Source organism: Parasteatoda tepidariorum, chromosome 12 (genome assembly GCF_982258835.1).
Source record: "Parasteatoda tepidariorum strain Cologne lab strain chromosome 12, Ptep-v5.0, whole genome shotgun sequence".
NCBI lineage: Eukaryota > Metazoa > Arthropoda > Arachnida > Araneae > Theridiidae > Parasteatoda > Parasteatoda tepidariorum.
In genome coordinates this window covers 39,448,852-39,502,828 of record NC_141766.1, presented here as the reverse complement: position 1 = coordinate 39,502,828, position 53,977 = coordinate 39,448,852, and the positions used below count along the sequence as shown (strand labels likewise).

The 53,977-nt window shown below is 30.4% G+C and overlaps 1 protein-coding gene across 5 annotated transcripts; it reads left to right on the top strand.

Annotated features, from left to right (window-relative positions):
• Positions 1-21,505: 21,505 nt before the first annotated feature.
• On the top strand, positions 21,506-53,245 carry LOC107455075 (uncharacterized). Of its 5 annotated transcripts, none has more exons than XM_043056328.3 (6): positions 21,506-21,634; positions 30,008-30,650; positions 39,357-39,449; positions 43,563-43,679; positions 46,707-46,929; positions 52,267-53,245. In XM_043056328.3, the coding sequence occupies exons 2-6, from the start codon at positions 30,011-30,013 to the stop codon at positions 52,727-52,729; spliced, it is 1,536 nt and encodes a 511-aa protein (XP_042912262.2). In that variant the 5' UTR covers positions 21,506-21,634; positions 30,008-30,010; the 3' UTR covers positions 52,730-53,245. The 5 variants fall into 5 exon arrangements, with proteins under 5 accessions (XP_042912262.2, XP_042912274.2, XP_042912268.2 ...); XM_043056340.3 differs by lacking the exon at positions 21,506-21,634 and adding an exon at positions 21,641-21,711 and having other exon boundaries at positions 52,267-52,951; XM_043056334.3 differs by lacking the exon at positions 21,506-21,634 and adding an exon at positions 21,654-21,789 and having other exon boundaries at positions 52,267-52,951.
• The last annotated feature ends 732 nt before the right edge of the window (positions 53,246-53,977 follow it).

Sequence of the window (53,977 nt, the reverse complement as noted above, 5' to 3'; positions counted from 1 at the left end):
TAGAAAAAGTAATAAGAGATTCCAACAACATCAACGGAAATATTTTTAATAAATCTGTTCAACTGTTGACTTTTGCTGATGACATAGACATTATTGCTAGAACACCTATAGCACTAAGACAGGCTTTTATTTCTTTATAGAAAGCGGCTCTCAAGATGAGCCTGGGAATAAACTAGAGTAAAACTAAATATTTGCCCTGTACTAAAATAAACTTCAATAACACCCATTTAAAAATTGAAGAATATAAATTTGAGGTTGTTGACAATTTCATTTACTTCGGTTCTGTAATCAACAATAGGAATAATACCACAATGGAAATATAAAGAAGAATTACTATAGCCAATAACTGTTTTAACGGAATTCGAAAATACGTAAAATCTAATGTAATTCATAGAAAAACAAAAGTTTTATTATATAAATCTCTTATAAGATCAATCTTAACACATGCTTGTGAAACTTGAACCATATCTTGTATGGATGAGGCTATGTTGGGTACCTTTGAGAGAAAGGTCTTGAGAAGTATTTTTGGAGGAATTCAAAAAAATGGTGTGTGGCTTAGTAGATCAAATCTAGAGCTTTATCCCTCATATAGTGAACCTGACATTATTAACCTTATTAAACGACAAAGATTAAAATGGGCTGGCCACGTTATCAGAATGGACAAAGACCGTACCACAAAAAGAGCTTTCAATGCCAGACCAGTTGGGAAGCGAAAAAGAGGCAGGTCGAATTCGAGATGGATAGATGACCTAGAGAAAGACCTTTTGGTCTTAAAAACTAACAATTGGAAAACACTCGCAAAAAAAGGTTAGCCTGAAAAAAACTTCTTGAGAGGGCCAAGGCCCACCCTGGGCTGTCGAGCCATTGATTATGATGATGATATTACAATATTTATACTTAAAGTTTAGTTTAGAGATATATTTATTTAAAAAGTTAATTGAAAAATATCTTATAAAAGAAAAAAAAAATTTATTGTAATTCATATAGTAGGGTTGAATGCTTAAGTAATTAAACATGTTGACGACAAATTCGATAATTTTTATTAAAACAGTGCATGAAATTAAATTCTTTTAAATATGTATAATTCTTTTTTATTACCTTAATTCTTTTAATTATTTCTTTTTTTATTAGTCAACGTGGTAATATATTTGCATGTAACACAAAAATTCATTTAAAAAAAATTAATTGAAATGTGCTTCAATTAAAGTAAAAAAATAAATATTTTATAGAGTGACATAAATGTCAACTAAATATTTTAATTCAAGAAATAAAGGTTTTAAGATTTTTTTAAAAAGAACAATAGGATTATAGCTCAAAATAACATAACAATCAATTGGGATACAGTTCAGTATTTTACATTTATCTTTAGTGCATTATAAGAAACTTTATGAATATTAATTATATTAATCTTTAAAAACAGTTTTTTAAACAACAAAAAACTAGAAACAAAAGTTCAAAAACAGTTAGCAGTTTAAAAGGAGACATTCAAATTTCACGTTTTGTAATTCAAAATTGAAAAGGGAAAAAAAATTGAGAAATAACTGTGTGACAATGAATCGCGAATCGTATTATAGCACCGTATTAAAAATATCAGGATTTTTGAAACCACGTAGAAAAGTGTAGTAATAACTATTGAAAGAATGATAAAGAAAAATAAAACAATAATTTAAATTTGCGATGAAATCGGCTCAAATAAAGTGCCCACCGGAAATGCACGATTTGAGTGTGGTATTAATGCATATTAAAAATATCGGGATTTTCAAAACCGTGTGAAAATGTATATAACCGCAGAAACGATGGGAAAATAGATTGGCACAAAATTGACACAAATAAAGCACGTCGAAATTACTATTTTCACGATTCGTTATAATATCGTATTAAAAAGATAGGGATTTTATTTGAGAAAAGCGTATAAATCCGACAAAACAGCCTTCCAGCTCGATTGAAAAGTCACTTGGATTAACTATAAAATAATGGACATAAATAAAGATCTACAAAAAAGATTAATAAAATTCGATATTCACGCATCATAATTTTGCCGTATTTAAAATATTGGGATTTTTAAAACTGGAAATTCGTAGTGTTAACCACCGAAAAAAACTATCGAGAAACTACATTGATTTAGATTTGGCGCGTCACAGACTTAAATCCAAAGAATTTCCCATAGTTTTTTTATTTTTTATTTTCCAAAACAAATTATAATAATTTTTTTTATTATTACGTTCAGGAGCTGCCATGAGCAGCACATCAAGAGTTTTCGGGAAAAGTTCATTTTTGTAAATTTCAAATAAATTCTTTTATCTGAATCAGTTTTATAAATAATATCAAATTACATTCATATAGCTATTACATTAAATTTCCGTTCAATTTCGGGTAACGAAAGAAGCTTCTTTTTCATTTATTTATTTTTTGTGTGGTTTTTCCGTGCTTTTTTTATTGTAAGTTTACCTGTGAAAATACTAATTCTGAAAAATACTTTCACAGACTGTTTTTTTTCCTTCTTTTTTTACATGTCTACTTTTAATCGAAATTCCTCTCCATTGGTACAAAATTAATCTATACAAAACCTTAATCAGACCAATTATTCTATACGGTAGCGAGACCTGGGCAATTAATAAAATAGAGGAAAATAGACTACTCATTTTTGAAAGAAAATCATTCCGTCAATTTTTAGAGCAGTTAAGGAAAATAATATTTGGAGAAGTTTATATAATCATGAGATATACATTAAATATATCCCCTCTGCAGAGGATCAAAATTGTGATGGCATGTCTTCGGATCATCCTGAGGGATGTTTCCCAGACCGTCGCCAATAGCCCATTGTGCAGCTCTAGTGCGGCGTAAATGAACTACAACAACATTAAATATAGGTTACCTAATATTTTGAGGGTTATTAAGGCCTACAGGATCAGATGGCTGGGGCACGTTTTTCGGCGTAAAGATTTGGAGCTAGTCAAAAAACTTACTTTTTCGAAAATTGAAAGAACAAGAAGAAGAGGGAGACCAGCTACAAGATGGTTGGACAGTGTTGAGAAGGACTTAAAATTGTTGGGAATAAACAGGTTGAAAAATCTATCTCAAAGTCGCCCTGCCTGGAGGCAGCTAATTGAGAAAGCCTTGGCCTGCACAAGGCTGTAGTGCTGACGAAGAAGAAGTCCACATTTGCTTAATGTCTTTTCCGAGGAACAACAAGTAATAGTGTTGTTAACAGTTGATCTTCCTACAAATTTGGAACAGTTAGATTGGTTAGTTTTATAAAATTTTGTAAATTCGTAGGTATTTTTCCCCTCATTTATTATCTTTGGGAAAATCCTTTTAGTCTGAATTTGGTTGCAGAGCCTCAGCTTTTACGCCTTCTTGCAATATGGCGCAGGACATGAAAGGAGGCTTTTTGGGACCATTTTAAATTTGATATTGTTTTTGTTAATAAATTTTTGTTAAAAAAATTAATAAATTTTTCGATATTTCAAGAAAAAAGATTAAATTAAAAAATTTATAAAGTGAATAAAACATTAAAATATGAATATATAAGTAAGTTATTATGAAATTTTTCTAACTTTTTGAGCAGCAAAATTGTCTATTAAACAAAAAAAAATTCAAAGTTGATAGATATCACTCAATAGAAATGAGTGCCAAAGATGAAAGGCGGCCATTAGTCATCATTGATTTATGTTTTTTTTTTCTATGGAAAGATGGTTTTCTATGGTTTTTTCACTATGGCAAATCTCGAACTGGTGCCCTTTCTAAAATATTTAGATTCTCTTTTTTTTTTATACAATACGAAATAAAAACATTGTTTGAAGTATTTAACCCTTTTAGGCAATATTGTATACAGCTTGCGTTGTATTTAAATTAAGATAGATTAATAAAAATTCTAAAAAACTAAACTCAGTGGCGCGACAGCCCATAGAGGGCCAAGGCCTACTGTGCCCATCTCAGTTTTCTTGACCTTGGGCTCTGGGGTGCAGGAGCAGATGTTCCGGTTAGGTAGTCAGCCGAACGCGGATCCCCCAGTGTTTAGTTCCCAAGCTGTTGTTGTTAATTTACGTCACACTAGAGCTGCACAATGGGCTATTGGCGACGGTCTGGGAAACATCCCGGAGGATGATCCGAAGACTTTCCATCACAATTTTGATCCTCTGCGGAGGGGACGGCAGCCCCGCTTCGGTAGCTCGACGACCTGCGCGCGAAGTCCAGCACTTTACGGTAGCACAGTTTAACAAGGACCAATACCGCACACCCTCGGTCCCTACGCAGACTGATCCAAGTGGTCACCCATCCGCACACTGACCGTAGCCAGTGATGCTAGACTTCGGTGATCTGCTGGGAACCGTGTCTTAACGATCAGTCTACTGCGGGACTTCAGTTCCCAAGCATGCTTGGCACTCATTTATCGACACACTGAAGGGATGAAAGGATGAGTCAACCTTGCCCGACCCGAGGATCGAACCCAGGACCTGTGGCACGGGAGCGCGATGAAAATTAACTTACTATAAAATTATCCCTTTTTAATTGTAATGCATTCAAGTGTATTCAAAATCACCATTGGTCAGGAATAAAAAGTCTGTTTTATCATATGTATGAAAGATATTGTGTTTTTTCAGTTGTCAATAAAAATTCAGTCTCGGTAGAACACTGAAGTCAGGCATCACTGGCTGCGGTCAATAAACGGGTGGGTGACCACTTTTATCAGCCTGCGTTAGGACCGAGGGTGCGTGGTATCGGTTCAACTTAAACTGTTTTACCGAAGTGCTCGATTTCGATACAGGTCATCGGGCTACCAAAGCAGGGGATCCAACTCCTCTGCAGAGGATCAAAATCATAATTGCATGTCTTCGGATTATCTTCAGGGATGCTTCCTAGACCGTCGCCAATAGCCCACTGTGCAGCTCTATAAGTGCGACGTAAATAAAGTACCTACATACCTACCAATAAAAATTTAATTCCGACAATTTGTCTAATTAACCACAGTTATATTTTAAAGCTTTAAAAATATAATTTGGTAACGAAAATACGCACATACAGCAAAAGTAACTCTGGTTTAAAAAACCAATACATAACCGAATGATTACCCAATATTTTAAAAATTAAAACTGACTGAAACTGATTTTTTAAAAAATAATCATGATTTGCTAAGATTAAAACTATAAAATCATCACGATGTAATAAATTCCTTAAAGATCGCAGTGTTAATAATTAAGATTTGTTATGACAATTATAAATAAGATAGCTATAATCAAATGAGACAAAGAAAAATTAGTAAAAATTGAAAAAATATGACAATCAAGGCTGACGTCATTAGTACGAACCCTGAATTGTCATAAAAATGCAAAACTTTTTCTATCGAGAAAGCTAAGACAAATGTCAAAAATGTTTTCTCTGTACCCCAAAAGTTTTAACCGGTCCAGAATAAGAATACAAAAATAAATAGTGAAATATGTAATAAAGTGCAGTTTAAATTACAGAAGCATAAAACAGTAGAATAAATAAAATATAGACAAATATAGAAAGAAAGTAAGAAAGAAAACTTACTTGTCAAATACGAAATAAAATAAAATACGAAAGCTTATACATTCATTGGAATAAAACAAGACAATCACAGAAGGAAAGTAAGAAAGAAAATTACTTTCAATAACAAAAATCTAAATTACTGAATAATTCACAAACGACTGCAAAACATAAATTCATTAGACTGAAAAATGAAAACAACTCCCCCAAAAATGCGCGGCTTAAATAAGGACAGCAGTAAAGAAGGTAGTGACGTCATGAAAAATGTGACAGAGAAGAATTGAACATAAATGGAATATTAGCCAATGAAAAAAAAAAAAAAGCCTAATAATTCTTAATCATATTCTTAATATTAAAATCAATATTACAAAAATTAAAAGGAAAACCATTATTTTCTAAATTTTTTAAAAAATTATTAGTTGCATCTTGAAAACTTAAAACATTATTACAGATTTTATTAATTCTAAGCAATTGAGAAAAAACTAGATTTTTGAAAATTTTATTGCATAAATTAGTTTCAAAATTACAGAAAAAAAACAACTTTAAAATTAAAAGCTTTTCTTTTATCAAAAACACCAATTTTAATTTGTTGATCAACAATATCAATTTTGAAATCTAAATATTCAACACTTAAACAATTATCATTAGTTTTTTTCAAAACTAATTCCTTAGGATAAATATTGTAAATAAAATCAAAATGATCACAATTAAATAAAATTAAATCATCAATATATCTAAAAGCTTTAAAAACACTAAATTCGCTAGCTCTAGCTTCAAAAAAATGCAAAAAAATATTAGCTAAAGCACCAGAAAAAGAATTACCTTGAGGAATCCCAATAGTTTGTTTATAAAAATTAATACCATTAAAAATAACATTTTCGAAAAGATTAAACTTACAAATATCTATCCAGTAAGATTTATCAATATTTTCATTATATAAATATTTATCAAAAATTTTACAACAAATATCAATAATTTGTGAATGGGGTATACTAGTACACAAATTTTCAAAATCAAAAGTATATTTTGGTTAGGTTATTTATGGTTTAATAAAAAAACAATGCTGTTAACATAATTAAGTTTTACAAACATTATATAATAACATAAGAAAAAATACACACATAATTTTATACAAAACTTTAGACTAAATAATACATTAATAGTGACTTTAATGAGAAATAAATTAGAGGAAGTTGACGTTTTATAATAATAATATCTAGAAATAATTAATTTACTAACAGTGAAAAAAAGGAAAAAAGTAAAGAAATAGACCAGAATACAAATACGAATGTACACTGTGGCGTACGCAAGGGAGGGGCTTAGGGGCTTAAACTCCCCCCTTGAGCTCAGACAAAATGGCAAAATTAAAAATTTTAGTAGAAATTATGCGGGCTATTATTTTTTAAGACTATATATTTTTATTTGCCTTATGCCTACTTTTTTTTCACACGGTATTTCTCAGAATACTGAAAAAACATTTACTATAATAGGGTTGTACTTTTGAAACCAAATTCACGTGATACTGTGACGGACTGGTTTCTTTCTGTCCTGCCGCGGCAATTTTCGAGACTGGCTGTCTTTACGCGATGATTCTGGAATCCTAGACTTTCTGTCGCTTTTGAGACAATTCGAGAATTTTGGAGATGCGGTGAAAAATTATATAAAAGGGGGAGCGGAGTACAGTGGAGTTAGTTAATCAGACCAAGAGTTATCTCTGGTGTTGTCTCTCGGAGTTCGTCGCTAAATCTGTTTTGTTTTGTCTTAACAAAAAGTTCATTCAATCGCCGAACCCGTCGTCACCACTATTTCGACTAGTGAAGAAATCAGCAACAATACCATTGGAGATATAAGAAGTTCTTCATTCTCGTTGAAGTTATTCATTCCAGCTCGAAACTTTGAGATAGTAGCATAGCGGATATTTCTGTGTCAATATATATATATATATATATATATATATATATATATATATATATAAGTTCAAAATGAAGAATAAAACAAAGAAAAATTATAGACATATGAAAAAAAGGGGTGGGAAATAATAAGTAAAAAAACAACAAACAACATTACGTTGTTTTTTTACTTATTATTTCCCACCCCTTTTTTTCATATGTCTATAATTTTTCTTTGTTTTATTCTTCATTTTGAACTTATCTAATGAGTGCTGTTTACTTGCAGCTTAAGCGCAATAAATGTTACTTATTGTTTTTCTTAACTTTCTTAGTGTTTTCTTGTATTTATTTATTTATATATATATATATATATATATATATATATATATATATATATATATATATATATATATATATATATATATATATATATATATATATATATATATATATATATATATATATATATATATATATATATATATATATATATATATATATATATATATATATATATATATATATATATATATATATATATATATATATATATATATATATATATATATATATATATATATATATATATATATATATATATATATATATATATATATATATATATATATATATAAATTAGTGAGGTGACAGCATCTAGTGCCAATGTAAGTTTTTCTGATGAACAGAAATGTGATACTTCCGTTGAAGAAAACGTTTCTAGCATAACAAAATCTGATAAATGTGAAAGTGGCCCTCAAAGTGTTACTTCCCACCCGTAAGACATTGAACTTTTTTCAGAAGATATTACATGCGAGAAGATATTACATTATGTTCTTAAACTTGAAAAATTAAATCAAAATTTAACTAAACAATGTTGTCTAAATAAAAAGTCAAAATTGTCTAGCTGTCTAAATTAGGGAAATAATAGTACTTTATTACATATTCGAATTTCTTTGAGTAGTTTCAGAAAATTATGAACACCCCCCTTAAAAAAATTCTGCGTACGCCACTGAATGTACATTTTGGTCTATTTATAGAATCAAATTCTGAAAATTCCGCTTCGCATCACAATTGAACAAATTAGAGATAAAGAGAAAAATATTAAACCGTTTTGAATTATAAATTTTTTGACGTTCAGTGCTCAAAAAAAATAAATAAACAGACCACCCTAATAATTTTTGATCTAATGATACGTTCTACGTATCATTAGATCAAAAATTATTAGGGTGGTTCTAGGACTTATTCTTTAAAGGACGCCATACTTCACGTTCTAGGACTAGGACTAGGATACTTCACGTTCTAGGACTTATTCTTTAAAGGACGCCATACCGTAGAAGAAAATTTCGGCAGCAAATTCTCGTTCTAACTCGTTCATTACTAATATAAAATTTAAAGTGTGTAAAAAGTGAGTTCAGACTAACTTAGAGTAAGCCATGAAGTTTTAAATACTGAAAGAAAAATTTTAAAACATACAAATGAAAATAAATAATGAGATGATAACTTAAGATTACGCAAATGAGAAGTTCTCTTCTAATAATTTGTTTGCATTTTAATATTTTGAAGTATTTTCTTCAGCAATTGAAACTTTATGACTTTCTCTAGGTTTGCCTGAACTTACTTTTTTTACGCCTTATATTAGAAATGAAGGAAAAAGAGAATTTGTGGCAAAAATTTATTTTCGCGATATGGCGTCGTCTTAATGGTTCAAGGAAGTGATTTCAAACATGTTAATTAAAAAGTGCAGTGACGATATTTTAAGTGACGAAATCAGACATTGAAACATACTTTCTCTGAACAAACATGCCATTTTGCGATGGGTTCTTATTTCTGAACCCCAAAGAATAGGGGTAACCGCAATCTGAGAAATAACTAGAGAGCTTTTCAAGTGAATCGAAAAAATTTCGCACACAATTATAAATTTCGTTTATAATTGTGTAAGTTGTCTAAATATAACTTTTAGTAAATATTTTATTTAATAAAAGTGGGAAAGTAGTTTGAATTGTAAGGTATGCATTTTTACATCGTTATTAAAGAAGGTAATTTAAAATGGAAAAATGCAAAATTTGAGCGAAATTGATAGAATGTTTCCTGAGAAATCTGAACTCTGTATGAGAAATCTGAACTCTGTATTCATATTGTAGGGGAGAGTCGGGTAGCTCCGCCCACAGTCAATTTCATATGTATAGAATATTTTTTCAAGTCAATGGGCCATCAGACATTAATTGTTATATTAAAAAAATATTATTTTCAAAGTTTCAAGTATTTATGCAGCTGTTAACATGGTAAACAATAGTTTTGATAATATGTTGAATACAGTAGTCAAGAAATTAAGAAAAATTGGTTGAATGTATCGATTAAACTTCATTTTAATACTAAAAAAATAATTTTTTCTATACATACAACATTGAAGTATGTAGTCTTAAGTTTAATTTGCACGAAGAAAGAAGTTTATATGTGAAAAATTGTTCGAGTAATAATTACAAATTTACAAAAAAATTTGATTTCGGGTAGCCCCGCTCACATGAATGTCGGGTATCACCACCCAATTTTATTTCGTCGATAAATGTACGGTTGCGAAGATTATTATTTTATTGCTTTAAATTTGAATGTTATATGCATTTTTAATAACAAATATTGTTGTTATTAAATGATAGAATTCCCTAAAAGTATATAAATATGAAATAAATAAAATAATTTAGTGATAAAAATGATAAATGAGGTTTATCTACTGTCAATACATTGGTCACTTTCATTTACACCTGAAAAAACAGTAAAAATAAAACATAATTTTTATAACTGGGCAGGGCTACCCGACGCATTTTGAAAAGAGCTGAAAAACATGTTTTTTTTTAAGTTAAACTATTCTTTTTTTGGTTTATTCTTTTTGCATTATTTAATTAGATGGTAAAACAATAGAAACATACAAAAATATTGATTATTACTCAATATTATACAGAAATATAAGCAATACTCCTTAAGTGGGCAGGACTACCCGACTCTCCCCTATATGAATTGAGATCAACCTGCTTAACAAATTTCTTAAAAAAAAAAATTTTAAAAAATGAGAAGAAATTTTTTTTTTAAAATTAATAAATTTAAATAGATTTAAAGTTGTTTTTAAAGAAAAAGATAAATATAAATCATTAGAATATTTGGGGAGAGAGAGATATTTGGGGAATTTTTTTATCTTTATGAAAATATATTATAAGAATGCGTATGCTTCATAATCAAACAAGCTCTATTTTTTTAATATATAAGATGCTTATTATTTTTCATATTCTTAAAATCAAGATAATTATTTGTCCCTTAAATGACATTCTTACTACTTTTTTTCGAGAAACTAAACTGTTGTAATGGTTGGTTATAAACTACATATTATGGCCTTAATATTATTTTGTTACCATTTTACTTTGATTATAAGAAGCAAATATGATGTATAAATAAAGGACACTTAATGAACCTTTTTAAAAACAGTATAACCATTTTTTTCAAGCAATATGTCATATAGTGATATAACTGTAATGTAAGTAATATATATTGTAAAAGACTTATAAATTTTAAGAAATAGTAATTATTTAATCTAATTTTTTTTCTTAAAAAATGGAAGAAAATTCGAATCTGAAATAAGCGAAAAGATATAAGAGAAAGATTAAAAAATTTTGTGCCCGAGATACTACGGAAGCGTGTTCCATAACTCGAAAAAAGTTTGATAAATAATAAAATAAATGTAATTTAAAAATATAAAGCAGGCATGTCTTCATAATTTTAAAAATTCTTTTTTATTTCCAGTTTGGAAATAGACGGAGTATTGAAATTTATATTTAAAGCATTAAAATATAATAAAAATTGCAAGTGAATAATACTTATGCGATTTAGAGTAAAAAAAAAAACAATGTCAACAACTGACAATATGTTCATTAATCTAACTATTCAAAAGAGAAAAGAAAAAAAAAATCGAACTTTTACAAGTGATTAAACTCGAAATCAATATATTAATCAATGGAAAGAAAAATATTTCTCTTTAGTTGGCACTATTTGCTTCGCAATTATTGTTCAGGAAACTTAAATTATGTTCCCAATAACATTTGAATTTTTTTTTTAATATTACATATTAATTTTAATAATGCATTATTGAGTATTTAATTATACACTATTCAATTTATTTCCAAAAAAATCAATGTGCATATTAAATGTTTTGTCATTAGGCAATAAAAAAAACTACAAAATATTATAAATTCTGATTTATAACCTTATAAGGGGAGAGAGCAAGTGTCCTTCTCGATCTACATATACAGAGATGCCAACTTGCTCTGCTTAAAGCTACAGTGGACTCTTAATAAGTTTTTCTTTAAAAATACATAATGTTACATTGCTGTAACTTGCAGGGATTGTTCATATTTAGATAGATAACATTAAAAAAAAATTGATAGATAATTCATGCTATAAAATGAAAAATTTAAATTTTTTCAACAAAAATTTTTCGATTTTTTTTAAAGTTTAAATAAGCTCCTTGCTCTAAATTTTTCCTTAAATTTAAAAATTACTTGTTAATTTCAACTCTATTTACATTTCTCTTCAAACTGTAGGGAAAAAATTTACGCATTTTTCTACTAATTTCCATACAGAGTAGAAATAGATAGCTTCGGTAAAAAAAAACCACGGAAATCGTCCCTTTATGAATGTTTTGAAACATTGAAATTACTATGAAATATGTTATGATGCCCTAATTTGAAATTTTTTCTCAGCAAATTGTTTTATTGATCTAGAGAGTGCTAAAAAAGTTTTATGGAATAGTCATCAAAATTACAGCGCACGGAACTGTTTAAATTTCCAGTTCGATAAGAAGTTTTTTTTTTTTTTGAGAAACACTACACAAAACACTCACAAAAACAAGTTTTTCTAAAAAAAAAGCAAATTAACACTAATATTGTCAATTGTTTTACAAATTCTTATGAATTTAATAATTAATATGATTTTTTTTATCATTTAATTAATATAAAATGGTCAAAACTCAATGGTGATTTTCACGATTTTGGGGTCCTTATGGGACATTTTTTTTCTAGTGGTAGCAAATTTTATCTTTTAATGTTTGATTGTTAGAGTTTATGTAAATTTCATATGAAGTTATTTTTCTCGCCACAACCTAGGGTAAACTAACCAGTGAAGGAACACTTAAGCTTCGCTTGCCTTTTAAAAAATCATATTAATTTCAAAATTCATAATTTTAGTTAAATGACAGTGTCAACATATTTGTTACTAATTGCAAATTATGTAAAAAAATTTTAGAGAACTTACATAATATTGTTTTAAAGTTTTGGAGGTTCTAATAACAAGTAGTAAGAAGACCAAGTGAAGGAACAGCTCTTACCAGTGAAGGAACACAAAATTGCCCAGTAAGGGAACACTTAATTTTGGTTACTTTTTAATGCTCTTTATGAATTTATTAGCCATACAAATATATCAAAACAGGACTATTTGTGAAATTATAACATACAAGTACTTGTAAAATGATAACTTTTTTCTGTAATCATGAACTAGAAATTAAAGTGATATTAAATACAAAATAAAAAGAAAATCATTCTTTTTCGTAATTTGACAGTCAAATCTAAATCATTGTGTCATCCGATGCTGTTTATTATCATTATTATTATTTTATCACCTTTTTGTTTACTCTTTTTCCTCTTATTTCTTGAAGCTTTTTCTCTTTTTTAAGTATTTTTTCTTTCTTTTTCTTCTCCATATTCTCTTGTTTCAACTTTTTTTAGATCTTTCAGCCTCTTGAAATTTTTACCATTTCTCTGAAGTTAGTGCTAAAGGTCATTCATTCGTTTTTCTTCTTATCTGACCTTTCTTTTTATTATCAATATTTGGCCAATGTAAATGGTTCTTCCAAACTTCTGATTTTTCAGCAACATTTCTCGAATGCCTTTCTCGAAAACAGACGGGAGAAAGGTGTCTTGAAGTTTGAGGCAAATCCATCTCTTGTTGACTTATATCTAGAGGGTCTTTAGAAGTACTGATTTTACTTATAGAATCATTTCTTTTTTCAACTAAGAGAGGATCAACATGAGGACTCATTTCAAATTCGATATCTAGATACATTCATTATCAATACTAGCTTCAGTTCCTAAGTTTGACTTAACCAAGTGGTCTTCTTTTAATACGTGCTTCTTCCATATTGAAAAAAGTACAGGCTCTTGGACATTTTCGATATTAGACTCTTCAATTAATGCTGCGCTAAAAATTTGCAGCATATTTTGAGGGATTTCCCTCTCAAGCTTCTGAAGAAATTGAGTATCGTTTCTGTTTAACTCTTTTTTTTGTTGAGGAGCTTGCTTCTAAATTCTAACATAGTAAAGTAGTTTTTATAAATTATATAATCACGTTGCTATTCTATAATGATAGCTTATTAGGAGTTCTTGGTGCAAAAGCCAGCGAAAAAATGTTCTATTCAAATTTTTATGATTATATTTAATTAGTTTTCGATTTGTAAACATAGTTTATTAAGTTGCCTAACATTTGATGCATTTACACCCCCCATTAATAAATATAAATTATAATTTTTTCATAAATTAGGCTATTAAATTAACATTTTGAACTGAAATTATTTCAGGAATTATTCATACAATTTTTAACAAAATTTCAGTTGCCCTCTATATAGCAGAATTACTTATCCTAGAGTCATGTAAAATCATATTTAACACATTACTGTTCATTCACTGGAAGTATTCCCAGTGAAGGAACATGCCTGTTTCTTCACTGGCTAGAAGTTGTTTTTTGTCTTTTATACAGAATTTTGATCTATAATATGACTAAAAGTACAAGAGAATTAAAAAATTTCTTTTATTTTCATTAACTGGGAAAAAACCCAGTAAAGGAACACTTGTTCCTTCACTGGTTTTTCATCGTTTGGTGATCCAGTGAATAAACTCTCCCTTATCTCAGTACTTGATTATGCTATGGTGCTTTTAAAAAATAAAACGTAACTTCAATAACTATATTTTGAATTCTTTTTTTCACAGTGAGAAAAATAAGACTATTACATGTAATTATTTCCTCTTCAAACATATAAATACAAACACTCACCTTATAATTTTTTCAAAGAAACAAGGTGTTGCAGAGATAATAACAAATTCAAAAATTTTTTCCAGAGAAGTCTATTTGACCAGGTAATCCAAAACATTGCTAGATGACTTCTATTGTTTGGCAGTAAGCTATTGTTACAAATCAATCTAAAGAAAAACTTTCAAACTCTTATTTTTAATCAATATATATGAAATGTTCCTTCACTGGGTAGTGTTCCTTCACTGGTTGGTTTACCCTATATACGATTCGAAATTTCGTGTGAAACACTTTTATTTCTGATATGTCGTGGTAAGTATTTTATCTCAAATTTAGCAAATTTTGGTTTTTAACTCTGTACCACTTAATAAAATATATCGGAGAAATCTTAGCAGTTGGTATCCCTGCATATATACACCATTTCTAGAAAATATAGCAAACGCAGATAGCGCTAACTGATAATTTAAGTATAATACATTTATTTGAATATTTAGGAAATAATTACTTACAATAAAAAAAGAAAATTCTTCTAGTACACGCTGTTCACTAAAATAGTTGAATAAACTATATAAGCCCAGAAGCTGTAATGTACACTTAAGTCAGTATTTATTTTTCAAAATAGTGGGGTGTATTCATTGTTAAATCGTTTCATGGGTTCAAATTAGCTGTCGAGAGAGGCCAAAGGCACCTTTTACTTTTAGTATTTCACAATTTAATCTTTTCGGAAATCTTTTATGGAAGGATTTGAGCTAATTTACAACAGGGGTTCTATTTTAAATCTATTTAACAGATTCTGATTGTTGTTGTAGTTAATTTACGTCGCACTAGAGCTGCACAATGGGCTATTGGCGACGGTCTGGGAAACATCCCTGAGGATGATCCGAATACAAGTCATCATCAATTTTGATCCTCTGCAGAGGGGATGGTACCCCTGCTTCGGTAGCCCAACGCCCTGCACGCGAAGTCGAGCACTTTACGGTAGAACAGTTTAACAAGGACCAATACCGTACACCCTCGGTCCCTATGCAGACTGATCCAAGTGGTCGCCTACCCGCACTCTGACCTCAGCCAGTGATGCTTGACTTCGGTTATCTGCTGGGAACAGTGTCTTAACGATCAGTCCACTGCAGGACCAACAGATTCTTAAAACGTTTTTCAAAAGGATTTTAACCCCTGATGAAATTGAAGATTTACAAGCATTTTAGGTCAGAATAATTAGTCTACGCTAGATTGGGACACCCTATGGTTTTCATATTTCCCTGCCCTCTTGTCATCGCCAAAGATCTATATCTCTAAATGAATTAATTTCCTACCCTGATAATTCTCTTTTTGTAGTTTGTCTACGATAAGAACTCCCCCCGTCACAAAGTCTGAAGCCGTTTGCTGCTATGGGAACAAGAATAGCGCATTTCAAGGAGGGTACCTTCTCTACATTCTAACACAATCATCATCAGCAGCAGCATTGGCACGGCAGCCCTTTGTGGGCCTGGGTCTTCCTCAGAAGATTTTCAAATTCTGCCCTTCTCCCAGTAATTGATTTCCAGTTCTTTACTTTTAGGATGGCAAAATTTTCATCCACACATTCTTTCCATCTCTCTTTGGGCTTTCCTCTTGGCCTTTTATTGGAGGGGGTTGCATTAAAGACTCTTAATGCTGTTCGTTCTGGGCTCATTCTCATTACATGCCTGGCCCATCTCATTCTACTTAGTTTAATAGATTTAATATCATCACTATTAACGATCTTAAATATTTCAAAATTATATCTTTTTCTCCAGTTGTTGTTACCGAGGATAGCGCCAAAGATGGTTTGTAGGACTTTCCTTTCGAAGGTTGCTAATAACTTCTCTTCCCTTTTTGTTAAAGTCCATGTCTCTGAGGCATAAGTCAAAACCGACTTGATTAATACCTTATAAAGTAAAATCTTCGTCTTTCTTTTTATTAAATGAGATTTCAATAATGATCTTAAACCATAGAAGCAGCGATTGGCTGCGATTATTATTATTATTTTTCTTTTTTTTTGATTTCAGGATTAATGTCATTTCGATAGTTTATTTCTGATCCTAGATAAGTAAAATTTTTTACAGATTCAAATTTAAAAGAATCTATTTCAAACAATTTAGCGATGGTTTCCATTGTACCACAATACATATATTTTGTTTTCTCCACATTTACTCTTAAGTTCATTTTTCTAACTGATTTTTTCAGTGCCAAAACATTTTTACTCAGTACAGTCCTAGATCTTGCGATGATGTCTACATCATCGGCGTATGCCAAAATCTGTACTGATTTATTAAATATAGTACCTGTAGTATTTGTAATTTCCTATCAGGATAATACCCCTTTTATAGTTTGTCTACTGTAAGAACTCCCCCTCCCCCGTCACAAAGTCTGAGGCCGTCTGCGGCTATGGAAACAAGAATAGCTCATTTCAGGGAGGGTACCTTCTCTACATTCTAACACAATCATCATCAGCAGCAGCATTGGCACGTCAGCCCTTTGTGGGCCTGGACCTTCCTCAGAAGCTCCACCGTAGAAAAAGATTACCTTTCTTTCGCAGACCAGATCCAAAACCTGTCCTAAACAGTGACCTCACACCCTTACTTGAAACAGCTATGACTCATTACTATAGTCACCGCCATGGGTCCAAATGACTGGCTAGGGGAGTTCTGACTGTAGACAAACTATAGAACGACTACAATCTCGTAATGTGATATAAGAGGAGGAACAAATTGTTTATCTTGTCTCTTTGCTTATGGTTGCAGAAAAATAAATTAAAAAAAATTATTTTGGAATAATAGATTCTCTGCATTATGGTCTTTCATTTAAATGTTCAATGCTTTTTTTAAATTCTGCCCTAACTTAAAAAAAAAAATAAATTAAATTCTTAAGTAAAAAAAAATCATTGATGTTGATCGATTCTTCGCTTTTTGGAAATAATGGGTCTATGGCATTTACCATACCCACATTAGCCACTGATCATTACTTATAAGTAGTAAACTAATTTTGGCGAAACTATGATCTACTTTAAAAATAATTTATGGAAACAAACAAATTTTTTTAAAGAAAGTGTAGATGTTTTAAGGTGTATTGTCGAATGGATTATAGGGTCAAATTAATATTGCGCTTATGAAATAAAAGTAACTTTATTCCTCTCTCGTTATTGAAGGTATCGTATTAATGCTGTAGTTCATTTAAGTCGCACTAGAGCTGCACAATGGGCTATTGGCGACGGTCTGGGAAACATCCCGGAGTATGATCCGAAGACTTGCCAGCACAATTTTGATCCTCTGTGGAGGGGATGGCACCCCCGCTTCGGTTGCCAGACGACCTGCTAGCGAAGTTGAGCACTTTACGGTAGCACAGTTTAACGAGAACCAATACCGCACACCCTCGGTCCATACGCAGACTGATCCAAGTGGTCACTCTCCCGCACACTGACCGTAGCCAGTGATGCTTGACTTTGGTGATCTGCTGGGAACCGTGTCTTAACGATCAGTCCACTGCGGGACGGATTAGTGTCATTTCGATAGTTTATTTCTGATCCTAGATAAGTAAAATTTTTTACAGATTCAAATTTAAAAGAATCTATAATCTATTTCAAACAATTTAAAGATGGTTTCCATTGTACCACAATACATATATTTTGTTTCCTTCACATTTTAAGTTCATTTTTCTAGCTGAATTTTTCAGTGTCAAAAATTTTTTATTCAGTACAGTCCCAGATCTTGCGATGATGTCTACATCATCAGCGTATGGCAAAATCTGCACTGATTTATTAAATAAAATACCTGTAGTATTTGTAATTTCTTATCAGGATAATTCTTCTTTTATAGTTTGTCTACTGTAAGAACTCCCCCCCCATCACAAAGTCTGAGGCCGTCTGCTGCTATGGAAACAAGAATAGCTCATTTCAGGGAGGGTAGCTTCTCTACATTCTAACACAATCATCATCATTAGCAGCATTGGCAAGACAGCCCTTTGTGGGCTTAGGCCTTCCTCAAAAGCTCCACCGTAGAAAAAGATTACCTTTCTTTTGCAGACCAGAGTCAAAACCTGTCCTAAACAGTGACCCCACACCCCTACTTAAAATAGCTATGACTCATTATTATAGTCACCGCCATGGGTTCTGATGACTGGCTAGGGGAGTTCTGACTATAGACAAACTATAGAACAACTACAATCTCGTAATGTGATATAAGAGGAGGAACAAATTGTTTATCTTGTCTCTTTGCTTATGGTTGTAGAAAAATAAATAAAATAAAAATTTATTTTGGAATCATGGATTCTCTGAATTATGGTCTTTCTTTTAAATGTTGAATGCTTTTTTTAAATTCTGCCCTACCTTAAAAAAATTAAATTAAATTCTTAAGTGAAAAAAAAATCGTTGATGTTGATCGATTCTTCGCTTTTTGGAATTAATGGGTCTATGGTATTTACCATACCCACATTCGCCACTGATCATTACTTATAAGTAGGAAACTAATTTTGGCAAAACTATGATCTACTTTAAAAATAATTTATGGCAACTAACAAAATTTTTTTTAAAAAAGTGCAGATGTTTTAAGGTGTATTGTCGAATGGATTATGGGGTCAAATCAATATTGCGCTTATGAAATAAAAGTAACTTTATTCCTCGCTCGTTATTGAAGGTATCGTATTAATGTTGTAGTTCATTTAAGTCGCACTAGAGCTGCACAATGGGCTATTGGCGACGGTCTGGGAAACATCCCGGAGTATGATCCGAAGACTTGCCAGCACAATTTTGATCCTCTGTGGAGGGGATGGCACCCCCGCTTCGGTAGCCAGACGACCTGCGAGCGAAGTTGAGCACTTTACGGTAGCGCAGTTTAACGAGAACCAATACCGCACACCCTCGGTCCATACGCAGACTGATCCAAGTGGTCACTTACCCGCACACTGACCGTAGCCAGTGATGCTTGACTTCGGTGATCTGCTGGGAACCGTGTCTTAACGATCAGTCAATGAAATTAAAACTTCAATTTTAAGCAAACAAATACGTTGCATTTGAAAGAACTTAAATTGACAACCATGATAGTAACGCATATTAATCTGTGTGCTTAATTTTTGTAAGAATAGTGGTGATCAAAATCATTTAAATATTAAGTTTATAAAAGAAAAAATAGTATATATTTACTACCACTTTAAGTATGAAAATAAAATCTTCCGGAAAATCCGGAAGAGTTGGCAGGTATGATTTATTGGAGCTTTCCATTAAATTTTTTTTCTCTCTATTTAACAATATTTCGTAACTACTGATGAGACAATTATTTGGAACAAATTTGTTAATCTCCTATAAGGGAAAAAAGTATGGTTAAAGAACGAGTAAAAGAAGAAAAAAAATTAAATTCTAAAAATTGTAACGTGCATTATATTTCGTAGCGAAATTAGTGAAAAAAAATTTGTCCCTTAAAACTTATTTACATTATTCAAAGACAATATCTTATTTTCAAATGCAATTAGTTTTTTTGATATTTTACACAAATAGATATTTTTTGGATTGGAATTTAAATTAGCACCTAAAGAGGAAATATTTGATATTTCAAATCGGAAACAAAATAAATATACATACTTATTTATTAATAAGTATATAATAATAAAAAAAATAAAAATTCGAAATGAATCGTGAATATTTATATAGAGATATTCTTTCTTATTTAAAAAGTTTTTTCATTAACATTATTAGTTAGTGAAAATGTCTTTTCACGACAAATTTTGATCAAAACCAAACTTCATGGCTGATACCCTGGTATTTCGTAAAATCTATGTAAGACAGTTTTTACTAAAAAAAACAGTAACTTTAAATTAAATAATTTTTTCATAATATCTCAACAAGTATTGCATTTGTATTATTTTAGTTTGAAATTTTAATAGTAAATAAATTAAAATTAGAAATAAGCAAATATTGAAAATAATAAATAAATTATGTTAAAATAGATTCACTTTGAAACATTTAAATAGCTGCATTGAAACAAAATTAGTAAAAAATATTTAGAAAAAGTACCTTATTTTAGCTTAATTTATTGGAACATAAAAAAATCTTCTTAAAATAAATAATTATTTGTTATTCAAAAAATGTATTTATTGGTAAATATAAATAAAAGAATTGAAATCACTGTTTCAGATATTCAACATGACTGATTTTTGCAGAAAGACATGTACATCTAGACTTTCCTAAACTCTGATATAAAAAGTTAAAGATAAAACTCAACAAATAAATAATAATAAAATAAATTTTTAAAAAAATTGCTTGTAAATAAAGAATAAAAATTAATCGATGAACAAAAACTATCTTGGCTGATTAAGAAATGCAAAAGTCAAAAATTTTAAAAGGAAAAGAAAAAAAAGACATTTTCTTTTTATGAAACAAGTTAACTTTAAAAATTCATTGTAACACAAATTAAATAACAGTAATAACATATTTCACCTACAAGTTTTAAAGATAATAAACTGGAGAACCTTGGCTAGGGGAAAAATGTCTTGGCATAGGCTTGTTGAGAAGGCCGGGGCCCATAATGGACTGTCGTGCCAATGAGAAGGAGAAGAAGAATAACATATTTCATGTGAAATTTGTAATAATAAATAATAAGCATGAACATTATTTACATTTGAAATTCATGTGTCTTAATTGATCGATCTAAATTATGTTAATCTTTCTTATAAGGTATTTCTTAAAAATTTATTTCTTTGCAAACATACAAGAGTCTGATGAACAGTTTAGAAACAAAAATATATTTATTAAATTATTATCCGGTAGTAGAAAATAATATAGATAAAGTTTGAATAAATGCAACTAGAACTTTAAAAAAAAAATACACATTTTATAATCTATAACCTAAAGTTTTGTAAAAATTGTAAATGATCTGCAAAGATCACTGATCTGATTGCTTTTTTGTCATCTGCAGGATGAATTTCTTTTTGCTGTTAATGTTGAGAAAGTAACACTAGAGGAAAAAGTAAAGTGAAAATTATTAAAAAACTTTGGAAACACTTGATTCGTCGTTGAAATTCAGAATTGTGCGCCCCGGTTTTATGCGCATGTGTGAGTAAGAATGCGCATGTGTTAGTACAGAACAGCGTAACTTAATAGCTCAAATCCGTACGTAGATTAGTTGTTACAGATTCTATTAAAGACAGCACGAACCATACCTGTTGATGTAAGTTTGTTTTAAATATCTTCGTTACTGATTTACTTAGATTTTTAGATTAAGCGTCAGGCAGAACAGTGTTGAAAGTTAGTGAGAGAAAAGTTCTATTAAAGTTCTTCATAAAACTAACATACAATTCTGAACTTTTCCACTTCATATAGCATGTAAACATTTATTATATAAAACGAAAGTTGTAATGATATGAAAGTAGTTTGATTCGTTAGGGAAAATGTACATAAATTAAAACTATAGTATAAGATTACATTAAAATTATTATTGCAATTTCGATACGAAATGCTGTTAGTAGCAAAATCAACCAGAACATGATTCTTACATTCGAAAGTGCATTCACTTGATTGCATACTTTATCATAATTATTTACTTATTGATTTTCTGATTCCATATTTAAGACAAGAATTAGAAATTTTAAGCTACTATACACAGTATACATGATTTGGCTATAGCTAATTGAATGCATCAAAGAATTGCTTTTTACTTTCGTAAGGAAATTTCCCGCCAATACTATTGTTATTAATATTTACAGGAATTATCTTTTGTTTTTATTATTATATCTCTTTAAATATAAATAAAAGTTATTATATCTTCTCTTTACATTTGTTTTTAATCAAAAATCTTGAAAATGAAAGTTTATTTATTTACTATTTTTAATCTATCATTAGCCATTTTTCAAAGCTTTCGATATTCTGATTCTAAAACTTCTATTTATTAGCTAAAATTCAATAGTTGAAAAGCGACTTGTGATATCTGTTGAAATATGTTATTTATCGCTTAAAATATTTCTGTTAATTTTGTCACAAAAGCAAAATTAAATTTCATTTTCATAGGCAGTTGTAGAACAACACACTTGATTTCTTATTCACATCACACTTGATTGCAAGTTAGTAAACTGTTTTTATGATGAAAAAGTATATTATTTACTTCCTAATTGCCACTTTAAATTTATGTTTATTCAATGTTTTTAATACTAGGAGGTATGCTGTAAATGTATATGCCTAATGTATAGTTTATTATTCACTATTGATTTGCCTTGTTTTTTCTATTAACCACTAATTCAATTAAAATTTTAAATTAAACTGACAGATTTACAATCTTTTCCCTTATTTATTAAATTCGATTGATATTTGTACTGTGAAACACTTAGTAAAAGCTAATACGTTTAAAATCTTATGTTTCGTTAATTCTAAAACGCATAGAATTTTTAATGGTTGTAAATGTGTATGAAATTAATGTTCCTGCTTTTCGTAGGACATTTAATATTGACTTGTTAAACTGTGTTATTAAATAAAATTCTAATTGGATTTAAATAAAATATTTTTTTCACTGAATTAATATCAAAAGTAAAATGTAGTAGTTTGTTTTTGAAATTATTTTTACACCGTTGGGATGTTCGTGGCAGAATCTCGGCGACATTGCTCCAGAATTCTTGTCGAAAGAGTTTATTATTTTTTTTTACTTATTTTTTTTAAACTTATTTTTTTGGAGAAACGAATAATTTTGCCTTTCTTTTCTGCGGAAATTTTCGAAAGGTTTTTTTCTTTTTTTTTTCTTTTCCGGAATTATATTCAAAGGTGTCTTTCTCGCTCATTGGAGATTAAAAAATTGTTCGTGGAGTTTTCGATTTCCTTTTTGTCTTACGTCGCGACAGTTTAAACGATAGTTCGCTTTAGAAATTATGTCATTTTTTATTTAAGAACATCATATTTTACATTTTAAAAGTGGGACTTTGTTACAAATTCCGATTTGTTGCAAAATAATTAATCAATGTGATACTGTTACCAATCTTTTTTTATTTTGGTTGAAATAAATTTGATCAAATATTTTTAATAGTGCGAACATGAATTTTTTTTTAAATTATGAATTTGAGTCTTCATTTTATCTCTCATAAACTCGAGTCGATTCCATCGTGTATTATGTTGACCATTTTTTTCAACAATTATTTCAGCGAATTTTTACTTTTTTTTTTTAAATATCTTTTTCAGTTATTGATAATCTCGTGATTTTTTTTAAAAATATGCTGATATTATTACAACTTACGAAGTTCGAATTGCAGATTCAAAAAATCACTCGGACACGCTCGATTTGTTCCAATGTCTTCGTTAATCCATGATATGTTTCAATCCTTCTTTTGACAGTTATTGCTACGAATTTTAATTTTTTTAAATACAATTTTATTAATAGCGAAACTCAAATCACTTATTTGATTTACTTTTAATGTGACGATTTCGTGTTTTTGATTTTTTGTTGCTAGTTTTACCGATTTTTCCGTAGTTTTGAAAGATTTCGGTTATTTCTTAGTTGATATTTCTACAATTTGAATCGCGCATTTAAATCCCTTTTTAACCCCTCAATTTCTGCCGATAGTATCGTAAATCTGTATAGTGTTTTGATTGTATTTTCAGCAGTTATTGATAATAATTTTCACTTGGTTTTCAAATGTCCCAATGTATTTCTGACGGGTCGAGGTGGCTCAGGGGATAGAGCGTTCGCTTTTCAAACGGGTGACTGGCCAGTACGAATTCCCCACCGAACACAGTGCTGACGTAAAAATATCTTCAGATGTAGACGTATCATGGGTTAGAGCCCCTTTGCCATCAAGCTAACCGCGGTAGGTTTTCGTGGTTTTCCCCTCCATATAACTCAAATGCGGGTTAGTTACATCGAAAAATCCTTCACGAAGGCAAATTTCTCCTAATACTCATTCATTTTTTCATTTAGTGCTCATGAACTTTAAAATTTTACTGAGTAAATATTTTTATTTATTAAATAATATTGTATAAGCTTAAAAATATAAATAAATCCAAAAAGTTTATATAAAATATATATATAATAAAATTAAAATAAGTTTAAATAATGCACTATCACTAATACGTGTTTGAGTCTTTATTGTTAAATACATAACATCTCATAATTTTTATCTAAAGCACTATAAAATATAAATGCAACAGTAATATAAAAGGAACAAGTTTATTAATCTTTTTGTTTTCCCACACCTCTATTTACTATATTTATTAAGCATATATATATGTATATATATGTATATGTATATATTATACATTGTATATATTGTATATATTATACATTGTATATATTGTATACATATACTACATTGTATATATTGTAAATTAATATTTATTAGAACTTAACAGTGGTTAAAAATAAATTTAGATTATTTATTCTAAATTGCATTTTTAGGTTAAAATTAGTTCCATTTTTTTTCTTATGAGTAACAATATGTTGAATGATCAATTTTATTAAATTTTCACACTTATCCCATGTCATGACACTAGTGCAGGGGTCGGCAACCTTTTGAAATGAAAAAGCCAAAAGTTACTGTTTTACAAAATTTCCCCGCTTTTAAAGAGCCGCTAAAAATGTTTGATTTAATACTATAGTATTTTTTTTAAATGTTTATTTGATTTTTAATTAAAAAAAACTGTTTTGAATACAGAATAATATTTATTTTTTATTTTTAAAATACGTTAATAATTTTTTTAAAATTTAGTTTTCATTTAATTTTTAAGTTTTTTTTAATTGTTATTATTTTTTTGAATATTTTTATTTACGGGGGGGAGATAGGAATACTTGGGTCATTAAAATTCGATGAAAATTGTAAATTTTCTTACTAATTCTTGCCAAATTTTCAGCAGAAAACGCGATTTTTTTTTTTGAAAGTGCAGCGAAGCACAATCTCATCAGATAGATTTTATAATAATTCTTTTTAATTTTTCATAGCAATTCCGCAGTAATATTCATTTATATAGTTAATATTCATCAATTTTCCTTTTTTATGAAATATGTACCGTCTATTCTTGTTATTGTTAAAAACAATTTTTAAGCACTTAATTATTAAACATTTAAATAAATTTTACATTTTTTTGTCTAAGTAAACGTTAAATCGACTTATGGTGAAGTGCTAGAAATGATGGTCACATACTCTTTATATTTATTGTAAAAAATTTAAAAATTTATAGAGCCTCTAGATTTCCAACTCAAATAACTTAACATTTTTTTAAAAATTATTTTAATAAAAGTCACTGAAAGTAACGATCTTCTATTATTTTAAATATCTTTTATACGCAAAATTACAACATTAATTTATTTGATTATGTAATTTAATAACATGCAGGTGATTCGGAATGACCGCTCTTAATATGCGAAAAAGAACGGATAGAGGTCACACGTTAGAATTTTAACCATCGAAAACAAATAACTGTTGAGGAAGGCGAGTGTAAAAAGGCGATTAACGATTTTTTACAAAATTAAATAACTTTATAAATTAAATAACTTTAACATTCACCTGGCAATTAAGCAGGCCTGCTATTATCATTATTATTATTATTATAATAAAGATTATTATCAATATATTGTATTAGATATTTTTTAAATTCATGTGCTTGTTTTTTCCATTTTAAATTTTAATTTACTACATCCACTGAAGTAGATTTTCATCTTTATTTTTGACAAGGTTTATAAAAATGTATATAAAGGGTGGTCTTTTCATAACATCATGATTTACATGTGATACACATAAAAATTACATGTGATACACATCAAAGGCTTTAAAAAATGTGGATGAAAATTAAATTAGTATTTATTTATTAAACTGAAAAATTATCAGACATCAATTATGACTCGTGCATTTTTTTTTTAAAATTCTTAATCTAAGTATGATTCTTTTTGATACATTTCAAATATTATAGGCGTATTTATTTAATTTTAGTAATTTTATTTGCGAATAATTATTTTTAATGCTTATTTGTTACTAAAATTTTATTTTTAATTTTTATTTAATAATTTTATTCATTTTTATTATTTGTGTTATAATTTATATTGTTATTAATATAAGAGCTGTGACTAAAATCTTGAATGGGGATACAGAAATAGTTCTTTTTTTCTGGGGTGGGGGGGAATGAACTGGTTTTGGAAGTACAGATAAATTTTTTCACGCATTCTTGCCTTAAATAATTTGTAAAATGCTAAGTTTTTTAACCGAATATATCTCTAAATGAAAATAACACAATATAAATAATAAATAAAACTTTAAAAATTTAACTATGTATTCAAACATTGTAGCATGATAAATCATAAATAAATATTTGTAAAATTTGATAATTCGTAAATACCTAAGAATGCTTTACCGAAGAATGTTTTAGTCTTTTTTTTTTTTAATATTAAAAAAAAAATACCCGTAAATCGCAAAGTAATTTTTTATCTAGTTAAGGCAGTTAAAGTACAATTTTGTTAATTATTTATTGTGTTAATTATCCTGCCTTTTAATATAAAACTGTGAATTAAGTTTTTACATAATTACAAAAATATTAAGTTTCTTTTTACTAATAATTAACTTAAACAAATGGAAAATTGTTAATTTAAGTCTAAAATATAATATAAAAAACATTAAATACATATGAAATACATCAACAAAGTAACAAAAAAGATTTAAAAAAAGTATTTTAAAAAAAACAAGCATTTTATTTTTAAGCAAATTATATTTTTAATAAAATAAGCATTAGTACAGTTTTGTTCATAAAGGATTGCAGTTTGAACTTATTATAAAAACAAATGCTACGAACAAATATAGAATTTGATTTTTGAAATTTCAATCAGATAAGATCTATGAAAAATAATCTCAACTGAAAAAATTAAATTTAAAAATAAATTACTATTTCAAACACAAAATTAAAAAGCTTAGTAAATAACTATTTAAAAAAAAGTAAAAAGAATTTCTATATTTAGAATTCAAATGTGATTTATCTATTTCTATCTCAAGCTCCTACTAATGAATATAAAAAACATAAAAAAAATTTGAATTGCTCTTTTTTCTTTCTTTTAATCATTTTACTGTACAAAAGAGATTAAAAATTTTTTATCTACTTCATAAATATCAATTTTTACCCATATATATTTAAAAAAAGTTTTTTTTTTCTTTTTAGAAAAAAGTCTTATACCTAAATTTTAAAGCAATAATTGAAGAATTAATTTAATTGGAAAATAACAACATATTTAATGCAATTTAATTTTACCTTAATATTTAAACAATAAGACTGCAAGTAGTAAATATTCATAAAAAATTTATACTTACATTCAATAATTATATTAATTTATAAGGATTATAAAGGACCTTTTATATCTAAAATTGTGTTTTAACTGTATTTCTTTAAAATGATTAAGGAAAAATGAAAGAAAAGTTTGAATTCATTTAATACAATTGTTATTTAAATTTGTTTCCTATTTATATTGCATTTTTTAAAAAAATAATAAACATATTTTGGTAAAACAATATAGCCATCTATATAATATTATGAATATTCATGCATAATTTATCATGTTATAATGTTTAAATGTTTATTTAACTTTTTTTTAAAGTTTGGTTGATTGTTTAGATTTAATGTATTTTACAAAATTTGAAAAATATTTACGGTAAATTGTTATTGCAATTTTGTTTTTACTATTGATATTTATTGCGTTTCTTGATTTTTTCAAAAATATAATAAGCATAATTTGGTAAAACAGTATTGTCATCTATAAAATATTATTTCTATGAAAATTTATACATAATTTCTAATGTTATAGTATTTAAAGTTTTACTTAACTTTTTAAAATTTTTGTTGATTGTTAAATTGTCTTGGGCATATTTATTGTATTTTACGAATTAAAAAAATATATTCTAACAAAAATTTTAGAAATTTACAAAATACTTAACCATGCCTGTGTGACTTCTTAAGTAGCCCGATATCACACTAAAGCGACAAGATGTTAAAATAATCTTTTATGCAAGTGATAAAACAATGTAAATAAATAAAATATGTTAAAATAAATAGCAATATTTCATAATAAAAATAATTATTTATGAAAGAAAAAGTATTAAACATAATTTACGGATAAGAAATAATTAACAAAATTGTACTTTAACTGCTCTAAAAAAATTATTTAGAGATTTTTTTTAAAAATCCTATTATTCGTCAGTGACAGTTTTTCTGCAACAATGAAAAGACAAAAGAAAAATTGTCTGTTAACAAATTTGCCATGTTAAAACAATTAAAGTGATATATAAAAGAAATACATAAAATAACTCCTTATTTATTTGCTTATTTTTTTATTATTTATAGTAACATTCTTTTTTTTAAATATTTTAAAACAGACTTAAACATTTTTTGGTAAAGCATTTTTTGGTATTAACAAAAAATATAATTTTCACAAATATTTATTAATTATTTATCATGCTATAAATATGGTTCAAATTTTTAAAAAGTTTTATTTATTATTTATATTGTGTTATTTTCATATTAAAAAAATATTCTGATAAAAATGTTAGCATTTTACAAACTATTTAAGACAAGAATGCGTGAAAAAATTTATCTGTACTTTCCAAAACTTGTAAATTTTTTTACTGTAAAAAACTATTTCTGTATCTCCATTCAAGATTTTAGTCACAGTTCTTAAAATATTACTTACTTATCCTCTACGTGTCTTGGGTACTTAAGGCCTCTAGCATATCCCTCCAACGACTCCTGTCTCTAGCAATAGATCTTGCTTCCTCCCTGCCAGATATTCTACATTCTTTTAATTCGCCCAAAAACATGCGCTGTATGGTAAGTCTGGGTCTTCCTCTTGTTCCTTTACCATCAGGGGCCCATGTAACCGCAACAGATGTAATTTTTTCTTTGGGCATTCTAAGGATATGTCTGAGCCAGCTCCATCTTCGTTTTTTAATTTCATCTTCTATTGTTTTTATTTTTGCTTTCTTTAATAGATTTTGACTTCAGGGTTCCCACGTTCCTTGAAAGTCCTTAAAAACTGCTTAGTTTTTATTTTGAAAATTAAGAGCCCTTAAAAGTACTTAATTTTAGACCACTATGAATACTTAATTTGGGCTATATTAAAGCTGCCTACATGTATTTCAGCTGAAAATTTAATTTTTGACTTTTAGCCAAAGGTCATGGTCTTCTGGGCCTGGTCCACAGTGCGGCCCTTTGACTATTTATATATATATAACGAGCATTTCTGACTAGTGGCCAAAGCTCTGACGGATATGATATCTCCGGTACTCTCAAATTAGAAGAGTACAGATACTCTTGGAGTATGTGGATATGAGGAAACTTTTCCCATTCTATTGGTCACGATTGGGTTAAAATACAAAATTGCCTTCAGTTTTGACACCTCGAAAATAAAGAAAAAAAATTGTCTTTTCAAAAACAAAGTTTTAAAAGTTTTACGTAAAAAAGATATCCTGAAAATTTCAACAAGATTAAAAAAAAAAATAGAGTACACAATTCTGCCTTGATTTTTTTAACTGTTGCTTATATAACATTTTCTTAATTCTTCTCGATTATAAGAATTGTTCATTTTTCTGTTTAATAGGCCATGTCTGACGAAAAGCAGTCCCCCAAATCTCCCTTTTTCGATGAAAACTTGAACACACAGCAAGATGAGGAAAGCATTTATTCAATGGATGTAGAAAATGCCAACCTGCATACTTTTGATGTTCTGAGTTCCAATAATCCTACTTGCGATATAGCGCTTAGTCAACTTGCTTTACAATTTATAGAGAATCCGACTTCCACACCAAAGAGTGAGGGTGATCAAATAGCAGCTTTGGAAAGCACTTCGGATCAAATGGCACAGTTGAAAAAAGCTGCGGAAGGCGTGTTGGTTCCAGAAATTGATCCAAAGGGTGATTCAGAAATTGCCGCGAATCCGAAGGGTGATTCAGAAATTGCCGCGAATCCGAAGGGTGATTCAGAAATTGATATGGATCAAATTGCAGCTTCCGAAAGCGAAAATCTGAGTGTGGCTTCAGGCAGTCTATCCCAGGTATCTTTATGGGATGAGGCTTCTCTCGCACTACCTGAACCTCCAAGAATCGACATCATAAATGGTTTAGTCAGGGAGCATTTTCCAGCCTTGTTTGCAGAAGGAAATCGGCTGAGAGATATATTTGGTATAACAAATGTTCCAGATAATATTCTGATTGAATTGCAGCATAAGTGTCTCTTTATTCTATGTAAGTAATCAAGTATTGATATTTTAGATTTACTTTATTTTTTGTGAAACTTGTTTGAATTACATGACCTTTCAGGCTCAAAATTTTTATTATGTGTCAACTTAGGTGTTTTAAAGATATTGAATAAACTTGTTCTATAGGCAAACAGGGAGAATTATTTCCATCCTTTGGTTACTGTTAAAGTCATCGTTTAACCTGTCAAATATAGGTAAGGTTTTTTCGTGGGATGCTATCAATAAAATTGCGAAATAGCAGCCATTCTGTTGAAAAAGGTCAGCTAACATCCATCACATACTGCAATAATTGCTTTGTGTCCTCTTAATCAATAAGTTTATTGCGACCTCAATAAGTTTATTATTGAGGTATGGTATACGGGGTGAGGAATATTCACCACCGTATACCATACCTTAATATATCTATATTCTTTAGCACTTTCATTTTTCTTAAATATTAACTTGAAACCTAACTTAGCGTACATTTTTAATGATTTTGAAAATACATATTAAGGGTCATCATTATAGAACACCTTATGTCTATGTATTACAGAACAATCTATGTATCTATGCATATAGATTGCCAAGGAAGCATACCAGTTAAAGTAGCAAGCTGATAAAGGTCTCATAGTAGCAGGAAAAGGTTATATTCGCACAACACACATTTGATTCGTATTTTAAATAAGGCACATCCATCCCACATGCTCAAATACCAAAGTATTCTTGGTTATTGTAAGTATCAGATAGATACGAAACAACTTCAAAAAGTGTACTGCATTGAACATTATATGAATCACTGGCTTGTAAGAATACACATTTTATTGTATTACTTCATTAAATTTCTCATTTAACTATTAGATTAATTATTTAAACATTTATCTTGAAATGATTTAGATGTCTTGAATATAGACTACTTAGTGCAGTGGTCGGCAAACTTATTAGACAAAGAGCCAAATATGAACATTACAACAATTTTATAAAAAATTGGGAGCCAAATTTGCTTGTTTAGCAAACTTTCATTGCACTAAATAAGTAGTACACTAAATAAAACTAAATTTCATACTTAGTAAACATTTATTAATGAGAACAATGTGCTTGCATCTCCTTGGAAAGTCTGAGTAAGTCAGGTTTGCATGTTGTTTTTAATATTAGACATGATTCCAAGTTCTCATCAATAAGACGACTTCTTAGTTTACGCTTGATATAATGTTCATGCTTGAAAAAGATAGTTCGCATATATACCTATGTAGAATCAAAAAGGGAAAGAACAGCAAACCCGAGCTTTTTCACCTGATCGTAATAGCCAGGAATACTATTCCAAGCGTTGAAAATGATCATGTCTTCCTTCTCCAGGTCATTCAAAGCAAACCACTTGTGTTGTGAACTAAGATCAATTTTTTTCTTCTCCAATATTTCCAATTCAACACAATGACGTTCGAATTTAGAGCGCCATATCTCCTTGTTTTTTAAATCCAGCAATTGTCTTTCAGAGCTACCAACGTCAATTTCAAAAGGAGAAAATTTCAACTCGGTAATCGCAGCATTAAGAGGATTTTTGACAAATGCTAAAGTTACTGTGCTGTTTTTAAATTCCTGAAACCTGCTGAGAAATGCTTCCCTCATATTTAAAATTATTCCTTTAAAATGGTGTTTATCAATAAAGGAATTATTTTCTTGGCGATGCTTCAGCAGGCTCGGAAAGTGAAACAATGTTTCCCTTTCAACATCAAAAACTTTTTAACAAGACAGGACAACGGCAGACACATTAGATAAGACAAAACTATTCACACTGCAACTGCTTGTCTGTGATGTCAATTTGTACCCCCACTACTTTAACTTCAGAAAAAGTATGTGCGCGCATGCTTGTGGTACCTTTGTATCACACCGGAGTACACCGAGAAAATACGAAAAATTTCAGCCGGTAGCTTGTACATGATTTGCGTTTACGTTTACGAAAACTAATAAAATTAAACTCGATGTCCGTTACTTATTTTTACAACAATATAAAATTTTAATTACCTATCGATCTTTCAACTTAAACAGAAAATTATACATGTTCTCGATTTATAGAAGAATTTTAATTTATCAAAATAAGATAATTTTTTTCTTACCAAGTTTTTTTAAAAAATGAAAATATTATTGTCCCTTCCGTGGATATTTGTGCCAGAGCCGTACTTAAGGAGCCAAAGAGCCACATGCAGCTCTGGAGCCGCACTTCGCCGACCACTGACTTAGTGTATATTTAAAGGAAAAAAATATTTCAGTTTGAAAGAAATTTCGTTCAAGATGTGTTATGTTATACGAAAGTTTTATGGGACTTGTAGGTGGTATGTGAACGAAAAGAGGTGTAACCCTTTAGTTACGACACTCAGGTCTTTTGAGGTGAATCCACTAAACAGTGCACTGCTGTGAAGTGTGATCAGATCGTTAAGCTGATGTTAGGATTTTCTTAAGTGTAGCTAGGGGTCTGTCCCAAGGCCGGATTTACGTATAAGCTAAATAAGCTGTAGCTTGGGGCCCCGAGAAAACAAGGGCCCCCAGATCCTACTTTCCCCTCTCTTTTTTCAAAGATTTATTCGGAGCTGGGGCCCTGAGAAGCCCAAAATGCATTTTTTTTCTTTTTCACATTGTCGGTCACAATAAATATAAATAAATGACTGAATAAAACAAAAAACTTCGTTGTCATTAGTAGGGAACATATCATCTTTCAAGCAATTTGAGTATTAATAGATTATTTATAAATAAAAAATTTTTTAGTTTAAAAGGTAAAGTTTTTTTTTGCCCCATCATTCGATCATCAGACTATTTAATATCTGTTTCTAAGGATCAGAATTCCCTTTCATTTTACTTTAAAGTTGTACAAATGATATATTTCATGTGATATGCAGCAGTTTTAAATAGCACTTTAAAATATCTAAAAAAGAACAGAAATTGTCAGTTCAAAAAAAAATTAACTAATACTTTTGAATAAGAATTTAAATAACTACACACGTTTGTTTTGCTATCTCATTCTATATAGTATTATTTTTTAGTAGACAGTTGCGTGTGGGTGTGATGATGAAGTAATAAAAGAGGCATAAAAAAAAGGCAAATTTCATTTCAGTTAAAATCCTCAATGTTATATTTTTAAACTCCTCGAAATTGTTGTAAAAGAGGTATACAAATTAACTGTCTCAAACAAATTAATATTAAGTAAGAACAAAACAAACATGATATCGAAATATGCTGAATCACTAATGAGACCGGGATGAAAGACATCGAAACCTATTTGATTGAATAGTATAACTAGAAGGTGTTTCTAAAAATCTGAAATCTATCAGGCTTTAGTTTTTTTTTCTGTCACAAACTTTATCAGTAATTAAAAATAATAAATTCATTAGATTTCAGTATTGGTTCTGTTTATTCGTTGATTAAATGTTAAACATTAACAGATATTTGTCTTTCAAAACATTTCATTCCATAATAAGATAATTATTCTACAATTGTAATTATCTAAAACTAATTGCTAATTGATATAAAGCTTTAGTGTGTTCCATTGATATGTTGAATGGTCGTTTTGGCTGGATGCTCGGGACTGTTGCTCTTTCACATCCTAGCCACTATACACCATCAAGAGCAGAGCTGATACTTTAAACACATATGACATTTATTCTCTCTGCTATTTATTAGACCCTTTAATAAGTCCTTAAGCCAAAAATGTACATAAATAATGAAAAAAAATTTTCTTACACTGAAATTTAACATATGTCCTTAAAATAATTAAAAAGAAAGCAATAATGAAGAAATATTTTCAATATAAACATCAATTAAATAATATCAGCTTACGAAAGATCTTTTTATTTTTACTAACAGTAATAATATAACGGCCCTCACATGCTCCAGGGACTGCTGGATTGGGTTCAAAATTACAAGGCTACGGAGTTGAATATTAGTTGTCGTAAACTCGAAATTGTGTCGGCTGTGCAATGACTGTTACAAAATAAACTAATAAATTTGGCTGGGCTAGCCTGACTGATCAGACGTTGGACACGTGTTCGTGAGAATGGGAGTTTGAATCCAGCTGGCAAAAGAATACCCATGCATAAAATGGTGACTGGTGTATGTTAAATCTGTCAGGGTCACAAAGTCCTCCAGGTTCTCAACAAATAAATACCTCTGGGTAATAATCTAGCAGTTCCCTTGTCTTCTGGATTGGGTTCAAAATTACAAGGTCAAGGAGTTGAATATTAGTTGTCGTAAACTCGAAATTGTGTCGGCTGTGCAATGACTGTTACAAAATAAACTAATAAATTTGGTTGGGCTAGCCTGGCTGATCGGACGTTGGACACGTGTTCGTGAGAATGGGAGTTTGAATCCAGCTGGCAGAGGAATACCCATGTATAAAATGGTGACTGGTGTATGTTAAATCTGTCAGGGTCACAAAGTCCTCCAGGTTCTCAACAAATAAATACCTCAGGGTACTAATATAGCAGTTCCCTTGTCTTCTGGATTGGGTTCAAAATTACAAGATCAAGGAGTTGAATATTAGTTGTCGTAAACTCGAAATTGTGTCGGCTGTGCAATGACTGTTACAAAATAAACTAATAAATTTGGCTGGGCTAGCCTGGTTGATAGGACGTTGGACTCGTGTTCGTGAGAATGGGAGTTTGAATCCAGCTGGCAGAAGAATACCCATGTATAAAATGGTGAGTGGTTCAGGTTAAATCTGTCAGGGTCACAAAGTCCTCCAGGTTCTCAACAAATAAATACCTCGGGGTACTAATCTAGCAGTTCCCTTGTCTTCAGGATTGGGTTCAAAATTACAAAGTCAAGGAGTTGAATATTAGTTATCGTAAACTCGAAATTGTGTCGGCTATGCAATGACTGTTACAAAATAAACTAATAAATTTGGCTGGGCTAGCCTGGCTGATCGGACGTTGGACACGTGTTCGTGAGAATGGGAGTTTGAATCCAGCTGGCAGAGGAATACCCATGTATAAAATGGTGACTGGTGTATGTTAAATCTGTCAGGGTCACAAAGTCCTCCAGGTTCTCAACAAATAAATACCTCAGGGTACTAATATAGCAGTTCCCTTGTTTTCTGGATTGGGTTCAAAACTACAAGATCAAGGAGTTGAATATTAGTTGTCGTAAACTCGAAATTGTGTCGGCTGTGCAATGACTGTTACAAAATAAACTAATAAATTTGGCTGGGCTAGCCTGGTTGATAGGACGTTGGACTCGTGTTCGTGAGAATGGGAGTTTGAATCCAGCTGGCAGAAGAATACCCATGTATAAAATGGTGAGTGGTTCAGGTTAAATCTGTCAGGGTCACAAAGTCCTCCAGGTTCTCAACAAATAAATACCTCGGGGTACTATTCTAGCAGTTCCCTTGTCTTCAGGATTGGGTTCAAAATTACAAAGTCAAGGAGTTGAATATTATTTGTCGTAAACTCGAAATTGCGTCTGCTATGCAATGACTGTTACAAAATAAACTAATAAATTTGGCTGGGCTAGCCTGGCTGATCGGACGTTGGACACGTGTTCGTGAGAATGGGAGTTTGAATCCAGCTGGCAGAGGAATACCCATGTATAAAATGGTGACTGGTGTATGTTAAATCTGTCAGGGTCACAAAGTCCTCCAGGTTCTCAACAAATAAATACCTCAGGGTACTAATATAGCAGTTCCCTTGTCTTCTGGATTGGGTTCAAAATTACAAGGTCAAGGAGTTGAATATTAGTTGTCGTAAACTCGAAATTGTGTCGGCTGTGCAATGACTGTTACAAAATAAACTAATAAATTTGGCTGGGCTAGCCTGGTTGATAGGACGTTGGACTCGTGTTCGTGAGAATGGGAGTTTGAATCCAGCTGGCAGAAGAATACCCATGTATAAAATGGTGAGTGGTTCAGGTTAAATCTGTCAGGGTCACAAAGTCCTCCAGGTTCTCAACAAATAAATACCTCGGGGTACTAATCTAGCAGTTCCCTTGTCTTCAGGATTGGGTTCAAAATTACAAAGTCAAGGAGTTGAATATTAGTTGTCGTAAACTCGAAATTGTGTCGGCTATGCAATGACTGTTACAAAATAAACTAATAAATTTGGCTGGGCTAGCCTGGCTGATCGGACGTTGGACACGTGTTCGTGAGAATGGGAGTTTGAATCCAGCTGGCAGAAGAATACCCATGTATAAAATGGTGACTGGTGTATGTTAAATCTGTCAGGGTCACAAAGTCCTCCAGGTTCTCAACAAATAAATACCTCTGGGTACTAATCTAGCAGTTCCCTTGTCTTCAGGATTGGGTTCAAAATTACAAGGTCAAGGAGTTGAATATTAGTTGTCGTAAACTCGAAATTGTGTCGGCTGTGCAATGACTGTTACAAAATAAACTAATAAATTTGGCTGGGCTAGCCTGGTTGATAGGACGTTGGACTCGTGTTCGTGAGAATGGGAGTTTGAATCCAGCTGGCAGAAGAATACCCATGTATAAAATGGTGAGTGGTTCAGGTTAAATCTGTCAGGGTCACAAAGTCCTCCAGGTTCTCAACAAATAAATACCTCTGGGTACTAATATAGCAGTTCCCTTGTCTTCTGGATTGGGTTCAAAATTACAAGATCAAGGAGTTGAATATTAGTTGTCGTAAACTCGAAATTGTGTCGGCTGTGCAATGACTGTTACAAAATAAACTAATAAATTTGGCTGGGCTAGCCTGGCTGATCGGACGTTGGACACGTGTTCGTGAGAATGGGAGTTTGAATCCAGCTGGCAGAAGAATACCCATGTATAAAATGGTGACTGGTTCAGGTTAAATCTGTCAGGGTCACAAAGTCCTCCAGGTTCTTAACAAATAAATACCTCTGGGTACTAATATAGCAGTTCCCTTGTCTTCTGGATTGGGTTCAAAATTACAAGATCAAGGAGTTGAATATTAGTTGTCGTAAACTCGAAATTGTGTCGGCTGTGCAATGACTGTTACAAAATAAACTAATAAATTTGGCTGGGCTAGCCTGGCTGATCGGACGTTGGACACGTGTTCGTGAGAATGGGAGTTTGAATCCAGCTGGCAGAAGAATACCCATGTATAAAATGGTGACTGGTGTATGTTACATCTGTCAGGGTCACAAAGTCCTCCAGGTTCTCAACAAATAAATACCTCTGGGTACTAATCTAGCAGTTCCCTTGTCTTCTGGATTGGGTTCAAAATTACAAGGTCAAGGAGTTGAATATTAGTTGTCGTAAACTCGAAATTGTGTTGGCTGTGCAATGACTGTTACAAAATAAACTAATAAATTTGGCTGGGCTAGCCTGGCTGATCGGACGTTGGACACGTGTTCGTGAGAATGGGAGTTTGAATCCAGCTGGCAGAAGAATACCCATGTATAAAATGGTGACTGGTGTATGTTAAATCTGTCGGGGTCACAAAGTCCTCCAAGTTCTCATAACAAATAAATACCTCTGGGTACTAATCTAGCAGTTCCCTTGTCTTCTGGATTGGATTCAAAATTACAAGGCCTTGGAGTTGAATATTAGTAGTCGTAGACTCGAAATTGGGTCGGCTGTGCAATGACTGTTATAAAATAAACTAATAAATTTGTCCGGGCTAGCCTGATTGATAGGACGTTGGACTCGTGCTCGTGAGAATGGGAATTTTAACTTAAAAACGGACCCTTCACAAAATGATTTTGCTTAAAATGTGTTTCTTTTGTAACTTTTTCCCCTCGTTCAAACATTAAGTGCAATAAAAGAAAGGTTCTACATAATAGTCTCATCGCAATTGATATATTTAACAAAAAATTAATATTATCAAATTTTTTAATTATATAATGTTAATACTCAACAGTAAAAAATAATGACAGTTTACTTTAGGTGTATAGAAATGGAATTGAACTTATAAGGGCCCCATCATTTTCAGTAGCTTAGGGCCCCACCAAGCTTAAATCCGGCCGTGGTCAGTCCAGACATTTTATGAAAGGTCCGGTTTTTGAGAAATTGTGAAAAAATTACTCACATTCTTTCATTCAGGGTCCTGCTTTCATGAATTTGTGCAAATAGGGTCCGGTTATTGCAAAAACCTTTTCAAGGAGTTCTTAAATTGTAAATAGATATAAGAATATGCTCAGCACTGCAAAATTATAATAAAACGTCAAAAGTAAACAGCAATTGCTGCTTCTAAATTAGAGATGCAACATACAAATATTTGGTATTTAGCCTATACTGCTGAACGCAGAATATTCATTTCAGACGAATAATAGAAGAATCGTCTGCCGAAGACAAAACTTAATTCGTTTACATCCATCTTTCTTCTTTTCTGCCCTGGGAAGAGTTTATTCGAATAACAAAACTATAATGAAGATAAACAAATTTGTGAAGGGTCCGATTGTGAAGGGTCTGAATTTTCTTTCTTTTTTTCCCACGAAGTTTTGATGTTAGTATGATTCGACAACGCTATAATTTTCAAAAAGATTAAAATTTAAGATATAGCTTTATTAGATTTAGATAAATATTGCTTGCTAAGATCTTTTAATGACTTTTGTTCTCTGAAATGTTAAGCAAAAATATGCAGTTAGTAACTTTAAATGGATAATTTAACATCGAAAGATATCCTTCGATGGTTTAGTTTGGCCAGAAGGTAGGTCTTTTAAGTATACTTTTTATTTTTTATTCCTTGTCTGTTGAGAATTGTTTACTTATTGATTGTTTTTGATTAAATTATGGGTCATTTTATTTTACTAGATCAAAATAGAGTTCATCGTGAAGGTGATAATGTGGATATTCTTCTATCTGGGGCTTTAATAATGGAACTGAAGCACTTGTATGCCTTAGGATGTAAGTATATTTTAGTTGCATTTTTTCAACCAGAGCAAAAACCATTATTCTTCCATTAAAAAGCAAATTAGATATGCAAAAATACCGATGGATTTTCTTAGAAAGCTGTCATTAAACGTATTTACGCTTTTTAACGAACAGCGTGATATTATTTATAATGTAGGGCTTGAAACAGTTATTAATGTGTCAAGATTTGTTCTTTACAGGGTTCGTGATTTTTTTGATTTTTTTAAAAAAATCAAAAGAATCATATTTTTTTGATTTAAATCGGATTTTTTTGATTTTAATTCAAATACACTGTAAGAACTTTAATTTATGATTAAAAAAAACTATAAATGCTTAATTAAATTAACTTAATATTAAAACTATATTGTAGCAATATTTCAGAAGCTCTAATTAAAATAACTTTTCATTATAATACATGACTTTGAATGCATAGTAACCATTTTGAAACAAATGCATGATTAAAATTTAAAGACTAGATGAAATAGAGAATTTAAAGAATACTTCAGGGGTCTGTCTGGGGTTTTCTGAGAGGTACCTATTTTGTGAAAATTAAAAATTATATTAAAAAAATCAACACAAATATAGTAAAAATATGGATTTATCGTTTCTTACGAGACACAAAAAAATTTTTTAAGAAAAAGGATTTTGTGTGATTATTCTATCATTTTTCCTAACGTTGAATTTGTAAAGGTACCATTAAACGGTAGTAAATTTGGCTTGGACAGACCTCTGTACTTTAACTATTAAAACAAAGTTTCAGTTAGCAAACCATAACTTTAATTTAAAATTGTGATTTCTTATTTTTTTCTCTTGATTTTTAAAATGACAAAATAAATGTAGCAGACTTGTTTATAAATGTAGTCATTCATCAAAAAATAAATAAATATTTAATCTATGTATTTTTATATTAAAATATTCATTTTTAATTCTATATCAAGATAAGTTAAGCTAAAAAAAAAATTAGAAAATCTATGTACTCATTGAATTTTTTTCACAGAATTTCTTTATATAAAATTAGATAATGTCAAAGATACTGTAAACATATTATGCGAAAAAAATACCAGTTAATAACCCTACTGTATCAAACAGACTTTGAAAGAGTTTGAAAGGGAAGAATGACACTATATTAGGAAAAAAACATCTGAATTCATCAGCCCTTTTTTTTTCTGTTTTTGGCATATTAGGGTAATTTCTTTTTAATATAACCTCAAGCTTCAGAAATATACATTTTTCACCAATAAAATATAATGTAGATTTTAATTCACGCTTTTTCATTCAAAAGGTAGAATTTTGATTTACAGTATTTGTATTATTTTTTGAAAAAAATTCATGTTTATTAATTACTTTCTACAGCAATGCAAGTCTATATTAAGACAGCATTAAATGTTTACCTTAATCTGTACTTTCAATCTCAAGAATCAAAAGATTTTTAAAAATGTAAATTCAAATGTGTTGGAATTTAGCACACACCAAGAAAGAAAGTAATTTCATTAACTGAAATTAACTAATGCAGCAATTTATTTAAATTAAATTTTAATGCTAAGAAAAGAAAATAATAAGAGTATCAAAAATTTAAAACACTGTTTTTTTAACTTTTAAAATCAATATATATTGGTTATAAAAAATTAGTTGATTTAAATCAATAATTTTTTTTAAAAAAATCATGATTTAAATTAACGAACCCTGGTTCTTTAGCTAGTGCTTTTTAATACGAATTATAAAAATGACGCGAATTGGAGCAAAGTAACTTCGTAACATTGGGAATTGTTTTCATTAAAATACTTAATATTTAAAAAGTAACTCTGATGTTGCATTGTTCTGACACCTGAAGATATACAAAATCTGAAAATGTTTAGTATTTTAAATTATTTTCGGGAACATTGGACATTTCATACTGTTTTATTATTTAAGAAATGATTTTTTTCTCTGTTAGTATAAGCGCTTGTCTATGTAATGATATAACTGGATATACCATCGTTAATCAGAATTTTTATTTACATTAAAAAAAAACTTGAAAGAAAGGTAAAAAATTCGATCCATGTAATATATAAAACAGTTTTATGATATATAAGTATCTTTCTTTCGTGTTCAAAATATGAACAAAAAACTATGAAAAGAACCTTCAATATGTAAAAAAAAAAAAAAAATGCTAAAAATTACAACTTATCCATTTGAGGAAAACAATTAAAAACTGTTCAGTTTAGTTAATAGAAGATAATTTGAGTTCTATCTTCTAAGCTTCATACTTCGAGATAAAAATCACATTTTCTACCATTATTGAACTAGCGGATCTCAGAGGTTATGTTCAGTGGCTTTTTCTTTAGCAAAAGCTTTTTGAAAAACACTTAAATGGTTTATAAATGTAAAAAGGGACTAAAAGGTTTGATATACTGAATATGCCATTGAAGTTTGGTTTATGAAGTTTGGGAAAGAAAATTAGTTTGAATTTCAAATGTTGGACGGAAACAACAAGCACCTTCTAAGTTTTTTTATTATTCTGGGCGCTGCTCAAAATTAGTGTTTACGAAAAAATGAACAGCTTTGTCAGTTCACCTCTTGTCTGCTTGATCAAATGTTAAGTGAAACTGACACAGTACTTGATACAGTTCTCTCGATACAATTGTGACTTAAACCTCTTGCGATCAGCCAAAAGATAATTGGTTGTATGTCAAAACATTCCCACTCTATAGCTATTTATGCTTTGAAGCCTGGGATTGGCATAATAGTTCGAACCGAGCAGTGGTGGCTCAATGGATAGAGCACTCGCCTCCCAATGAGAACTGGGTTTGAATCCCATTAATAACTGGTTGATATGAATTCTGCACCCTGCTCGCACCAATCAGTGTTGACGTAAGATATCCACAGTGGTCGACGAATCTAGAGGTTGAGTCCCTTTACCATCAGCCTCTAGCCGTGGGAGGTTTTGTGGTTTTTCCTCTATGTAACGCAAACTCAGGTTAGTTCTGCAAAAACTCCACGAAGGCACATTTCTCTCAAAACTTGATTAGGAAGTTTCCTTGGGTTAAAAAGGCTACGGCGATGAACATTGGAAGTACTAAGGCCAGAATTGGGTCAGCTGTTCAACGATGGTAATAAAATGTTTCGAACCCAGTTTCTTGAAACTGGAAATTTTAGACCGACTAACAATGCTTTAAGAAAGTACATTATATTTTTGGTGCGGTTTTTTTATGCGACAGTATACTTAACATTCAGCCAATTTTCCTTAAAATTTAACATTGCGTACACATTACTTACGCAATTCGTGCAACGGAAACTGCCTCGCAAATGCATTCCAGTGTTTTCAGAAATTTAGAAGAAAATTGATTACAGAGTCTGCTTTTAGCAGCAAATAGCATAAGAGTTGAAGACTAATTCGAAGATGCGAACGAGAACCGAATGAGATACCTGCAAGTGACGTAGTGTGTATTTCGAGGTTGATTGGTTGTAAAAATGTGGCTTTGTTTACGTTAGCAACTGTTCGTTTCATCTTATTTCGATTTAACTAACCCCGTCAAGTATCAACTCTCTTAAGAGATACATGTTATAATCCGTCACAAATGTTCTTTCACAATGATTTCAATTCTCTCACCACATATTTCTTATTTAACACAAAGATAGGCACGAAGCCATGTAGAACATAAACTAATTATGCATCGATGTTGCCAGGTACACAAAACAAAAATATATCAATTGTTACAATAAAATACGTAAACAATTGAAAAATCTAAGAACGAATTAAAATTTCAACTAATTCAATGTGCAATACTACGTTGTATTTAATTAACTTCACGTTAATTAACATTCTAACTTATGTGGAAAAAACTTAGCTGAACTTTGCCCGGCTATTTTGTTTATTGACGATCAGCTGGTGCTGATGTCATAAGTCACGTGTGGGTATAGAGTGTCTTCTTCTCGAAGTGCAAGTACCCAATTGGTGAAATATATTTTCTCGAAAAACTCTCCAATCCGGTTTATGTTCTCATTCGCATAAGCTATTTTTTTCGCATGGCTTGGCCATGCATAAATGTTTATTTTTATTGATAAAAAATTTTCATGTATCAATTAATTGAATGATCAAATTTTGAAAGTTCTGAATTTTTTCATTAGTGATTAGAGACTTGGTTATGGAAGGAGACATCACTGATTTTGCCACGTTATATCCGGCAGCAGGACAAGAAGATAAAATGGTGTGTGCTGCTTTGATTTTGGGATTTACTCTACTGGGTAAGCTAAGATTTCAATTTTCTAGCAATATGTTTAGAAAGCTAAGCTAATTTATCTGATTGAGAATCTTTAAAATAACTAACGTCTCCCGTAAGACTGGAGCAAGCGTGGCATCAGGCATCTGACCTACATTTCAAGGACTGTAAAGTGATATCAGGGGTCTGTCCAGACACTTTGTGAAAGGTCCGGTTTTAGTGTAAAAATTACATTCTTTCAACCAGGGTCCGCTTTTATGAATTAGTGCAAATAGGGTCCGGTTATTGCAAAAAACTTTTTCGATTAGTTTTTAAATTGTAAATAGATACAAGATTACGCTCGGCACTGTAAAATTATAATAAAACAAATTAAATTTTCAAAAATAAACAGCAATTGCTGCTTCTAAATTAGAGATGCAATATTTGGTATTTAGCCTATACTGCTGAACACAGAATATTAATTTCGGACGAATAATGGAAGAATCTTATGCGAAGGCAAAACTTAATTCGTTTACATCCATCTTTCTTGTTTTCTGCCCTGGGAAGAGTTTATTCGATTAGCAAAACAATAATAAAGATAAACAAATTTGTGAAGGGTCCGATTAAAAGAAAAATCATTTTGTGAATGATCCGATTTTACGTTAAAATATTTTGTGAAGGGTCCGTTTTTATTAAAAGATATTTTGTGAAGGGTCCGTTAAGGGACCCAAAATTCTAATCAGACCTCTGGATATTCATAAAAGTTTTTGATCAAATTTATTTAAAGAAATTATTCTCTATCAGGTACCTGAATCTGTGTTTTCAATAGAGCTCAAATTTTTCTCATTCTTCAGCAATTTTATTATAAGCAGCAGACATTAAAGAGGCTTGCCGCATTGTAAAGGCGTTGTGCGTTAGCGATATTTTTAGGTTAATTCTTTCTTATTCTCATTAAATAAATATAACTTGAAAAATTTTAATGAATGTTGGTATTAAGGGAAAAATTAAATCTTTATCTTAGTCTAAAACTTCTTAGAATATTGAGCCTGTTCACACTTTGCCTCGTTTAGACTATCGGCGAAGGGAAAGAAGTTTTGAAACCGGTTTCGAGAAGCGTATTGCTGCTTACGTTACGTTAACCCTTTGACGATGAATTTTTATTAAAAAATTTTTATACCTTTTTTTAATTATCATGTGTTAATTTAGGTCAATAAGTGAAAATTATTATACTTAGCGTTATAATCATTTTATGGTTATAAAATACAGCTTGAAACAAGTTTTTTTTTTTCTCGTTAAAGGTAAAATTTTCAAAACGCGGCTTGCTTCCAAACAATTTTTAGCAATTATTTTGCACCTATTTTGTAGTTATTCAGATCTAAGAGAAACTGTAATTCATTATTGAAGTTACTTTAGTGAACAAAATCAATTATTAAATTTTTAATATGGATGAAAAAAATTTCAAATATGATTCGATAATCTAACAGATTTAACTGATAAACTAACCGATAATTACAAAAAAAAGGCCAATATGTTTTTGCTTGCAATAGAGCGTTAGGGAAAAAATACATAAAAGTGATACAGGTGTCCAATCTGTGTCAAACGAACCATCCATACATAATTAAAAGCACCAAAATGGTTTGTTTTACTGTTATGCTGCCTTTGACTACAAAAAAGAAGTTTCCAAAATGATTTTTCTTTTAATCGGACCCTTCACAAATTTGTTTATCTTCATTATTATTTTGTTAATCGAATAAACCATTTCCAGGGCAGAAAACAAGAAAGATGGATGTAAACGAATTAAGTTTTGTCTTCGGCAGACGATTCTTCCATTATTCGTCCGATATTAATATTCTGCGTTCAGCAGTATAGGCTAAATACCAAATATTTGTCTGTTTCATCTCTAATTTAGAAGCAGCAATTGTTGTTTATTTTTTAAACTTTAATTTTTCTAATTATAATTTTGCAGTGTTGAGCATAATCTTGCATATCTTTACAATTTAAAAACTCCTTGAAAAAGTTTTTTTTTGCAATAACGGACCCTATTTGCACAAATTCACAAAAGCGGACCCTGGTTGAAAGAATGTGAGTAATTTTTTCACAATTTCACGAAAAACGGACCTTTCACAAAATGTCTGGACAGACCCCAGCTCTGGGTACTAATCTAGCAGTTCCCTTGTCTTCTGGATTGGATTCAAAATTACAAGGCCACGGAGTAGAATATTAGTAGTCGTAAACTCGAAATTGGGTCGGCTGTGCAATGACTGCTATAAAATAAACTAATAAATTTGGCCGTGCTAGCCTGATTGATAGGACGTTGGACTCGTGTTCGTGAGAATGGGAGTTTGAATCCAGCAGGCAGAAGAGTACCCGTGTATAAAATAGTGACTGGTGCATGTTAAATCTGTCGGGGTCACAAAGTCCTCTAAGTTCTCATAACAAATAAATACCTCTGGGTACTAATCTAGCAGTTCGAGAAGCGTATTGCTGCTTACGTTACGTTAACCCTTTGACGATGAATTTTTATTAAAAAAATTTTATATCTTTTTTTAATTATCATGTGTTAATTTAGGTCAATAAGTGAAAATTATTATACTTAGCGTTATAATCATTTTATGGTTATAAAATACAGCTTGAAACAAGTTTTTTTTTCTCGTTAAAGGTAAAATTTTCAAAACGCGGCTTGCTTCCAAACAATTTTCAGCAATTATTTTGCACCTATTTTGTAGTTATTCAGATTTAAGAGAAACTGTAATTCATTATTGAAGTTACTTTAGTGAACAAAATCAATTATTAAATTTTTAATATGGATAAAAAAAATTTCAAATATGATTCGATAATCTAGCAGATTTAACTGATAAACTAACCGATAATTACAAAAAAAAAAAAAAAGCCAATATGTTTTTGCTTGAAATAGAGCGTCAGGGAAAAATACATAAAAGAGATACAGGTGTCCAATCTGTGTCAAACGAACCATCCATACATAATTAAAAGCACCAAAATGTTTCGTTTTACTGTTATGCTGCCTTTGACTACAAAAAAGAAGTTTCCTAATCAAAAATCAATTTAATTTCAGCCTTCGCAGATTATACACAGACTGGTAGAGAAAGACGCTTAAAGGAGCTGATTGAAAAATGTCGTGCAACTGGCGTGCCGCTACCCCATGAACATCAAGCTCAGCCTGATCATCCCTTGACAAATTGGCTTCAGTGTGTTTCGGCTTCACTTCATGAGCTCAAGCTATATGTGCAAGCATTGAAGGACGCTATAAACTGCTTTTCTACAAATAATATTGAAAGGTAGTGTATAAATTTCATTTTAAAATAGTTATTACTTAAGTTTATGAAAAGGTCAAAGTAATCCCATAGTCTACGCTAAAAATATATGGTAGGTCGGTAGGGGAGAGTGGGGTCAATTGTAACAGGGTACGATTGTAACAGAGCAAAAATTTCGAGTGTCGGGTTCTAGATTTTGTTCCTAGGTGGCGCACAAGGTGCATTTAACAAATCTACATGTACACCCCTGATGGCAACCATTTTTATGTACTTTTGAAAGAGTTACATCGCAAAAGATATTTTCACGCCACGCAAGTACTTTTTTTGGTATTAGAATACTATATTATAGCAAAGTAATTTTGTTTAAACAAATCAAAATTAGTAACCGAACATGTAAGTGAACACCTTAATTAACATTTCAATAAAAAAAGATTAGTTTTGCTAATTAATTAGCATTGTTTTTAACAAATGAAGCTGAAATGGCGTCTTGGGGACAATTGTAACAATAAGTAAAGGGACGATTGTAACAGTTGAAAATAAATAATCTTATGTTTACAAACCATTACTTAACTCTTTAAGAACCACCAATAGTTTCCTATAGCATTTATATTATGTTGCATGTGCATTATTTTATTTGTCACCTTTCACAGCATAAATTAAAATTTTTAACCCCTTAAAGTTAAAAGTTTAACCCTTTAGGTCTCTGTTCATTATTATTTTTACTTCTAAAATATCACTACTATTTTGATCAATAAAAAAATATATCACAACTATGATAATATGTATAATTAACTATGTTTTAGTTGAATTTATGAACTGTTACAATTGACCCCGTAAGTGAATACAATTGTAACAAGTGCACGACTGTCAAAAATTTCTAATAACTAATATAATAATATTTAAAATCAGGTATTTATTTTTCTTCTAGTAGAGGATAGTCTACTTTACACGTCTGTCAATAAATACTAATAATATATTGGATTTTTTGTTAGTTAAAAATAGTTAAGTAAAAAATGTTACAATTGACCCCACTCTCCCCTACTTTATTTACGTCGCACTAGAGCGTTGCATACTATTAGTGACGGTCTGGAAATCATAATTGATGATGATCCAAAGATATGTCGTCATAATTGGAGAGAACAATTTTTTAATTTCAGCGTATATCTATCTGAAGGGAAAGGAAATTTTCGCTAGTTACCTGTATCCATGGTATTGCTTAGCGACTGACCACACGACTTTAGATTCCACAGATTTTATAAGCACTTCCACAGATTTAATTGCTGGGTCTCCGGCCCAGTGCCGTGGTAGCTTAGGGGATAGAGCGTTCACTTCCCAATAAGGTGGACCGGGTTGGAATCTCGGCGATTGCGGAGATTCTGATTGGTCGGTGCGAGCCGAGTGCGAAAGTCACAGTGCTGATGCAAAATATCTTAGTGGTAGACCGATCATAGGCTAGAGCCCCTTCATGTCTGTCTAACCGTAGGTTTTCGATTTCTCGCATTTTCGAACAAAGCTTAGAATTACGCCATTTAGAATAAAATCAGTTTCACTTTTCTGCCTGTATCTTTCATTATTTTCAACATCTGCCCCGTTATCTAGCTTCCCTATTGACCAGTATTGTTAAAAACTTTTTTCGAACAACAGAACACAACCACAGAACCCCTTTCAGAACACATTTCTCTGCAACCACTTGTTTACCGTAGGTTAGGTTTCTTCATGTAAGACGTTCAAATTTTTTATGTGCTAATGTAAGATGGACAAATACCTTGTAAAGGCAAAATCTTCTATGATGATGCACCAAAAATATTCAATGCTTTAAAAAATAGAAGACGTTAGAAATGTATTATAATTAAAAAAAATTTTTTTTTCAAGAGTTTTTGTGTTTTTTTAGTTTTTGGAAATCTCACTTGAGTTTTTGAAATCTCACCCTGTTTTTGAGAAAGGGTGAGAAATTCTCACCCATTTTTTTTTCTATGATGAAAACACTGCACGTTACAGCGTCAGGAATTAATTTGTAATAGCAGCACCACCCAGTTTGCATGAAAGTAATTAAGGTGAATGTAAAGCTCCAAGCTTGCGGTTTTTTTACCAAAGCAATGCGAGAATTTATTGCTGAATGTACGGTAGGGGTGCACAACCTTTTTGAGTGAAGGGCCACTTGCACAGCAGGTTGGCTAACGAATTGCCGCACATGTATTTAGACATGTTAATGACAAATGTAGTAATGTTTATTTAAACATTCGCGTTCTATTTTTTTTTATCAATAAACTTAGTAATATCAGGGATGCTACGCCTGCGCCATTTGCGACAAACTGAGGCAAAACGGCATAACTGCGACATTCAGCTCAGTTTCTGTCAAAGCTGCGCCATTCTGAGACAAAACGTCAAAAATTTGACAAACCTGAATTCAGTTTCAAATATTAATCCGCATCGCCGTGAGTCATTGGAGAGCATTTTGCCGTTCACGCCTCCTAAATACGTCATTTAAATGTCAGAAATTCCGTTTGGCGAATCAGCTATTGGAATGCATATAGAATATGCGTTTCGTGTCTACAATTGGATAATGTACAGCAGTGAGTAGCAATCCAGGGCTAAAGAGAATAGAAGGGCTAGTTCACTCCGCTCTTAGAGCTGAAGCTACGATTTCCCTCCTCATGACGTCACTGTGTTCACAGATCTCGGAAGATCGCAAGCAAAGATATTATGATAACTTTGCATCTTTCTCTTTGTAAAAATAAGTTAAACTTTTTCTGGTTATTAGCCTTAAAACTTTACGTAACACATTATTTCCGTTCATAAACATAGTTCAAAAAAAACTTTCTTGGTTATTATATTAAAAAAAATACCATTTTAAACTTATAAAAATGTTTTGCTAGTTGGTGAAAATGACACGATAAATACTTTATTTTAAAAAGTTCAGTTTTAACTTTAACTATTAAGAAAAATGAAGGCATATATCGACACTTTTTTTATCTACATATTCTTTTATAACGATAAGTTAAGTTAAATTTAGAATCCCTGATTTTAAAATATGTCGTTAATAGCAATTTGTTCATACTTAATCATTAGGAAATTTCAACCTTAAACGCTAATTACTGAAACAAAATAATAATTTAGGTTCATAATGACATTAGAAATTTTACAATTGTTTATAGACATTTAAATTTACGATGATATAATTTATAGATATTTAAATTGAAGAGAATATAATTTAAAAAAAAATCATAAATATTTAGAATAACTACATTAAAAAATATGTTATGAAATTAGGAGAATTTAAACTATATACTATATATTTTATTTATACTTTTTATTTACATTTTAATTTTCTTTGACTTTATCCATTTTTTAATTCTTTTCACCTGTTATGAAGTAACGAGGCGGTTTCTATTTAGATAATGAATTTTTATAAAAGTTCTTTACGACAGAATAAACGTATTGCTGTTTTATATTAACTGTGTCATTTCGGAATCCATTCTTTACATAGTTGTTCACTTACTTTAGGGAACACGCGAAAAATTATACTTTTTCCTTTTGTTTTTGTATCAGAATTTTTGCAAGTTGCAATCGCGCAAACTGGCATTTCGATAATAGTTTTAAATTCTTGTAAATTCACTGCAAAAACTGAGGAAAGTCATTATAGAAAATAACAAATGTCTTAGAATATGTCGCAAAAAGAAATGATCCAATATTAGTTACAGCTAGTAAGGCCAAACGCTCCGTTCCTGAAGTAAAAGTGCGAGTTTTGCGCCAAAGTGACGTCACTAGAGTGACGTCGGAGGATCGGCGCGGCGAGAGATACTTCAAAGGAGTGAACCAGCCCTTCTATTCTCTTTAGCCCTGGTAGCAATCAGTATCGTATTAACGTGATATTGTAAAAAAAAAAGGAAGGTATTCTTCCCTTATACTATTGGTTATTATCTTGCTTTTTTTTCTTAGGAAACTGTACAGTGCACATAATTATTCAGGGATGAAAGACTTCAAGCGAAAAAGCGGAAATCCGCTTTTTTCTCCCAATTTTTAAAATTTCCGACCATGTTCCAAAAACTAAAATTTTTAGGGAGTCCTGTTATCATATGAATCCCAGCAAACTGGTGCTAACGTCGCTAATATTCATATACCGCATAAAATTAAATCGCACAAAACCAATGGCACAAAAATAAAATCGCATAAAAAAGGACCGCACAAAAACAGGTTTCACTGTTTTTATACATTAAAAAATAAGTTATTTTTATTCTTTATTTAAAAAGTAAACAATCATGAAGGTGAACTTGCTGCTGAATATTATGTTTTAAATGACATAATTTATTTATTATTATCATTTATTTATTTATTATTATGATCATTTATTTATTTATTATTATTTTACATAATTTATTTATAATATTATGTAAAAAAACACAAAATTTTCAGTCGGCTTTATCCGACTGAAAATTTTGGCTTTATCCGACTTAAACCACAGCGAAATTATGAATTTTATTTTCAGCTGTTACATTCGTCCCTTTACTTATTGTTACAATTGTCCCCAAGACGCCATTTCAGCTTCATTTTTTAGAAACAATGCTAGTTAATTAACAAAACCAATCTTTTTTCTTTTGAAATGTTAATTAAGGTGTCCACTTACATATTCGGTTAATAATAATTTTTATTTGCTTAAACGAAATTACTTTGTTTTAATATAATATTCTAATACCAAAAAAAGTACTTACGTAGCGTGAAAATATCTTTTGTCGTGTAACTCTTTCAAAAGTACATAAAAATGGTTGCCAGCAGGAGTGTACATGTAGATTTATTAAATACACCTTGTGCACCACCTAGGAAACAAATCTAGAACCCGACACTCGAAATTTTTGCTCTGTTACAATCGTACCCTGTTACAATTGACCCTACTCTCCCCTACCGAAATACCGTATCAAAATGGGATTATTTAATTGTGTGAAATTATTTATTATAAATATCATTATAATTATTTATTTTATAAATATCATTATAATTGTTTATTATGTAAATATTAATTATTTTATTGAAAATTTATTATAAAATAAATTACGCGAAAATAATTTCCAAAAATCTTAGGAATAATTATAAACAACGTTTTTAAAAATGTTTATTGCTGAATTCTATTTGAATGATTTTGCCCAGCAGGAAAGAAAAAAAAAATTAAAATTTCGCGAGCTGTATTTTTTCAATTCCGATTTTACGATGCCGATGAAAAGATATTTCCCGTCTACTACCATTAGACTAGTGTGTTAGGTCACGAGATGAGAAAGGACGTAAAGTAACCGATACAGCAGTTTCATGTCTGTAAATACCATCCTATGATTTTTATTTTAAGAATAAAATATGTCTTATTATTTTCAGCATAGTCAACGGACTTAATTACTTAATTCGTCAGGATCAGGTACATGACCAGCATCACCACCATGAGCCTAGTTGCCACCACCATGAGCCTAGTGACCACCACGAGCCTAGTGACCACCACCACGAGCCTAGTGACCACAACCAAGAGCCTAGTGACCACCATGATATTGTTCATTCTCAGGATATTGTTCATATATATGATTACAATATTGATTATATTTATGATTGTGATACTGATCATATCTATGACTATGATTTTGATTATCCTTATGACTATGATATTGATCATGGTCATGAGGATGATCAATATCATGGTCTTCCTCTTGACTATGATATTGATCATGGTCATGAGGTTGATCAATATCATGGTCATGAGGATGATCAATATCATGGTCATGAGGATGTTCAATATCATGGTCATTCTCCGGATCATTCCCATGGTCATCATGATGATCATGAATGATAAAAGGTTTTCCAACTTTTCAGAAGTTTCTGCATTTTTTGTTAGAAAAAAATTTCTTTTAATATGAACTTTATTATCTAGAGCTTAATTTAAGTTTTTATCTGCATAGATGTCTTTTGATATAAGATTAAATTAATAAGAATACAAAACGAAATCAATAGATGGAAATAGCATTTTATCTTTCTTACGAAAACGTAAGGTGAAAGTATGAAAATAATGTATGGATACTGCTGATTTTAAATGTACTATTTTAATGGAAATAATAATTTCATGAACATATAATTGTATAAACTAATAATTGTTATGATTTATAGTACCACTCAAGAGGGACGTCTTTTGTGAATAGCTCTGAAATATGCTCAGTTTTTTAAAATTTACAGAAAGTGTAAAATGAACTTTTAAATAAGTATCTTAACTGATGTTCTTTTTTAATTAAAATTGTATTTGTTCGATATAGTTCCTATATTTGTAACTGAAAATTTTCCATTTTACTAATAAATTTACTTTAAAGAAAAATGTTTCTGTCTATGTCACATATAACACTATAGAATTTCGTGTTTTTGTTAGTTTCACAAGCTTTAATTTATAATGAAATGGTTGAGTTCATTCTTGAGCAAGAAGTAGGAGAAGTTTCAAAAATATTTTTCGAGATATGTGCAATAGGTTTGTAAGGTAATTTTAGACTGTTATAAAATATTATTTATTGGTTTTTATCTGCCTGAAATTATCAAAACCCATGTTCACCAACTTGTTTGGTTTTTAGCAGAGCTTTTTCTTTTCAAATTTTAAAGTGATGGCAAGATTTATCACCAATTGGTTTAGAACAATTTTGACCAAAAGTTAGTATAATTCAAATATTTACCGAGTGTTTCGTACACCCTAAATAAATATTAACCTGCCAAAACTTATTTTAATTATCAATTAAAGCTTGGAGATGTTTCTATTTACTACTTTTAATCTTTATTTTTCTGAATCTATAAACCAGCCCGATCATATTCTTACTAATTCCATGATGTTGCCAGGGTTGACAAACTTTTTTCTTCAAGGATTATTAAAAAAAAAATAACTTTTCGCAGAGATGCAGTTATCGATAAGAGTATGAATGAGTATTTGTTTACACAAAATGGGACTCCTGATTGTAAGAAATTTTGTTCTGATTTTTCATGGAACGCCAGAAAGAATGCTAATTGCTCCCCTTTCTGAAAAATAAAAACTTGCAGTATTTTTGGAAAGTTCAATCATTGTTTT

Excerpts from the sequence above, each read along its gene's own strand:
- LOC107455075 (XM_043056328.3), top strand. The coding sequence starts at position 30,011 with ATGTCTGACGAAAAGCAGTCCCCCAAATCTCCCTTTTTCGATGAAAAC. Across the intron at positions 30,651-39,356 it reads TAAGTGTCTCTTTATTCTAT|ATCAAAATAGAGTTCATCGT; the intron begins GTAAGTAATCAA and ends TTATTTTACTAG. Across the intron at positions 39,450-43,562 it reads GCACTTGTATGCCTTAGGAT|TGATTAGAGACTTGGTTATG; the intron begins GTAAGTATATTT and ends TTTTTTCATTAG.